Raw genomic sequence first — 71509 nt, 5'->3', positions numbered from 1 at the left:
AATAGTAAAGTTAATTGCTCCTTGAACCAGTAAATTCTGGGAGCTTACTGATAACGGCTTTAAATGCTTAAGAGTAATCGGTTCACTCTTGAAACCATTCAAAGTGATGGTAAATTCTCTAAGTTGATCTTGCCGTGCAGTCTCTTCAATCTCAGCGAAGTGAAAGCAGACAAGATATTGACTAGAGGGGAAACGAGATGAGTTGTAAGTATAATTCAGGGATCTGGAGCCATTGACTGGGCGGATAGCAGTTCTCAAGACCTCAGCCGGTATTTTGTATAAATCATTACCCTGGTTGGCGATATTCAGTGAGGTAGAAATTGGAACAGAGCTCGGAAATTGGAGAGGTAGCCAGATGCGGTCATAGCCATCATCCTTGTACCTATTGGGAGACACATTTGGTTTAATAGAAATAATTTAATGCGTCAGAGAAAAAATTAAACCATATGGATCATTAACATAAATATATGTAACCTCTCCCACGAACAATTATATAACATTAATTAATTATTATTGTTCAGAATGTAAAATAAGAATAAAAATATAATACCCACAAATTAAGTAATAGCTAAATCAGAGGAATACATAAATTAAGCACCAAATAAATTATTCAACAACAACATTACAATTTACAACAACAAGTGGTAACATAACCGTAGTCTTACCTGAAAGAGTTATCACTGGGGATGCCCAGGTCAATAGCCTTGACGTTTTCTAGTGCTGCAGAGTTGGTTGTATTAAAAGCTGAATCATTTGAAAGCCGTAATTCCAATGCCGAAATGAAAGGAATTCCAAAGCCGGTGTTTACAAGACATACATATCCAGTATCAGCTGTGAAGAAGTGAATAATTTCGAGGAAGAGCATGTACCACACGGATGGCAATCTCACGTTGACCCAGTAATTAACCCCCACATATAGCTCAAATTCTGGTGTTTCATTCTTGCCATCATAATTTCCATATAAAAAGGAAGCTCTAATACGATAGCTGTTATTTCTGCCTTGTTCAGGTTTCAGAGTGTAACAGTTCTTTTTTCCATTCGGAAAACTTCTCAAATTCCTGTACTCCCTCCAATGCACAGGGTAATAATTGGTACCGCTGGCACTAGGTGATATGTCATGGTTTTCACCAGTTTCAATGAAATCTTTATCGGACTTGTAGAATATACCAGTTTCATCGTTAAGGTAGTCTTCCTCCACTCCGCAATCGATGCTTATGAAACCTTATCATCAGTTAGTGCACATAACCAAATTAATGTTCGTGCGTTGATGATCATAATAATATCCTCAAATATAAAAAGACTTGTACATTTATTATAATGATGAATAGTAGTATACTATCTTGTAGATTTGTTTGTTACAATATTTATATAAAGTTGCTGGTATATTTTAACAACCCAGATTTTCAATAAAGTTGTTGATTTTATATGCATCTCTTATTAGTTTCATTTTATCAAGTCAAACCCTTTTCTTATTTTATTAAAAAAATGGAGGAAAAATTACATAAATTTTATTCACCGTGTGCGCAAAATTAAGTTATGCCATTTAACAAACCACCCAACTAAATCTATCAAATTAAAAAGCTTTTTACCAAATAATATTTCTCATTTTAAAATATATAGTTAAAATATTGCGGGAATATGACATTTGGTACTTTGTACAGTTGGAGTTGAATATTTATAAATATTATAGTGAAAATAATTGTAAATGATATGAATACAATAAGATATCAAAAATTAAATTTGTTGCAATGAGAAATTATTTTAAAAATTATTTAGTCCATTTTCCTGTCATATATTCCTTTTGAAAGGAAATATAAAATTAATTACCACCTCATTAATAGTCATGGTTTTTAATTTTTCCTTTTTACAAAAACGGATGCTTAATTATGATAGGAACTAAAAATTGAATTGTTACATCGAACGGGAAAATTCAATTAACAAAAAGGGTCCTGAAAAAGGAAAGTTCTTTCTTAGGTGTCAGAGTAAATTAAACAAATCAGGTGTTTAAAATTATGATTTGAAAAAATTGTAAAGTTAATGTGAGTACTGAATCAACAATATCAATTATGACTTTTCAAAAAAAAAAAAAACAATATCATTTATGGATCCAACTGATCGTAACTTATATTCAAATCAATCCTCCTAAAAATAACGTTATAAATTGAAATCCACATTCCCAATAATATTCAAGAATAACAAGAAGGGAAGTTAAGGAACTTGGTGGCTAGCTCTACTCCAAAATATTTTGTTAAAGAAACTAGCGTCTGGTTCCTCCTATATATATGCTAATTAATGTTCTTATGCCTCTAGAACATTGCTTAATGTAGCATTAGAGTTGGATTAATTTTAGAAACATCCCTACGAAAATAAGAGTAAGTTGGTTGACAACAAATCAAATTAAGTTGAAGAGAAGATTTATGCATGCACTTACCGGGTTTATCTTGAGTGGCCAACTTTCTTCTTCCGACGTCTTCTTTAGTCGCCTCAGTTAGTGTGGGAGTATCCCAAGAAGACGTAATCCCGAAAACGAAAATGAAGAGTGGTAGTAGATTATGGAGCACAATAAACATTTTGTGTCTACCCACCATGCTGCTCTAATTTCCTTAGGAATTGTGGATAGAGATGCTCAATTGCCAATCCATATATAATTACTAGTAAAGATTATTTGCACTTAAGACGACGACTTGTACGGCTTTTGGAGTAAGGAGAACGCCCAAGACTTTTCTGTGGGGTTATGGTTTTCTGGCGAAATCATAAATCGACCGCGTTGTCATGACTTACTTTTTTGTTTTCTACCGAGTTTACTTCAATTTCCTAGATGTTTTAACCCTTCTTCTGGGTCTACGTGCTTGAACCAAGCTTAAAGGAAGCTACCGAGGCTGTGATTCATTCGTTCCAGATAAATGCATCAGGTTAGAAGTAAACTCGAGTCGACAACCCTCGGCCAATAAGAAACTTCAACTTAAATTTGAGTTGAAAAGTCAATCAAACGAAGCATCAGTGAATTTTGATAATTTTTATCGTCTCTGCCATGTGACAGACGACATTTCTTTTTAACAAATGCCTTGCCGTAGAGATGGGGTTCCTCCCCGGGTCGACCAGAATCACTCACTTTTGAATTAAAGAAAAGTCTCGGCTTTTATGTGCTGCATATGTATCGTCCATACAAGTCGTCCCCCATCAAGTCGTCACGTATATGCAGGGGCGGAGCCTCTTTATTGAATAGTGGAGGCCAATTTTAAAATTTTTTTACATATTAAACAATTTTTAAATTTTTTTATAAATTTTTTTAGTGGTCTTTTCAAAATAAATTTATTTAATAATTAATACAAATAAATAATAAAAAAATAATTTCGTATACTTGAATCAATTTTAAAGTTTTTTTTATTTTTTTAATTTATATTATTTTTATTTTTATTTATTTATTTCTTTTTTATTTACTCATATATTCTAAATCTCTATAAATTTATCTTCACAAATTTATACGAACCATTAATCATATTTTTCTTCTTTTTTTTTCTTATATCATAAGTGAATTCCATCATTTACTTGTCATGTTCTTTTTTTTATTACATTGATTTTATTTTTTATGATTTTAATTTTTAAAAATAAATCAATTATTATGTAATTTTTAAATATAAGTTATAATGTTGTACTGTTACTTAAAATTTCATCAATATATTATTATTTATTCAGAATAACCAATGTATTCTGTCACTTATGTTGCAAACTTTCAGTAACAAGAATATACATATAAATTAATAAAATGAAATAATTGTATTTCTTTCAATATAATTTTATTAATTATATTTATTTTTAATGGCTCTCAAAATAATTTTTTTAATAATTCATTTTATTCTTCAAAACGTTTGATAAAATTAAAGTCATTATGGTTACCATATTGCTAGTTAAGCCTAACAAATAAGTTCTAAACTAATATGTCAAACCTATCAAATTTACAAAAAAATAAAAGTAAGTCTGCTAATCTAAATTCATTAAGTTTTAATATAAATCTAAGTTTATTATAACATATTATATCTTAACTGTCTAACTTAATAGTATATCATAACATATTATATCTCAATAGTTCAATCCAATAACTCAATATGTTAATTAGTAATTTATGAGGTAAATAGAAAATAAAAGGAAAGCCATGACACACAAAGTAAAGAGACAAATCATTTAAGTTTGAAAAATTATTTTATCTTCCATTCTTGCACGCAAAGGATGAGAAAGACTTTTTTTATAATTCTATTCAATCATATATATAAATGACATTATCATTATTATTAATGTGTATTTCTTTTATATGTTTAGTATTTTTTAAATTTTATTTAATTTTTTAGATAAATGACAATTGAATTATATATAAAATTCTCTTTAACTACTTAATGTCTTTTTCTATTTGGTCACTCTTTTGAAAATACTCTAACTCCATCCCTGTATATATACATATTAATTTGTAATGCTTTATCTTCTTACGACCAGAAAAGGGGGGGTCAACAATATCGTGTCGTGTTAACTTGATGTTACTAGCTGGTTTGGTTTTGATTTTTTGCAAGCATGTGATCTTAGTTTAAGTCCGAGTTATTTTGATATTTTAGTCTGAGGTGATTTAACTCATTACGCTCTTGTTTTATCAGCATATGAATTATAATATACATAAATTTTGAGTCTGATTGTTTTTCTTGTCTAGCGCTACCAATAACTTTTTGAACAGCCATCTATCGTTTGTAGGCCTAGTGGGCTACATCTTCACGAAAGCTAGTCATCTTATGCTAAGAAGAGTCTCTTTATCACTTTGGTTTAAGACTTCTGGTATTCTAATTTTTGGTTTAATAAATAAAATCACTTTTAATATATATATATATATTTATAGAGGGAGAGAGAGAGAGCAACTTATTATAAATAAATCTTTATCTAAACGTTAATAGTATTTTTTATGTCCCATTCTATTCGTTCATGCACCATTGTTAGTTTAAAATCAAGATATTTGACTGCGTTTCTATGATTTTAGGGGATCAATTGATAACTTGGGATGTGTAAGAATATATATATATATATATATATATATATATATATATTCATTCGTTCACACAAATGAATATTACGCATATAAAAAGGTATATCTCGATTTGAACTATCAATTAATGAATGTATCTCAGAACCTTAATGAAATGGATGGTGTCCGCAAATTGAACCTCGACTCTTAGTGTTAGAATTGAAGACACACCACTCATAATATTCATTTATATTTTTGTAAATGGGCATTCACTTTTAGCACCATAATGGCGATGTGCTTATCCTATTTCATAATAAACATTTATCCCCAAATTCTCCTTGTTGAAACAGCACCACTCCTTATGTTAATGTAGGTGAAGTTTTCATTAATGTCTCTATTGCTCTAGACATTTTCTTTCCATAATATAATATTCAAAGTCCATTAAGAGCATAAACTCAACCTTTATACGCAATGAATCACATTATTTTTAAACAACATTTTGAGGAATGGGTTTCAATAGTGCATCGCAGACATATAACAATAACTTTTTTTTTATTCATTGAACTTTGTAATTAAAGGTTCCTAATTAAAAAATGGGTTCCCACTATTTGTGTTAATAGGGGTCCTAAACCCATTCCTTTTGTAATACAACTTACCAAATTGCTTGGTAAACCTTTTATCAGAGTATTTGCCAAATTACTTGTAGATTTAACCTATGTTATAGTTTAACCTATTAAAAATTAATTCTCTAATATAATCATACGTTAAACTTATATGTTTAGATTTTTCATTATAGATAGCACTATACGCTCTAGACATTGTAACAACACTATCACAATATAAGAAAATGGCTGACATCTGCTATAGCAACAACTTTATATCTAATAACAAAATTTTCAACCATTTTGCTTCTTTTCCCGTTGCAACTAAAGCTATAAATTCACTCTCCATTGTTGAATGTGAGATGCAAGTTTGTTTCTTAAATATCTAACTAATTGCGCCACCTCTTAGTGTAAAATTTTATCCTGAAGTGGACTTATTATCATTTGCACTAGTATTCTAATTTGCATAAGAGTGTCCTTCTAATACTCCTGGATAGTCTGAATAATGTAAGTCAAAATTTTTAGTTCTTTTAAGATATCCAAGAATTCTTTCAATGAATTTTACCATATCTACTTGTATAATAGATAATTTGGCAAATTGCAAATGCATATCTGGCATAATGTAGTGCTAATATACATAATGCTTCCAATAGCACTAGAATATTCAAGTTGTACAATTACTTAGTCACCATTCTCATTCATTTTCATACTTGAGTTATATGGAAGACTAAATTCTTTTATTTTGAGATGTTTAAATTTATCAATCAATTTCTCAATATAGTGACTTTGATTAATAACATAACCATAATTATGTTTTTTGACTTTAATACCCAAAATTGTATAACCTATTCAAATCTTTCATTTTAAATATGGAGATTAAATATTTCTTTGTTTCATTTATGCCAATCATGTTATTGCTAAATAATAGTAGGGTTGTCAATGGGTAAGGTACCTGCTATTTTGAGGTACCTAAACCCTAACTCTATAAGAAATAAAATACTCGAATTTTATTAACTACTTGAATATTTTTAAAATTATTACCTAGCCCTAACTCTAATACATCCTCACTACCCTCTAATTACCCAAACTCGTTAAAAACCCGATTATGTAAAAAAATTATTAAAATTCTATTCATGGATACCCAATTACTTGAACTCGAATCCATACATGTATCTATATGCAATAATATTTTCCTACATATTTCACATAATTTACTAATAATTAAATTTATAAACACACAAATAATAAATTTAATTTAAATAATCAAAACAAATATCTTGAACATAATTAATAATTTTATAAGTTAAATTTTTGTAATTTTAACAACAAATAGAAAGTAAATGTATTTATTTTTAAAGTGTATATATACTAAAATTATTTTATATATAATAGTAATGATATTTCTTACAAATGAACCCAATGTATATAAGTTATATATATTAAAAGACATTACAAGTTAATTATAATCATAATTTCTTATTAATTTAATTACTATATGAGTTTGTCTTTAATAACATGAAATTAATAATAAAAAAACTAAGTTTCAAAACTATTCTAATGTCACAACTTACCTTAAGATTTTATATTAAAGTTTATATAAACAAAGTACATATATTGTAATTAAAAGTTTATAAGTTATAATTTTGTAATGTTAACAAAAATAGAAAGTAAATATGTTTATATCTAAAATAATAATATATATATATATGTATATACTAAAAGTATTTAATACATATATGAGTATATATTCTCATAAATGAACTAATATATATAAAGTTTATATATATAAGACATTATAAGTAATTAATAATTATAGTTTCATGAATTAATTTAATTAACTATATGAGTTTGTCCTTAATTACATAAAATTTAAAAAAAATAACTAGGTTTCAAAATTATTTTAATCTACAACTTCTCTTTGGGTTTATATGTTATAAGTTTATATAAACAAATGTATATATATTATAATTAATAATTTTATAAGTTAAAATTTTTGTAATGTTAACACAAAACAGAAAGTAAATACATTTATATTTAAAATATATATTAAAAATATTTTAGTATATATATAATAGTACTTATATTTCTTATAAATTAACACAATATATAAACTATATATATTAAAAGACATTATAAATTAATTAATAATCATAGTTTCATGAATTAATTTAATTAACTATATAAACTTGTCCTTCATTTCATGAAATTAAAATAAAAAATAGTTAGATTCCAAAACTATTCTAATCTCAAGAGCTCTCTTTAAGTATATATATTATAAGTTTATATAAACAATGGTATATATATTATAATTATTAATTTTATAAGTTATAATTTTTGTAATGTTAACACAAAATATAAAGTAAACATATTTATATTAAAAGTATATATATAAAATAGTAATTATATTCCTTTATAATATGATATGATATTTATATTATTTAAACATAATTAATAATTTAATAATTTTTTAATTTAAATATATTAATGTCATTGCATTAATAATTAGAGTAACTATACTTTTCATATATTTGTTAGTTTTTAACAAAAAGAATTGCTTGTAAAGTTGAAAAATTATATATTTTTTAATTTAATTATTGAAATAATAACAAAATTTTTATAAATGGTAATCAGATTTAGATAGCAAGTACTTAAAGGGTGGTACCCAATCCCTACCTGAACTCGATATGGGTAGTGAAATCACTATCTTAACCAATTTCAAACCTGATTATAAGATACTCTAACCTTACAAAACTAGGTTAGGTATCCGTGGGTACCCTGTAACAGGGTACCCATTGCCATCCCTTAATAATAGCATATCATCAACATAAAAGACATATTATTACTCTATAATCTTTGGTAAATTTTGAGTAAATACATTTGTTAGCACCATTATGTTTAAAACCATAAAACAATATGGATGAGTCAAATTTCTAATGCCATTGTTTAGGAGCTTGCTTTAGCCAATAAAGTGATTTAACGAATTTATAAACTTCTCTCTCATTTCCAGGAAGTATAAAACCTTTTGGTTGTTCCATATATACTTCTTCTTTTAAATCACCATTTAAAAAAGATTGTTTTAACATCCATTTGATATATATGGAACTTATAAATTGAAGCTAGTATTATAAGTGTTCTAATGGAAGTGATTCTAGCAACTAAAGTATATATATCAAAATAGTCTCTACCTTCTTTTTGTTTGAAACATTTAGCAATTAATCTTGTTTTAAAGGTTTGTACAAAATCATCAATATTAAATTTTCTTCTAAACACTTATTTACATCCAATTGGTTTAGAACTTTAAGGTAAATTAACTAAGACCCATGTATTATTAGACATTATTGAGTCCATTTCGCCATTTACATCTTCTTTCCAAAAAGTTGTATCTTTTAAAAATATTGCTTCACTAAAAGTTTTGGAGTTTTCTTCTACACATAGTAAAATTAATGTTTTATTTTGTATATTGGTTCCATCTCATTCAACTAGAAAAATAATTGAATTTGAAGAAACATAATCAGAATCTAAATGTTTTTCTTTTCTCAATCTTTGACTCCTTCTTGGCTCAATAGATTCATTATTTTTTTTTCTTTTTTCACTAATTATTGGAGCCATTTCAACTTGCTTTTCCATTTCAAAATTAACAAAATTGTAAACAGATTAATTTTCAAAGAAATCAACATTAATAGATTCAATTATAATATTAGAATTTAAATCAAGTAATTTATATGCTTTTGAATTTTATGTATAACTAACAAAGTTACTTTTGATGTCTCTAGGTTAGAATTTTGTCTTATGAGGATATGTGACTTTATAATAAGCTATACACTGTCACTATTTAAAATAATTCAAGTTTAGTTTTCTACCATTATTCCATAATTTATATGGTGTCATAAATAATTTCTTTAAAAAAAATCTATTACTTATATGACAAGCTATCAAAAATGTTTCCCCCTAAAGATTAAAAGGAACTTTTTCATTTAACAACATACTATTTATCATTTTTATCAACTTTCTATTTTTTTCTTTCCGCTAATTCATTTTGTCGGGGTGCATAAGGAGCTTTGCTTTGATGAATTATTCCATTATTTTTTCAAAATAGAGAAAACGAGTCTGAAAAAAATTCTCTTTCTCTATCACTTTGAAGAAACTTAATCTTTTTTTCTTTTTTATTTTTAACAACAGTTTAAAAATTCTTAAATTTGTCAAATGCTTCATCTTTTGTTTTCATTAAATAAACTTGTGTGAAGCAAGAATAGTTATTAATGAATGCTATAAAATACCTTTTCCCTCCCCTTGTTAGTAAACTATTTAGTTCATAAATATCATAATGTACAAATTGTAATAATTTTGATTTTCTTTCAATTTTTGAAAAAGGTTTTTTAGTCATTTTTGCCTCAATACAAATTTCACATTTTTCAAAATTATCTTTTTAACATGAAATATAAGCAAATACTTTGGTCCTTTTAGGAATGAGGAATGAATCAAACTTTTTTAGTTCCTTCACACAAACGTTTACGAATTCTAAAAAATATATAATAAAATGCAAGAGCCTTATAATATTCATTCAGTCGAAGCTGAAACGGTTTTTTTGTTATTTGTTCGCATTTTTTACTATTTCAAACCATGGTGTGTCACATATTCAAGCAATGGTGTGCCACATATGCTTATCATGGTGTGTCACATATTTTACCATGCCGTCTCACACGATTTCAACATGTTGTGTCACAAATTTTCACCATGTCATGTCACAAACTCTAAACCCTGCCGTGTCACATATTCTTACTATGTCGTCTCACACATTCTCTCCCTGTCATGTTACAGATTCCTTTTATGGCGTGTCACAAACTCTAAACCTTGTCGCGTCACAACCGTGTCACATATGCTCACCATGCCGTCTCACATATTTATACCATGACGTGTCACATATTCTTACCATATCATCTCTCATATTCCTTCCAAGTTATGTCACATATTTTTACCCTGTCATGTCACATATTTCCTTCATGACATTTCCGTCATGTCATGTCACATATTTCCACCAAATGAGAAACCATTTTGTGTTTTAGATTCACATCTTCCTCCTTTTGATTCACCACCATATTAGGGATTTCTAGTTTCACTTCATTCTCGAAGCTTTGGATTCATTACAACTGGTTTCTCATTTGGTTTAATATCACCCTTCGCATACTTTTTGAACGTCATGTCCGAAATATCTAAAAAACCATCTCCAGCAACATAATTTTGTTTTGCACAAGCTTCTCGAAAAAGAAATAGATGTTTTACACAAAATTAGAGGCAACAAATTCTGTGCAGATTTATTTTTCTCAATATGCGCATGTATGAAAGTGTGTGTCAATGAAAATGTCTCATTAAGGGTATTTTCGTTCCAAAATCTCTTTTTCTTTGCTTAAAATAGTTAAAATTATCTGAAAAGTTATTTTCAAAAATACCTTATATTTTAGAACTAATAAAATTTTTTTATCATAATAAAATTCATGTTTTCATGTTTTTTTTTAAAACAAGTGATAATATAACAGTAGTGTTACCTTAAAGCGTAATTAGTAGGGCCCAGGTTCAAAGCCCTGACTCGTTCTAGTGCTCTAGAGTTGGTGGTATTATAAGTTGAATTATTCAAAGGCCGTAATTCCAATGCCGAAATGAAAGGAATTCCTTTGCCGATGGTTACAAGACATACATACTTAGTATCAGCTGTGAAGAAGTGAATAATTTCGTAAAAGAACTGGGACATTACGTTTGGCAATTTCACGGTGTCCCAGTAATTAACCCCCACGTATAGCTCGAATTTTGGTATTTCACTGTTTCCATCATAATTCCCATATAAAAAGGAAGCTCTAACACGATAGCTGTTATTTCTACCTTGTTCAGATTTCAGAGTGTAACAGTTCTTTTTTCCATCCAAGAAACGTCTCAAGTTCCTCTACTCCTTCCAATACTCTGTAACACTGACACTGAGTGATACATCACGGTTTTCACCGGTTTTAATGAAATCTTTATCGGACTTGAAGAGTATACAAGTTTCATCGTTAAGGTAGTCTTCCTCCACTTCGCAATCAATGCTTACGAAACCTTATCACCATTTAGTGCACGTAATTTAGCAACCATTGTCTGGAGTTACCAAATTAATATTCATGTGTTGATGTTCATATCAATATCCACAAATATATATAAAAAGACTTGTACATTTATTTTAATCATAAATAACAGTATATACTATCTTGTAGATTTGTGTAGATTATCGAGCATAATGAACAATTTGTGTCTACACACCATGCTCCTCTAATTTCCGTAGGAATTATGGATAGAGATGCTCAATTGCCAATCTATATAGAGTTATTAGTAAAGATTATTTGCACTTAAGACGACTACTCGTATGGCTTTTGAAGTAACGAGAACGCTCAAGACTTTTCTGTGGGGTTATGGTTTTCTGGCGAAATCATAGATAATCGCGTTAAGTCATGACCTACTTTTTTGCCTACTCCTCTTTTGCTTCATTATTTTCCTTCAATTTCTTAGATGTGTTATACTTCTTCTGGGTCTACGTGTTTGAACTAAGTTTAAAGGAAGCTTCCGAGTCTGTATAACTTCATTCTTTCCAGATAAATACAGCAGGTTAGAAGTAAACTCTGGTCGACTACTCTCGGCCAATGAGAAACTTCAACTTAAATTTGGGTTTTGACTCGAAAACTCGGCCTGAACTTGGCCATACTTCTTAATTTCTACATCTAGAAATTCAACTTGACTTGGTACATATATTTATGTGGCTAAGAAAAATAATTATAAATATAAACTAACCTTATAGTAACATTTATTCATGTATACATATTTTCTAAAAAAATTATATATGTGTTTCATTGATGAGGCAGGGAATAAAAGGTTCCTGCGATTTACAACCAAAGGCCTGATTTTGGATTACTATGTCGCTAAACACAGCGTGAATATATATCAACCCAAAATCAAGAGAATAACATTCCACTCTATCTCAAGTTTGTATACATATTATCTATATAGATATATGAATAAATGTTATACATGAATATAGTAACAATAGTCTCTATTTTTTATTTGATTTGAGATAATGCATGTTAAATACTCAAAAGCAGACTAAATTACTAATTAATTATATTAGATTTCAACATCTTCATTTTAATTCTTAATGTTTACTTTCATTTGTTTTTTCGTTGTAATTTATAAAAATGATAATTAAGCTGTATGCAAGTAAAATTAATTAAAAATGCATATTTATTAATTGATTTGATGTAAAGATAAATAAATTGAGACTTCCGAGAATCAAAAGTTTTTTTAAAATGAAAACTCGTCATAATCTAGTCAAACAAAAATTATTATTATTATTATTTTTATTATTATTATTTGTTGTCATGGAAGGAAATCTAAAGGAAGAAGGAGAATTCATGAAAATCTTACATCTTATCCTCAAGAAAGAAAACAACTGTTATACTAAATAGGAGTGGTTAAACGAAGTTCTAAATACCGACTCCTTATTCAACTTCAAATAGACAATAAATGAGATAAATTTAAGTATCCAAATTACACCGTGTTAACTATATGTTTGAATGTACTATCTAAATATTCCCGTCATTGAACAAATAAAAATTAAAATATTCACATTACTATGCCTTTTGATTCTATAACTGAAAATACAATACTATAATTTTAATAGACATTACAAAAAATTTTATTAGTACAAAAATAATACTTATATCTAGATATTATCCTTATTTTCCTAAGCCCGATTCTTTTGTCATTTTCCAATTAACCGAAACAATGTAAAAAATAAAATATAAAAGGAGAAAATGGAAGAGTATATATAAGGTTGCCATACATGATTAATTTGGATATTATTATTGGACAGTTAAGCTATCTGAATGCAGATCAGCACTTGACCAAGTCAGATTATCAGAATCCAGAAGTTGATAGGCTTAAGAACAACAGATTAAGATTAGCAAAAAGAAAAACAGATAAAGCTCAGTAAATTATACAATTAGATATAGATCCACACTTAAATATGAAGAACTACAGATAAAGCTAAGCATTAAAGGAAAACAAACCAGCTTTAAAGCTTAAAATTGGCTGCTAAATCAAGACTGAAACTGGTGCAGTTAAGCAGAAACTTCACAAGATAGAAATATTAGAGAAAGACTTCAAGGATTATATCAACGTTTTTTTTTTTTTTTGAAAAACTGTATGATTTATTCACAATTCCTTATAAACATGGTCTGGGGAGGGGCATCCCATTCTTTACAAAAGCTGAAGTAAACAAAATCCACTGCAGTAGCAACCCTCCACTGGTATACCTTAAAAGAAAAACAACCTTGGAGGTAAGCACAACCTCCTTCAACCACCCAAGCACTGCCTCCTTCAACCACCCAAAATTCATCACAGCAACTAAAGAAACCAGGACAGTACACACAAACATAGCTGCCATGATCCACACAACCAAGAAGCCCCTGCACATATGTGAACCAAACATCAAACAGAACAAAACATTCCCCATGAACCTCTAGAACAATCATCAGACAACCAAAATAAAGGGAAAAAACATCATCAACATCAATCCAAAAAGATCAATCAGACATCCTGTGCATATTCCGGATTGGTCCACAAAAAAACCTGGGGTCTTTGAACCCCTTCTTCGGCCAAGTTATCAGCATCCTCGTTGGCTGCTTGAAGAACAAGTCTAAATCCTCATTAGCTTGTATCATTGTTATTGTCTTTCAGGTTTTATCCGCTCTCATTATAAGAAATTTTTTTGTACACTTGTACTTTTTTACTCCTTTTTATTTGAAAAATACTCTTTTTTTTTTCTCTTTCAATATAAGATTGTATCCGACACTTGTTATTGTTGAAAATGTCCAACAAAAATTATAACACAACAAAACTTATAATTAGCAGTAAATTCAATCTGTAAATTGATCACAATATAATCCTATTATCAAGGAGGCTTAGCACTATAGCCATGTCTATAAATTCACAAACAATGAGAAACAAAGTCATCCTGTTATATATAAGAGTACATATTCCTAATATTATCTCCTTCCACGACCTCCCTCCATATGTGTTGTCTTGTTCTATTCAAAAGAATTTAAATTCTTTCTTTTCATGCAACGCCAGAGTAAGGTAGTTTAATAAAAATCACTTACGAGTAACTTTATTGCTAATTAATTAAGGGTATGACGCACAAATTATGACCACAAGCAACAAACCAAATCGCCAATCGTCTCTGGTTTTAACTTACACATATTTATCCAACATTTCTTAATTCAGTGATTGTTATTCAACAGTGTAAACGCTATGGATTCGACACAGTAACATCGAGTCAACATGACAAGATATTGTTGACGCTCCCTTTTCTGGTCGAAGTAAGATAAAGCACTAAAAATTAACATGCATATATACGACGACTTGATACAGAGAAAACTTGTATTGACGATATATATGGAGTACATCAAACGTTGAGACTTTTATTTAACTCAAAAGTGAGTAATTCAGGACGACCCGAGAAGTAACCCCATCTTTACGGTAAGGTATTTGCTAGAAAGGATTGTTGTCTCTGTCACGTTAAACGTTAAGACTTCTTTAACTCAAGAGTGAGTAATTCAGGACGACCCGAGAAGTAACCCCCATCTCTACGGCAAAGTATTTGTTAGAAAGTCGTCTCTGTCAATTGGCAGAGATGATAAAAATTATCAAAACTCGTTGACGCTTCGTTTGATTTGACTTCGAAAGAGAACAAAGAGTATGAGAATATGCCTGCTGATCTTGTAGGTTTTCTGCTAAAGGATAAATCTGGATGATATCTCTTCTCTTTGCTGAGTTGTTGTGGCTTTGTTCTTCTTAATTAATCATTTTTTTTTTTAAATATGAACTGCATCACTTTAACTCTTTTTCCCTTAATTTACTCGCCGTCTGTTTCTGCTGTACATGTCAATTGTAGTACAGCAAGTTAGAAGGAAGCTACTGTAAGGGGTTTCCAAGAACCCAGCTACCTACCGCGTACTCAAATTTAGGCCACATTCATATATTAATTGAAGCAAGACCATTTTATTCCAGACATGACAAGGTCATTGAACAAAAAGCAAGCACATTGAAAATGACAACGAAATAGATTGAAAAAGAGGGCATCCTTTTCCGTAATTAGCTACTAATTGAGTCTTTGAAGCAACTAAAATTCAGTTATCTCAGGGACTGGGAGATCCCATTTGGGAGTGTTGAGATCCAATAGAAGAAGTGCAACAGCGACAACAGTGACCTGGTGGTGGATCCGTGCAACATACACAAGCAGGACATATAGGTTTCCGAATTGGGGCTGCAACATCTGTGAACATCAAGATTAAAATCAAAGATCTAAAACAAATTGCTCGCAATGGGTCAGGAATTAATATGAAATCTAGTGGTTTACAGGTTTACCTGAATGACCAATTAATCGAACTGCTTCACAGGGTAACATGGGAGATAAAACTAGAGAAAAAATAACAAAGGTTATCAGAGAAGACCTCGGGTACTCCCCTGCCATTGCCAATAAGTTTATAATGTATCAGATTTGATGATCTGAATTTGAGGTAGTAAGTGAAGCATATTTATAGAGTTCTTAAAGTCTAAGATGGATATGAACATCTGCAACATGCACCCTTATTTCATATATTCTGTTAATTTATTGCAATTTTCCACTCAATATTTTGGTTTCACCCAATATTCAAACTTGACTCTTTCTTTCTTTGATTTTCTTCCGCCAAATTTCCACAAGTCAGAAATTCCCACGTTTTCCTTACACATTCATTGAAGACTAAATATTAGCCTAATTTACAAAATTTTGGGTCAGATGCTATTCGTCAATATTCGATATATTTTCTATTTTTTTAACTACTTCAGGCCAAAGGGAGAGAAAAGGAACGATAAAATAATAATGGATGATGATCAATGGGAAAAATTGACATGGAGAGAGGGAAAAAATATTGAAGAAAGTAAAGCTGAAACGAGTGGCGACTGGTGATACAGTAGGGATAACTAAGTATTCTTCGACTTTAGCAATAAATGTGAAATAAAATAAATCAGATTTATCCCTCCTCTTTATCAGATTCCACCTTTAAAAAATTGTTGCACCGTTTCTTTATTATTTGTGATAGATTAACAACACAGGTTGACTTGAGAAGAGAACAAAGGGTCTTAAGTCGGTGTCGTATTTGACCAGCTGCTATTAACTTCCTCAGCAGGTTGGCCAAGTGGCCATCGGCTTAGGATTTTCTTTTTCCTTTTTCTTTTTTAAATTGATATAGACTTGCATTAGTAGACCATACGTGGCTAGTAATAAGGACTTCCTTCACAAAAATTTCCTACCCTGCTCACCCACAATTGGGTAACCTGGTCTAGATTAAATTGTTCTGAATTCACATTGATTTTTACTTATAATTTTTGTTCTTTCAAGTTCAAGAAATTGGTTTTAGCAAAGGTGATAAGAAACCCAAGGATCTTTCAAGTTTTGGTTTTATTTCCTTTAATATTATGTTGTCATTACTAATTTAATTGGTTTTAAGTTTTTATTTAAAGTTGATAAACAATTGAAATGCTATCTATATGTATTTTTTTTAATAATAGAAGAAATAGATATTAATCAAAAATGAAAAATCAAAACAATTACATCATCTTAAATCATGATATACTTATTTTGTGTGTAAATAAACTAGAAATAATAATAAAAAAAAGAAACATAAAAAATGTATAAACTTAGAGAAAGTGCATCATGATTCGTTACTATTCGATATATATATGTTGGTTTTACGAAAAACATGAATAATAGAGCAATTCCAGTCTCGTTGAAGTAACTCTTTTATAAATCTTAACATATTAATATTTCATTCATATTAACATTTTTAATGTATTTTGGACTTTGATTGGACAAAAAGTACTAAAATAATGGCTTAATTACAATTCTTTTACTCTGGTATGATAATCTCATTAATCTAATTATTTAGATGGGGAACAACAAGACTGACTTAGGAGGGGGTTGTTGTGAACAACTAGCATAGCTTTTATTACAAGGCAATAGATAAATTCTGAAACCAAAACTGCAACATTATTTCTTATACAGGGTCCTAAAATCTGAGAAATATAAATACAACAGCGACAACGTCTCAGAAAAGTCATCAAATGAACTATTTATATAAGAACTAGCTAGCTACTGACCATCTTCATCCCTCCATGCTGACGCTGAGTTATAAAACTGGTGAGTCAGAGAGAGCCAGGATTCACCATCTTAACTTTGCTGGGAAGTACTGCAGAAAATTGAATGATGTTAACAACAAATTGTGCAGGACATGACAAGGATTAGGACCTGAGCAAAGCTCAAGTTGTGCTGACCTTTTCAATGAGGGAGAGGTAGTACGGCTTGACCGTTTCCACATCAATCCGGACTTTGCTCTTGCTGTAAAGATCGTATTTGCTGCACAATTGTAAGTGGAGAAAGAGAGTTTAGAACTGGATACGGATCAGTGTAAGCAAAAATTTAATCTGTCCAGCACTTGGACTAGACTCCAGATTAAAAGCAAGCGAAGTCATACTTGAATATTTGAAGCCACTTCAAATTCTCAACATCCTCCCCACTCATTAGGTGCTTGTATGCTTCTGACCTATGCAATGCTGCAAAAAAGAGTACCTCAGTAAATATCAGTATAGGAATGCGAATCAGTCTTCACAGAAGAGGAAAAGTAAAAGTGGAGCCTCTTTTTGTTCCTCTTACCATAGAATGAATGGTATCTAATAATGAAAAGAGCTGCTGGCGGCAGTGTTGTATTGTTCTCTTTGGCGACCTGATAGAGATTCCAAAATTAGTTGGCATCATTGTAATTTTTAGATGCTAAAAAGGTATCATGAAGGCATTGTGATTTCAGACACAGATTGGGAGAGATACCAGATACATGTAGTCATCATGTCCCCATGACATCATCACATTGTTGAGTCCACATCCCTCAGAGTACACTCCATATTTAGTGTTGTAAGCAGAGTTATAAAAGTCAGGATTTTTCTCAAAATACTGTGCCGACAACATAATTGAATCAGAAATAAGATACAAAAGATCTTATTCAAAATTTCGAAGCAATGAATTGTTTGTGAGCTTAATTCTTTTTTGATATAGCTGTTTAAAATCAGGAAGGAAATACCTTGTGATGAACAATTGATTTGTCAAAAGCACAACCAACAGGATATGTGTCACCTATGACACCGTGGATAAAGATTAGAATTTAGAACCAGGAATGGTTAATTGGGGGATGACATTATCCTTATTTTTATCAGTATGGTATATATAAGTATCGCAGACAGAAAATGAGACTGACCTACAACAGCCCACTGGGGTAGGCCGCCAAAGCTAGGATGGAGAAGCACCTTTCCAAGGTCTAAACCCCATAAAAGAAACAGAGTATATAGTTATATACAATTTTGCAAATTGTGAAACCAGGAGTCTTAATTATAGAATCTAAAGAAATAAAAAGTCCCAATTATACCGTGGACAAGGCCTGCCAGGTGCAGCCAGTCCTCATCAGGATAGTCCTTTCTGATGGCCTCAGCTGTTTGCAGCAAGTGTTCGACCTGAGGCTCATCCAAGTCAGGGTCACTCTCATCAACTACATCATTAAGAAGTTCACAGCATTCCCATATGCCCATTTCCACCTTGTTAAGTTTTCCATAGTCTTCTCTCATTCTCTTGACCTGAAATTGAGTGAATATACGAGTCCATTAACTTGCAATGCACAAATATGTAGCATGGATCGTATCAGGAAAATAAAGTGATTGAGCACATAGAAGCACAAGTTGCTTACAAAGTCGTAAGTCTGGTTAATATGATTGGTCTGGTAGAAGTTCTCTACACCCTGTTGCCTCTCACTTTCAACATGATAATCTCTGTGTGCATATCAATAATAACCAGTTTAAAACATGCGAGAAAAAGAAAAGTAAAGGGTAGGTCTTCTCGGTGCATTTTAGGGCTTAGCAAATGATGGGCAGGTTTTGAGCTTATAAATGGACAAGGGGTCCAATCGGCTCAGATCTTAATAAGGCCTAAGATCAAAACAATTATATAGGCCTCAACCTCTGATAAAATTACTATGCCTCGCCAAGGATAAACTCTTCAAGATATATCAGTATGAATACAACACATTTGTGTTATATCTCTCCCAACTTAACTATCAACAAAAGTAGATCCATGTTTTACAGCTCTGACCAAAATTTCTGGAAAGAGGGAACTGGTACATTAATTAGAGATACTTCAGAAACACAAATATAACTGCAATTTCTGTTCAGAAGCATCCATTAGTCGTGAATTAACTCAAAACTAAAGGTTCATAAACCCTACTTCATATTCAATTTCAAGTTGTTTTTAACAAGAAAATTGTTCTCATCATCAAACTATAAACAGTATGCATATCATAAAAAAGAGATGGTCCTTTGTCACATCTGATAAACCTGTGGCGCATGTACAGTTTCTGTTGTCCATATATTGGTATTGTTATCCATCCGGGGTCAAACAAATAAAGTTGTTGCATATCTGTTTCCCTTTAATTTCCTCCTTTTCTTCCCAAAATAACATAATGTGCAGTCAAGCAAAAATAATAATAAAAAAAAAGCTACCTAAAAGTATGGCCAAAAGAGTTGGTCTGTGGCACCGTAAATCCCCCATCCAACACCATTCCTTTCTCAACATTATCGACTTTGTTAAACCCTGCTTCAACTCCTGATATACAAAACCAAAATTACGAAAATATTCCATGCAATTAAATTAAGGGTCATCATTAATTCTTGAAGCTCAATCATTAGTTATTTCTGATTACACAGACAACCCTAAGAAGAAGTTTACAAATCTGCAAATTCAATAAATAAATGATAAAAAAATAATGATATAAGTTGAGATCAACCGATATCAGCAAAATCCTAGTAAAAGAGAGTTTTTTTTTTTTCAAAATTTATGAACTAGAAAAAGTACTGTAACATAATCCTCTATTAGTGAATGAAAAAAAGATTTACCCTTTGATGCAAAAACATATAAAATAGCAAAACCACATTGAACAATGAATTTTTTTCGGGATAAAAGAGTAGAGATCATAAATAATTACCAAACTCAGGTTGATCAATGAGGATAGTCATCCTGAATCAAAACAGAAGCTCAAGACTCAACAGAACCCAAGAAAAACAACAGATTTTAAGCAAGAAATCTAGTGATATAGAAATTGAGTGGTTGGTTGCGCATTAGGTCAAGCAAAAAGTTGGTATTTATAATTAGCCGGAAGAAGTCCTTCCCTGAGAATTCCCAGATCCTTTGTCCTTCCCTGAAAATCTAAACTTTTATTCCTTATATGATATAAAGCATTAATTTTCTTTGAATAAAATAATTGTTTTACAACAAGTGAAAGAAAGAAGCTGGTGCAAGTTGGCAACAGGCAAAAGAGAGAGATAGAGACTTAAAAGCATGACGGGGACGGGGACTAGCTGGTTTTTCTTTTACCCCTTTTTCAGTTTTCGTTTCTATCCGGATGATTATTTTACGATCAAAATCCTCTTTTTGTCATGACTGAGTCAGCTTTGCGTTCGACACCACAATTTTTTCTGCACATCACCTGGTCTACATCGTGGCTCCACTTGACGTGGCACCCAGTCATGGACTGTGACTCTCCAAAACTCCTTTGTTGTTATTAGGCAGCTGCTGTTTTGCATATGCTACAAAAGCTTCATCACAAAACTCAGACGGTAGGAACTAGGACGTGGCAATCCGCTTGCCTTACACCTATGCCTGAGAGTACGGGGAGTTTGACACGTGTGTCACACAGGCACTCGCGTTTATGCGTCATTAGATTTTGTATTGGCTGAACAGCTCCGTATGAATGTACTTGGAACGTACACATAATTCTCGCGGGTTATTTTGAGCTTTCAAAACACATGGTCTTACGACTTAAAAAAGAGTTTAGAATGGAAAAGCCTTGTTTGTTTTATGTTAATTTGATTATTGATTACTTATTATTGATAAGTTTTTATCCAAGAAAAAGGGATAAGGATTGACTATAATGTGAATTTTATTTTTTATTATTTTATTTAAACAGTAAATTCAGAAATTTTCTCTTTTTAAATTCTAAAAGAAAAAAGAGTTTAATTGAAAGAGAATAATAGAAAAAGAAGATTTTCTTTCCTTTTTTGAATAATTAATTCTGAATTTAAGTTAATTTTGATATAAATTTGTTATAAAAATTTATCAAAATTCACAAAAAATTAACATTATTTATAAAAAATTATTACTCTTGATTACAATTTATAGAATATTAAATTATACAATTAGTGCCAATATGATGGTAAAGTAGTGGATTTAATTTTTATACAATAATTTGTAAAAGTTAAATTCTTATACTTTTTAAAATTAGCAATGTCAATCTAATTGTTAACAATGTTAAATTTTTTCCTATTATTTATAATAACATAGTATTTTATTATTGATGTAACTTTGAATATGATAATATGTTAATAATGATATAGTATTTTTTCTTTATTTTATAACATTCTTTTCACTACTTTAACTTTTTTTGAAGGTTTTTCATCTATTTATGTTCCAATCTCATTTAAAATCATTAGTAAATCTAATAATCTCACGTATATAATTATAAAAATCATATCATTGCTTGGTCATGTCCTATTGCACTGTTATTATATTATTCGTGAAATATTATATTATCATTGTCATATTATCAAATTCAATGTTATATCAGTAAAAAAATGTCATATCGATAGAACTAAACTCCATATCAATATAAATAATAATAAAAATTTAATACATTAAATTGATGTTGTTAATTTTTAAAAATGCAAAAGTTTAAATTTTATAAATTATTATATAGACATTAAATCCCTCGCTTTAATAGCACATGGACTAATTATATATTTGAACTTCATAGAACTAAGCTGTACTCATAAGCAAACATTAAGCAGGTTGGCAGCATGAAAAATACAACGTATAAGAGCATCATAATAACTGTCATGATAGAAAAGCTTATACTAACATACAATGTCAATTTCTTTCGCGTAACACAACACATTCTAAAATGTTGATAAAATACATGCAAGATAATGTATATTATTACCCGGTAACAAGGTATTGTCCATTGCACATTTTCCAACACAACATCACCGATGATCCAAAACGAGCCACATCACCCACAAAATTTTGTTAATCTTATGCCAGCAAACTTCAGATAATATTACATATCTTGATCGTCAATAGATTAACGTTCCCTTGTCCATAAGAGACAAGTTGGTTGGTATGACATGATTTAACAGTGGCACTTGTTTTCAAGCTTTGTCAATTTTGTTTTAAGAGTGGGACAAGGAACTGTCGCAAAATATCTGCTGCCAGCCCCAGCCAAGTTGAGCGGCTGCAGTGTCCGCTTCTGGAAGCAATAGCGTTTGGGTTGTGATAGAGCGAGTTAGCCACGCATCGTTTTTAAAAGAAAGAATCTGATTGGTTCATCAATCATGCGGCATAAGATATCTTATGCCACAAAATGAAGAAACTTGCTGCTGCTCCTTCTAATCCTTTTGCTATTTGTGTGGATATTTTAAGCCACAAAATGTCTTCTTTTTTTTTTTTTGTGTTGCATCAATCTTCTCTTTGGGATAAACTCAATAAACTTATAATATCTTCCTTAATCATCTTAAGAATGCAATGAAGCAAACTGCTTAACCACCGAATACAAAACCTCAGCAAAGCACTTCAGTTGTTAAGCAATGCTGTGGGTAGGAAAGCTCGATTGTCCGATTGTACAAATTGGCAATCTTTGTTTCAAACAACCAATTTATGCGATAACCTTTAAGAAAGCCCCCCTAATGCATGAAAAAAAAAAAATCTAAGCAGGCTTGGAAGGAATTGTCTTCATTATGTCGTTGGTGGCCATATGTGGAAATGTCTCCATTCACCATCATGAATATGATAAACGTCAAGTTTGCCCAAGTCTTCTTCAGTCCCATGAGCAGAAAGGGCGGTTAGATCCCCTAATGCTTTCTATGCCAGTGTGGCAAAGTTTTAGCAACCGCCCCGTTACCTGAACTTCGCAAAACTTTAGGCTTAATAAAAAACAAAGATTCCCATATTTCTTAGATGATTTCCACACTTAAAAGAATTAAAAAACAGTGGGAATAAAGAAATTCACCACCAGATGAGCCTTGGCAACTGTGACTCTGAACTAACATTGGCAAATGACAAAGACAAGTTAACCGACTGCAGTTTATAAACTAGAGGCAACTTGGAACTTGTCTAACCCATATCTCAACGTCTAAAAAGGATAAGGAACATGGAGAATAAACCACATCTCGGGAAAACGAATCTCATTGTGTTACGTAATTACACTGGAATGCAGCTTATGGCCTGGATGATTGAGTTTGACATTGCTTGAGACCATATGTAGTTAAATTAGTTACCAAGGATGAGATTTACTAACAATTCAACAGCCTTCTCATGACCTTAGAAATTCCCTTTCCTCAGCTAGCTGCTAATACAAGTCTAAAAAGTTCTAATGCTCTATTAAAATGGGAAAAACAAGTCGTTGGCTTCTCTACTTCAAAATTTCATTCTCTTGGCGGGACCTTGATCAATAATGGGATCAATGACAGGAGGTTGAGTTTCTATGGCTTGCTGATTTTCTGGATCTTTCTCTGCTTCTGCTGTTGCAGGGGGAATAAAGCCTTCGGGAAATGGGGGTGGTGGAGGAGCTGGTGGTAACTGCAATTTGAACAGAAAGTTTCTCCTCAAAATCATGAAGAAATCACTTTGACAACTCTTCAAACATCAAGAGGCAGTGCTCAATTTCTTCATTAAACATGAACATCGTGATATATGAATTATCAGCCGGTTTCCATATGACTCGACTATTTTCCTAGGTACTCGAAAACCAGAATAAATTTGATGCAACTAGGTCAAATCAGTGGAAAGGAGAGACATGTAGCCAATGAAGCAATAAAATCACAAACCAAGATTCTTAATCCCTTGGATTATGAATCCTACAGTTCTACAAATTAGCATCAATACATTAACATAAGAAAAATTTTATATTATAATAAGTTACCTTTCGCTGTAAGGAGGCAAGAATATGATCCACGCGCTTAACTTCCTTAAAGTCAATTGTCTCTTTACCACCCTTTGATTCAAAAGTTTCACTCTCATTTTCAGTATCAACTGCATTAGAAATTTAAGTTGAAATATGTAAAATGCTAATAATGACATGATTTGGCACAAATAAGATACTTATGGCTAAGAACACTAGAACAGGAATGCATGCTTACATAGGGAGTTTGAACATGGGATGGTAAGATTAAAAGAAAGGGGACAGACAAAATGTGGGAGGAGTTGCATCTACAAAGATTGGACTGATCAGTTAAATACTTAAATTTACTCCTAGAATGGTGTAGCAAGAAAAGCTACAAGATCCAAGAGTTAATATTGGCCCTATATTGCATTTGCATGATTATTTGAGGCAGAGCAGATAATCCTTCTGAGAATTAACAAGCAACTCGAAAAAGCAGGTACAATAAAACCACTCAACTGCTACAAGCATGGATGATCTAACTACATTGAAGACAAAAGTATAGGTGATCAGAGGATTGTTGGCCAGTACTGAAGACATGAATAGGTTACAAGGACAAGTAGCCGGAAAGAGAAGGATCCAAAAGCAAATACAAAAAAGAGTTTGCCAGCTTTTGTTATAGCACAAACAAGATCAATGAATAAATCAGAAGAGTTTACAGTTCAAAAATAAAACTGTTTTACCTAGAAGAGAAGATAAATTAATAAGAGAAAAATCAGAAGATAAAAGGGTTAAGTCATGCAAAATATCAATCATGGCTGAGAACCATCGATGATTAAAGAAATATCTTCAAACATTATAAGACAAGCAGACTCTTTCTGTGTTTTGAGATTAATCCCTGACTCACAAATTTGAATATAAGCTTACCAGTATTTAACTAGTAAAGTGATCTTTAATGCGTTCCTACAGAAAATTTAATGAGCAACTGTATTTTTGTACACTAGGATTGTTAAAGGGTTATAATACGAAAATTGGCTGTCTCTAACTCTTGAGACAGCAAAAAGGGTTCTGCCTGTGTCTTTTGAATGAAGAGGTAGGTTTCGGGGGTACAACGTAAACCAAAATGAATGCTTTTTTTAAGTCTAGAAAAGGTTTGAATTATTTTAACTAAAACTAAATAACTGAAATAGTTGCCTGCTCTGTCGTTTTTCACTTTTTTCTCTCTTCCCCTCCCCCCCACCCCCCTCCTCTTTTCTTTGATAAGTAGAATGGCAGTAATTTAAGGAATATTAGTTTAAAAAATAAGCAAAATTTATCTCCAATAAGAAATCAGAAATGTCCTTGCATATACTAAACACATTTAAACTTTTTTGAATAATTATGTTCTTATCAATGAAAAAGTATAAAGGAAATGGAGATAGTTACCATAACCGATCTTCTCCAATTTTGATGCAGCAGTAGTAAAAGCTTTCGATATATAGTAGAGAGCACGTCCCTGTTATATGGGTAAATTATCAATATCCCAAAGATAATATGTGCATACACAGGATCTATGTGAAGAAAGACAGAGAATGAGGATTATATGAAAGGAAACAATAGATAATCTATCCTTTACTCCGTCCACCCCTTAAAACTCATTTCTCCGCTTTGTTTTCCGTTCTTTATTTCTTTCTTAACAAGATATTCATTTCATGGTGAGTAATACAAATGAACGCAATGTCTGAATGGAAAACCAGTTTTTGCAGTATTTCTAAAGAATTGTTGTTAGCAAACTGAAATCAAATAAGACTTTAGGTGATAGCATTGTTGTGTTATAAAGAGTTAAAACATGATACAAAAACAATATATCAAAACTTACAACTCGAGCTGCAAAGACATTGCAAAGCTGGGGTGCTTGGTAAATGGAACCATCCAAAATATAATATGCCAGCATTGGCGTGACTTTCTCTGGACCGTCCCTCTTTTGCTTACGGATAACAAAGAGGTTTGGCTCCATAACTTCACTAAGCATGTACTCCACGCCGGTCATTTTCCTATATGAAAGAAGAAAAAGCTCGTTTTGGATCTTATGAGTACCTAAATCCATAAATTAGGACTATACACCGTGATTGATGATTTAGTCAGCAAATTTTTCCAATCAAATGAAATAATTTTAGTTAAAATGAAAAAAACAAGTTACTTATTTGGTGGTTACTAAATCAATTTTCAAGTAGATGTGATGCCGATCACAAATAAATAGCTATGCTTGTTATTCTTCCAGAATTGCATGAAAATGCCTCATCTTCGTATAATATGAAAATTATAACGTACCCAAATTAATATTTTTTTCATACTTCCACTGGGTTTCAATAATTTTGACATTTTCAATTCCAAAAAAACACGAAAATCAAATCTTGCAACATGCAAAGAGAGTTAATTGAAGTAAAAAAAACCAAAACAAAACTTTAATTTTCTTACGAAAGTTGAGAGATGTCCAGAGGGTGAATGGAGTGCATCCTCAGCTGCTCGTTGTTGCAAGTCCAGTCATAGAACGGAGACAGAGCAAAGTAATCGAAAATCAAGTTCCGATCAAGAGGATACGTGTTCAGCCACAATTGGTCTCTGAAACATATACCTGTCATGTCTGTTCCAGGAGGCTGCATCGGCAGAGGTGGTGGCGCTTCGAAATTCCCTGCTGCTGCCGCCTGCGGTGGCGCCACCGGTGGCGTCGCCATAATTGGGGTTCTCCTAGTCGGGGGTTTTTATCCGTCGAGAGACAGGGCGGTTGCTTCTTAATTCTTAAAATGCCAAAATACAAGTAAATTTGACCTATTAGATGGTCCTTAATTTTTACAGTTTCACTTTATCCTAAAGTTAACGGAATTATGCCATCAAAGTTAACGGATTACATGTCAAATTATATGACATGTTAACGTCCGTGTTGTACTTTGTACCTATGTCAGAATTCACGCGAAATTTGACAGTGGTGAAAAAAGATCAAAGCCAAAAGGGCAAAGTGAATTGAGATAATATTAAATAAATATATAAATGAAAGAAATAAAAAATAAATTCATTTTTGTTTTTTATTATTAAAGCAAAGAGGCATGTCTTTTCCTTTTTCTTCCTTTTTTTTGTTTTTCTCTTTCCTCTACACTTTGCCAATGGCAAAACTTGATGCGAAAATTAACCCTCACCTATGGGCAAGCTGAATATTTGAGCTATTGCAGCAACTGACTTTGAACTTACATGTATACAATCTCTACTGATAGAATTAAAGCTCAACTTCAGATCAACGTTAATGGTTTATTGCGACAATCAAAATGCTATCTATACTTGTGTCAATTTAGTATTTTACACCACGCATTAGATTACTAATTCTTGAAAGCTCGCAAACAATACAAGATCTTAGTGCCAAGATCTCATAGATTGGATAGGCTTTTAGTGATGGGGGATTTGTTAGACAGGCTTGGAGAGATTCTATAGAAAATGTCACTTACTTCATTTTTTGATCATAATCCAATTCTCTTAGGAGAAATCAATATGGATTGGGGACCTAAACCTTTCAAATTTTCAATCAATGATTAAGGGAGAAAATTTTAGCTTAATGTTTTGAAAGCATGGGAAGAGACAAATGTCACAAGGAGGGGTGGTAGCGGAATTGGGGGGAGGGGGGGGTGGGTTGTTAAAGGGGTCGAACAGGCCATCAAAAATTGGCAACAAAAGGAGTTAGGCCATCAAATATTGATGAAATTGAGAAGAGCGACCCATAAGGTAGAGGACGAGGCGATTAGATATGGGGTAGGAATCACAAATAGAAAGAGGAATTATCAAAGAAAAGAGAGGAACTATGGAAAGCTCACAAAATCATGGAGAGAGAATGGCACTAGAAATTAAGAGTAAACTGGTTTCTATGGAGGAATAGGAATACTCAGTTCTTTCATAGTGTTGCTTTAAGTCGGAGGAGATCTAATTTTATTCCCAGAATAAAGGTGGAGGAATATAGTTTATGAGGAATAGCAAAAGATCAAGGACAAGATTGCAGGCTATTTTGAAATGATTTAGAAAGAGGATAAGGTTGCTAAGGTAAGGGAATAAGTAGGGATTTTAAAGTTCTTGATGAAACAAAGGCAAAAAAGTTACAAAAAACGATAACAGAAATTGAAGTTTGGGAAGCCATTGATTCATGTCACTAGAAAAAGGCTTCAGGGTGGATGGTTTCAACTTGAATTTTTTCAAAAAGCAATGGCTGATGATAACAAGGGAATTAATGAGTTTCATTGAAAATTTTTTCCAAACAAGGACCATTGAAGGAAGCATCAATGCAACCTTCATCACACTCATTCCAAAGTGTAGTGCCTTGGAGAGCATTACAGATTATAGGCCTATCAATTTAGTTGGTAGCATCTACAAGATTATTGCTAAAGTGTTAGCCAAAAAAAAAAAAGAAAGTTATAGGAAAAGTGATTGGAAATCAACAATTTGCCTTTATTGGAGGAAAACAATTAGTGGATTGTGCTTTTATTACAAATGAGATTGTGGACATCATGAGAAAGGATTAGGAGGGAGGCGTGTTTCTTAAGGTGGGCTTTGAGAAAGTCTATGGCACAGTGAGTTAGGGTTTTTTTTATTTCATTTTAACCAAGATGGGGTTTGGGGAGTAATGGAGAGGGTGGATTAGGGCATGTATTTTCACAACTAAGATATCTATACTGGTTAATGGGGTCCCAACATGTCAATTTAAGATGAAAAGAAGCTTAAGGTAGGGCTACCCCTTTCTCTGTTGCTTTTCAATTATGTCACTGAGGCTTTTAGTGTGATGATGAGCAAGGTCGTCTATCAATTTAGTTGGTAGCATCTACAAGATTACTACTAAAGTGTTGGCCAAAAAAAAAAGTTATAGGAGAGGTGATTGGAAATCAACAATCACCTCTTCTATAACTTCTTTTTTTTTGGCCAACACTTTAGCAATAATCTTATAGATGCTATCAACTAAATTGATAAGCCTATAATCTGTAATGCTCTCTAAGGCACTACACTTTGGAATGAGTGTGATGAAGGTTGCATTGATGGTTCCTTCAATGGTCCTTGTTTTGAAAAAATTTTCAATGAAATTTTCAACATTTTTTTTTGTTTTGCAAATTTCAACCTTTTAAGTTCTTTTCATCCTAACTTATGGAACTCGATTGTCCAAATTTTTGGACAATCAAAAGCTTTCAAGTCAAAAGAAAATCAACCGAAAATAACCTTAAATCCACCTGATCAATCAAGGAGCATTCAATGCTTTGTGTAGATTGTTGACTATAGAGGCTAAGCATGCTTTCAGTTTATTTATTAAAAAAAAAGAAAAAGTGTCTACATTATTATTTTGAAAACTTACTGTCTCTCTCTATTCCCTCAGTGACCTCATCTGTTAAATATCTTTACCCTTCAACACTGAATGTAGGAAATTTTGTTTCTATATATCTCAACTAGACAACCTTTTTTTATGAAAAACTTTAATCAAGGGATTAATTTTATTTTTCTTAATAATTAAAGGAAAGGGGATTCGAATTTTACTCGATAGAACATCATCTACTAATCAATAAGCTAACTGCTCAAGTGCATGTCATGGCAGTAATTGAAAGTCAAGATATGTTTGGTTTTCTTGATGGTAAATGTCCCATGCCTGACTAAATTAGTTAAGAATATATGTTTTGAAAAAAATCAGATTTTTTTTTACTCTCAATTAGATAAACTTTCTTTTATGAAAGATTTTAGTCAAGAGATTAGCTTTTTTTTTTCCTTAATAATTGGAGGAAAGGAGATTTGAACTTTACTCTTTAGATAGAAGATCATCTATTAATCAATGAACTAAATGCACAAGTGCAAGTCATGGGAGTAGTTGAAAGTCAAGATATGCTTGGTTTTCTTGATGGTAAATATCCCATGCTTGACTAAACTAGTTTAGAATATATGTTTTGGAAAAAATCAAATTCTTTCTTGCGAGGTTGGATCACAGATACATTATCTAAATAAGTGCTTAGGCTAGTTGTTGGATTAGAAACATCACTAGATGTGTGGAATGCCTTAGTGGATGCCTTTGCCCAAAAATCACAAGAAAGGGAGTTTTATCTTTCACAAACTCTACAAACTCATAGAAAGGATAATCTCTCCATTCATAACTACATTAGAGAGTTCAAAGCAATCTGTGATGAGTTAGCTATTATTGAAACTACATTAGAGAGTTCAAAGCAATATGTGATGAGTTAGCTACTATTGAAAAACCAGTAAGTGATTGAACCAAAGTGTTTCAATTGCTTAAGGGTCTTGGTCATGGATATGAGTCATTTGTAACAAGTATGATGAACCCTCCAATACCATCATTTCATGAAATTGTTTCCTTACTTCAAGGACATGAGACAATGGAGTTTGTCAACTCTCTTGATAGTTTTGCTTCTTTAAATCAAAATATGACTTTAGTTAGCCAATGTTCTCCACATCAATCTAATAGAAGGACCTTCAACAATAGATCTTGACAACCATAAATTAGTTTCTCATCTCAAGGTAAAGATTTTCCTCAATCTACTCATTCACATGTTAAAGATGGCATTCTAGGTGCAAAACACTTAACATCTACAGCAAATATCTCTGCTAAGCAAGACCAAGATTGCAAAACCCTTAACTATCATTTCTAAGTTATGCTACAAGGGTTAAATGTGGTTATAACATGTTACAAGAGACCAATAAAATCTGAAAGTTATTGTGAAATTATGTTCTGTTCTGTTATCTAAAAGTTTTGAAATTTTGTTAACTCTATTATTCAAAGTGAAATTATATTTGACTTTTGTAATATGAAAATATGATTTTGGAGGAAACGTGTTTATGAATAAGATTACCTAAAAACTATGTTTCGATATCTACGATTAATGATAATTTTGACTAAATGTTTTGAACATACTTAATTCGGTTGAAGGAATGTCAGTTACTTGTTGAGTGTTTTGTCCTTTGATTTCTCTTCTTTGTGTTTTCTCCTTTCGGTGGACTTTTTTGACTCTAAGTAGGAGACGATCACTTTGATGGCCCTATTGTTCATAGGCTCTTGTTTTTCTATATTTGAAGGTTGTTTGCTTTGGCCTTCTGTTGTTAGGGTCCTTTGCTGCCAATGACTTTTTGTGTAGAGAATTTTTTGTAAGTGTACAGTTACCTTGCCCTTACCAAGCTTCATATGCCATTAAAGTCCTTTGCCAATCAGGCTTGAAACTTGCCATGGCATTGTCGGGTATGGAGGAATAAAATTCACTTTGCAAAACAAAAAAATTTCATCATTTTATAGATTTCGATAATTTTTGCATATTTGGGAATTAGACTTGTTTGGCGAGAGTTTTGATTAGTAAAATTAATATCCACTCTTTGTTATTTATAAGCTTTAATGTGAGTATTTGGTTTTAGTTTGTAAAGAGATGTTAGTTAGATGAAAAATTTGTATCTTTCGAAGAATTATATTATTGTTGTATTGAGAGACTTAAGGTTCTGTAAAATTTGAAATTTGAAAAGATTTTGAAGATATTACACTTGATCAAGGATAATATTGTTGCCTTACATATTTATAAGATTTGTCTCATAAGTACATGAAGTTTATTATGCTCTAAATCTTTGGGTTTGGGGTACGACATAGAGTGAATAAATATGATTATTTTCATCAATAAAAAAATTTTAATATCCCTTTTATATATATCATTGGTTATAGATATAGATGTTAATTTATTAATTTTTTAAATTATAACTTAATGAGACATATAACAACTCTTTACAAGTATAGGATAATTTTTTTCGCAAATAAATGTACTCAGCGGGACGGCAAGAAGAAAAATAATACATAATGTATTGGACGTAAGCAATACGTTGCATTCAAGACAAACAAGACGCGTGCCACTTGAATTACGACATCTTAATTTTTAAAAGGTTGTCAAATGGAAATTAGCATTTTAAATAGAAAATAATTGTCAGTGATTCAGTTGCATACCATCTTTGTTTTTGTGCATTTACTACATTTTTCTTATCATCCTTTACCCATTAAACAATTCTCTTTGAAGGCGACCGATTGTTCTCAAATTTCTATGAGTTTCCAGTTGAAAGTCATTAACATTGCTGTAGAAGTATGCAAGGCCTTCATATTTTAACTCTTTATGGACCTTGTCAATATTGGGTGCCAAAATCACTTAATATTTCGGAGTTGTTGGGCAGTCAACATGTCTTGAGCGTTAAGGTTCTCCAATCGATATCAATGCAATTCCTTCCCTTGGTAAATCAAATTAGTATTTGTCCTTTTAGGGTTTTAGTTTATTGTATCCGATGTTGAATTCCTTAAGAGCAGGTAATTACATATTAATATATAAAGCAAAAGATGAGCTACCCTGTCCTTGTGTCATTGTGGTTGTGGAGGAGTGACAGCAAAAGCCTTCGCTGCCCTATTCTTGAATGATGAAGATTCTATTATTCTTCCTTTCTGTCGTGCTCAGTTTTAGTACTCATATGGTTCAGGTTTATGCTGAAACAGGTTCGCAGATTTCAATTTGTCAAATCTTGCTCTACTGTGCATATACATATATATTTATACACACACTTGACCGAGGTTTCAATAACAGCGCCCAGTAATTGCATGCATGCTTTAACGGATAGCTAGGACTAGAAGCAAAAAATTAAGTGATGGAATAGTGAAATTAATATTCGTTCATCAGGTAAAGAACTTATCATCAACCATTGTAGTTAGACAAAACTTAAGCCTAGACAGGAATTCAGGTTTTAGTTAGAAAAGGGCTCCGGGGAAGGTCATAGAAGGTTGAGAAAGGTCATAACGCTGAAATGCACAAAATTAAACACGGCAATCGTACGTGTTCCTGGTCCTCAAAGGTTGATCACAAGCAGTAAATCTTTGCTTTTAAACTTTTTGCCTGAAATTGGTGGACTGGAGTAACTGAAAGCACATCTTATCTAAGAAGTAAAAAATGGAGAGGGCTTTAACTTTCCACATCCTGCTGGTACGTAAAATCATTTTTGGTGTGTCTAGGATTTTTTTCAATTTACTGACGCCTGGTGATTGTCGTTAGGTTTCACGAACATTGATTGCGGCATTGTTAACGGCTACACTGATGAGAGTACCAGCTTATATTATTATCCAGATACCCTGCTAGAAGCAATGGCAGAAATTGGAATGAATGCCAATATATCTAATGAGTACATGACATCCGCTTCTAATCAACAGCTCAGAACCCTTAGAAGCTTTCCTAACGGAAGCAGAAACTGTTACAATCTAAAAGTTGAAATTGGAAATACCATTTTGGTCAGAGCATCCTTCATGTATGGAAACTATGATGGCCTCAATCTTACACCAACATTTGACCTCTTCCTTGGGGTTCAGGAATGGACCACAGTTAACTTTACTGGTCCAGAGACCATTGTAAGGAAGGAGATCATACATATTCCCACCACAGAGGATATCGACATTTGTCTTGTGAAAAAAGGTTCCACAACTCCTTTTATTTCAGCGTTAGAGTTGAGGCCCTTGCCAGATTCTACTTACAAACGAACCACATCCGAGTACTTAGTGCTCCTAAAGCGCACAGATATTGGTTCTACAACAAATGGATCAATATTCAGGTCAGACATTTTAAAGTTTTTTATCTTAATTTTTCCTTAATCACCGTACAATCATGCTTTTATATGAAAGTTTTAGTGTCCTGTTTGATAGTGTATGCATGCAGATGCTCCACAAGATCATAATTCTACCGAATTATTTCAACACTAGTTGTCAACAGCACTGTCCTGTTTGATACATAGTGTATGATGTTTAGGTTCCTTTCAATACCTACATGAAGGTACTCAAAATTTTTCCAACGTGTCAACCTTTTGATTCTCAGCCTTATAAACTATTTGAATACCTTGCTTAGGTACAATGATGATATTTCTGACCGCATCTGGAGCCCCCCTGATTCTCCTAATAATGTGAAGCCAATCATCGATGCGTCTAACAGAGGTTCCTTAGACGATGGTGATTACAAAGTGCCAATCCCGGTTATGGCAACTGCAGTCACAACAACATCAGATAATGTTACTTCCTTGTCATTCAAATGGAAACCTGAAACCAAGAACTGCTATGTCTACTTGCACTTTGCTGAAGTTGAGAACCTCCACAGCAACGAGTTTAGAGAGTTTGACATCTCAGTGAATGGTGAGCTGCCAATAGGTATTGTTACAGTTAAACCCTCAGAGAAACCACAAACTTGGGAGAGCCCCTTTACCTTCACTGGACAGGATGTAGAGATCAAATTAAACAGGACTGCTAATTCCACCCATCCGCCTATTCTCAATGCTGTGGAAATTTTTATGTTATATAACTTCTCAAAAGTACCAACCGAAAGAAATGATGGTATTCTTCTTACTTTATTTTTGCATAGCACTACATTTGGTTGACTAAGTTATACAGAAGACATAATGATGTCAAACTTGAAATAGAGAACTATTGATAGGTAAAATAGAGTATTACAGTTTGACTTCTCTAATTATATTGTTCGCTATTTTTTTTCTTTTCTATATACCAGTTGAAGCAATAAGGGGAATCAGAGAAAGTCTAGGAGTTAAGAAGAACTGGCAAGGAGATCCTTGTTTTCCTGCTGATCTTCATTGGGATGGTGTGGAGTGTGAAGATATTAATAGTATCACCACTGTGTGAGTGTCTGAACTATTTGCAGGCTAAGAAATGCATAAAATCTATTTACAGTACAGTGGTAGCAATAGCACAACATATTTAACAAGTCAATTTGATATCAGGAATTTGCGCTCTTGGGGATTGAAGGGGAATATACCAAAGTACTTTGGTAATCTCGCATCAATTGTAACCCTGTAAGTGTAGGAAAGCGTATCAGCTTGTTAAGAAAGCAAAAACTTGACTATTGCACATCACTCTCGGTATAATGATTGATTCAATTTCACTTTTGCAATTTCCATTTTCCTTAATTTGTTACAGAGATTTATCCAACAATAGCTTGGAAGGAGACGTGCCTGATTTATTATTGCATTTGCGGGACCTGAAGCTTTTGTAAGTCTGCAGAAATATTTTCAGTGCAAGTAACCCTTGAAGTTATTGGTGAAATCAGAAAAAGTCATCAAGTTTAATCTTATTTTTGCAGGAATTTATCCTTCAACAATCTCAGAGGTTCAGTTCCACCTGAGCTGATAGAGAAAAACGGCAGTGATGGATTTCATTTGTTGTATGTTTAAATATACAACATATTAAATATAAAACTAAGGACTAAAAGTATTTTCTACAGGTTTCTACACTGGTATTAATAATTGCATCCCATAAATTTGGATAGGGGATATAAAGCTTCGATACCCTCCCCCCTTTTTTCCCGCTAAATAGCATTATATAAAGCTCCTAAGTAAACTTGTAACTTGGTTTTGAATGATAGTTTTATGCTATAGTCAATTGCACCCTTAACTTGACAATTGTTTCTGATTGATTGTCCAATTCCAGTTTGGATGGTAACCCGGATCTGTGTTTGTCGGGATCATGCGGAAAGAAGCAGCCTGTTGCTGCAATTGTAGCATCCGCCACAGCAGTTGTTTTTGTCCTCTTGGTAGTGTTCATTATTTCATGGAAACTCAAAAGAGAAAGGAAAGGTAATGTTTAAATTTTGTTGGTTATTCTATTTTGTACATTTAAATTTGTGATTACATTGCTTGTCAATACAATGAAGAACATATGCCTCTTGAGGAAGCTAGACCACTGGAGTCGAGAAATAATCAATTCACATATTCTGAGGTAGTTAGTATCACAAACAACTTTGAAAAGGTCATTGGAAAAGGAGGTTTTGGAACAGTTTATTACGGATGCTTGAATGATGACACTGAAGTTGCTGTTAAGATGCTTTCAGAATCATCAAATCAAGGGTCTGAACAGTTCCAGGCTGAGGTAAGTTATGTCCAAAGTTTTAATATAATATGTTGCTAAAGCATTAAGGATTAAACCAAACATATTGTTCCCACAAAATTATTGCAGTTTATATCTTGAATGATAATCAATTATTTCCTTCCAAATCGCAGGCCAAACTTCTAATGACAGTTCATCACAAAAACTTGACTTCTCTAATTGGGTATTGCAATGATGGCAAAAACATGGGGCTTATCTATGAATACATGTGCAATGGAAATCTAGAATGGCATTTAAAAGGTATCTATTGCAATCTTCCCCATATTTTGTTAAAAGAATTTATAAGATAGAAGTGGCAAAGTATATAAACCGCAAATTTTCTGTCCATTTTTGTTTTCCAAAAGGATTGTCATATTTTTCCTCTTAGATTTTTTACTTTGCCTGATAGTGAAATTTCCTATAATGCTTTTGGTCCTTTATCTACTTCAATAATCAGATAGACTCAGATTGTCATCATATGGCTGCAGACAGAAACAGAAATTCCCTGGGGTGGGAACAAAGACTAAAAATAGCAATAGATGCAGCACAAGGTGAGAAATGCACATCTTTATAATCCTTCATTTTCTTTCTCCTTTTCATATTTGAACACGATAAACACGCTAATCAAACACGTGGAAGTTTTATACATTTTATGCCTCATATATTTCTGTTTCAAAATTTTATTTAGTTAGAGTGACTTGACTTGAACTCTTGCTGAAGGTTTGGAGTATTTACATGAGGGCATTAAGCCACCTGTAATCCACAGAGATGTGAAGAGTAGCAACATTTTATTGGATAGGAAGTTTCGTGCCAAACTTGCAGATTTTGGGTTGTCAAAAGCTTTTAAGCTTGAATCTAGCAGTGGAGTAACAACTGACAAAGTTTGTGGTACTCCAGGGTACCTTGATCCAGAGTAAGTTATCATGCTCTTGCTTGAATGCCTCCTCGCAAAATTACAAGCATCAACTCTCCAATGCGTCGACCACCTTGTTTTACAGACTAATAAGATCCTATAAAAATACGTTTTTGGACTAGGTACTATATCTCAACAAGATTAACCAAGCAGAATGATGTTTATAGCTTTGGGGTTGTTCTCTTGGAGATGATCACGGGGCAATCAGCAATCATTCGTAGAAACAATGAATACATCATCCTTGTTAAATGGGTGACACCAATGCTTGAAAGAGGAGATATACAAAACATTCTTGACCAGCATTTAGGGGTTTATGACATTAATTCTGTATGGAAAGCTGTGGACTTAGCAATGACTTGTGTATCAAGCAATCCTGAAGCAAGACCTAATATGAGCAGTACAGTGATGGATCTGAAAGTGTGTCTGAAAATGCAGATGGCATGGTCCAAGAAGCTGGAGTCAAGATCAGCAGAATCTATTGAGATAATTCCTCTGAATATTGGAACAGGATCTGTTCCCAGTGCGAGATAGTAAATATCATTACTGGAAACGCTATTGTGCCACCCAGGTTAAAAAGGATGTTCTTGTTACTTGTTCTGTTACCATGTTTATTCTGTCTTTTCTGGATTCATCCTTCAATTTCAATTTTTTTTTCTTTTTGAATATGAAGTAGTCCTTATGTATCTGATCTACACTGCTTCTGTGGACCGTGGTTACAGAAGCTAAATAATTTTGCATCCAAATTAAAGAACAAAAAGCTGTGTTTACAACTAAAAAGCTAACAAGATTATTTGTATAAGAATTTATCTAAAAATCCTATCATCAATATACAAGTCTAAGAATAACAAATTTATGTCATATACTGAGTGCCTGGGTTCTTATGCTAACTTATATATTGTGATCTCCTGAAGGCATGAGCCACCGGCGTTTCGGGTTTTTAATCGGCCAGAAAAACAGAACTGATTTTGATCTGGGTATGATGAAAATGATAGCTTACAATGTGGAAAGCACAAGTTTGATTTAGCCAAAGTCCTTAGGCATAGAGGAAACTGTGGAGCTTGATTAAGATATTCTAATATTGTAACTGAATAAATCTGACCTATAGTTCAATATAATATTTGCTATACAAGTCAATAACCTCTTTCTATTTTTAGGTTACGACTACTCCTTTCTTGAGCATGTTTTCCGAAGAGCATTAACTGCAATTACCTATACTATAATCCAGATTTCCTCGCACCCAAATCCCCACTTGCCCTAAGAAATTTTCATAACCGGATAAGTAACATAGCCATGCCATCATATCTGCCTACTTTTCTTTTTGGTCCTCCACTAATTTATTCATGACAGAAATAAATCACAATATATAGCAAAATGATGACAAGTTCTTTTTGGATCTTCAACCTTCACAGTTCACGCTGCCAAATTAAGTAGCATTTAACGTTATACAAAAGCAAGTGGGCAGTGATTGCTTGCAAAAGTCCTTTCACAGTTCACGATATGCAGACACGAAACTCCTTCAAAGCTTTGATACGACCATAAAACCATAAAACCGAGAAGAAAACAGTTTAACTAAGGCAATAACATTTCAAAAATCACCTTAAACTAATCTAAATATAATTTCTTCTTAAACTAATCTAACATAACCATTCCAAAAGACAATAACACGAACATATCAAACAAGCCCAGCAAAAAAGTAAAGAACAGAAGAAAGTTTTAATTTCAGACTGACCTCTTCATTGATAACCGACAGTGTTGCTCTTGTCTTGTTAAGCTTGCAAAGAAGGAAGTCTAACTCTCTGGTATCTTTAGAAATGAAGAATGAATCAAACTCTTTGAGAACCCTTGACACAGACGTTTACGATTTCTGAAAAATAATTAATTTAAAATGAGATGGTCTTATAATATTCATTCAATGGAAGTCAAATCGGTTTCCTCATTTTTTTTTGCCCGCTTTTTTTTCTTTCGCTTTCAAACATGTCATGTCACGCGGTGACAAGCCATGCCGTCTGACACACACATGGCGTGTCATAGATTCTCTCAGTGGCGTGTCACAACCTTGAATGCTGCCGTGTCACAAACGTCTTTCGCTATCGTGTCACCAACTCTGAACACTAGCGTCTCACAGATTCCCTCCATGGTGTGTCACAATCCTTGAACCCTGCTGTGTCACAGATTCCCTTCATGTCGTGTCAAACTCTAAACTCTAGCATATCACAGATTCCCTCCATGGCGTGTCACAAACTCTGAATACTGTTGTATCACAGATTCCATCCATGCCGTGTCAAACTCTGAACTCTAGCGTGTCACAAATTCCCTTCATGCCGTGTCACAAACTCTAAACTTTGGAGTGTCACAGATTCCCTCCATGGTGTGTCACCAAACTCTAAACCTTGCCGTGTCACAACCCTGTTTCATGCCACATTCCCACCATACCGTTTTATGCCACATTCTCTGCCATGTCACATATTATCACAATGTCAACTCGCATATTCCCTCTGAGTCGTGTCACAAACTCTAAACCCTATCGTGCCACAGCCGTCTCACATATGCCCTGCTATAGCACGACGATTTCGTGCTTTGGATTCACATCTTTCTCCTTCCGATTCATCACTATATCACGGATTTCTGGTTGCACATCATCCTCGAAGCTTTCGATTCACCGGGACTGATTTTGAATGTCATGTCCAAAATATCTGAAAAACCTTCTCATACAATATTATTTTGGCCCTCGCACAAGCTTAGCTAAAAAAAAATAAATGTTTTGCAGAAAATTAAAAATTCATAAATTATTTACATATTTATCTATTTATTTCTTGATTTTTCTTGTATTTAATAGTGCGCCTCAACGAATGTTTCATTAAGGATATTTTTATGTCAAAATCTACTGTGATAGTTAAAACAGTTAAAATTATCTCGTTACTTATTTTCAAAAACAGTTTATTTTTTTTAGGGCAAAAAAAAATCCCCTATTAAATACTATATAACCGGGCCTTCATGTCTAACTTTTTCCCCACATCTTTCCCCAACTTTTCAATCTTTCCCGCCCTAAGCTCATCCCCTGCTGCTTGTCATCCCTTGCCCTGCCTTGCCACTTGCCGACCCTTGCTGACCCGTGCTCCTCGCTGACAGCCTCTTTACCAAATTTTCGTTCTCATAACTCTCTTCTTTCTAAGATCAATAGCTGTTTTGGTCTTCTTGCGTTAACTTTTAGCTCTGTAATCAAACGTTATTATGTTAAGTAGGTTGTTGCTTTGTTATCTGTGGAAGAGGTAGACTGGGAGCTCCTTCACGGCAGTGTCAAGTTTGCAACCAAGCTCAATCCAAGTACAAGTGCCCCTCTTGTCTTGTTCCTTAGAAAGTTCTGCCTGCTCTCTCTCTTCTTTTCCTTTTCTGTCTGAGCATTTTTTATTTTACTCTTTTCTTTTTCCATTACTTTCCAGTTGTTCTCTGGCATGTTTCAAGAGACACAAAGGTATGGCACCCACAATCTTGCTTGATTTTTTTGTTTCTTTATTATTGAAATCCAATAACTCTTCACGTATGTTGATAATGTTTGAATTTTGCATCATCCTTTTGCATATATTATGGGAAATTTCTTGGCCTAATGCTTTCCCATCGACTTATGTTCTGATAAAGAGATGAGCTTAACATTCTACTTCTGCTTCAGCAGTATTACGAAAGTCAGCATTTTTCTTCTGTTTAGTGAAGTTGAAATATGTGTGAGCCAAAAGAATAAGTGAACCAATGGTATACGGTCTCAAGCTTAGTTTCCATTAGCCTACAAACAATTTCTAAAATGTAAGTCAAAGATTAAAGTGGGAATCCGGGTATGGTTGTCCTGCTTATCCTACTAGTGTTTTTGTAAAGTCTTAAGGTGGCATTTTGCATGATGATACTTAGATGCAGGAACAAATTTGCTTCTCTGCTTGATGCAGAAACCCCCAGCACGAAGCCAAAATCCACAGAGGAAAAATCTGGTGAGAGCTTTTTATCTTGAATTGGATGTTTTTCATATGACCAATTTCATGCTTTAATCTAGGATGCTTGTGTTCATGAATTTGATGTTCTAAAAAATTATTTTATAAATTGGTACCGGTTGGGAGATGATAATATTATTACATATATGTCTTACTAAGTTTGCGGCTTTGGGGGTGCTTTTCTGTGTAGATGATGCTATTAAATATGACGCAGTGGTAACTTAGAATTTTTAATTTTCTCTAGTAATATCAAGAATATCAACACTTCTTTTGGTCTGTTCAATAGTCCATACTGAGCTGTATAAGCCAATTACCGGTATAAGTGATATATATTGTCAATTATTTGGGATAGTGCATATAAAGCATATATATATATATATATATATATATTGTCAATTACATATAAAGCATGAGAGGAGAGATAGTGCATATTGATAAATTTTTTATATTGTTTTTACAATCTTTTAAGTTTTCCCCCTTCGCCCCTAACTCATGAAAAATAGTGTAGTCCATTTGTTCGAAAGTTTCTTTGTTTTGGCTTTTGTTATTGCTTGGTCTTCAAGACTAGCTTTATTCCTTCATATTCTTTTCGTGGCCGAGCAGTTTAGTTGTTTATGATTATTCATGGTTTTGTGAATGCAGGGGTAAGCAGAGATGAAGAGACACTTTTGCGGACAGTTTATCTAAATAAGTAAGAATTTACTTCACTTCTCTTTGTATATATGGTTCCTACCCCCTAGTGTTTTGAAAGCATAATAAATTGGAGTGTTACCTTCCAGTTGAAGATTCGTTTTTGTGTAGTAGAAAACCATTTTTGAACTGTACCACCCTATTTTGGTCCAGCTCTATTTCATCCTTTTGCTTTGCTTCAGTGCAGGCTTACGTTCTAGTTGGGTATCATTATGGACTGTTTTTTATTTTATGTTAGGGTGTGTGTGTAACTTATGTTAATGTCTGCTGTAGGTTGCCTGACAAATTTCCTGAAGGATCTCGAGTTTTTGTGGTAGATTCAATGTTGGCAACAGGTACTAATCTTCATGTAACTGTTGGAAATCTTATGTTATATCCGTCCTATGTAACTATAAAGCTTTATGGCATTTTCCCCTCATATTTCATTCGAAGTGAAGTAAATCATTGATTTTTGCATTCAAAGTGAAGATAATATAACTATTTTCCTTGTAGCAGTGCAAACACAAATTGTTAGATTTGTAGGCATTGTGTTTTTAAGTGATTGTTTTTCCTAAGACAGGTTGATTTTGTTGCACTTCTTTTGCTAGTTTTCTTGTTAAAAATTTTAGGTGGCATAATTGTGGCAGCACTTAACCTCTTAAAGGAATGTGGAATTGAGAACAAGCACTCATGTGTATTGAAGATTTTGGAGGGATGGAAACTATATACACTCACGTGTATGGGTTTGATACTCGGGTGTCTGTTATAGTTGTACTTAGTACAACACACAATAATGTATTAACATCGTTTCCGTTGTTGGACTTTGAATACATTTTTAGTATGACATACGATAGCATATTTAGCTTTATATTTATATTTGTTTGACATTTTTAGATATGGTGTTTGTGATGATTTTTAATTGCATGAAATTGATTTTGAATTTTAATTTTTAATGTGTATTTTTTATAAATTTTTAATGTGAATTATGGATGTTAATTGATAATACTAAAATTTTAGTTGGTAATTTTTGTTGGAAATGCATTTCTAACAGAATAATAGAAATTTTGTTAGAAATGCATCATTGATGAAAAATTTTATCAGAAAATTTTCAAGGAATTTTCTATTGGAAATGAATTTCTGATGAAAATTCCATGAGAAATTTTCAATGGAATTTCGTGAGAAATCCTTTTTCTATGAAATATTTTGTTGAAAATTTTCAATGGAAATTTAGTTGGAAATGTATTTCCAATGGAAATTTTGTACGAAATTTTTTACGAATTTCTTTGGAAATGCATCTCCAAGGAAATTGATACGATAACGAATTATACAGTTTTTCTAATAGAATTTTGTGACGAAATTTTTCGTTAAAAATTTTCATTAAAAAGTATTTCTAACGATGTTTTTACCGATGGAAGTTTTAACGGATTTTTTCATAAAAAATTTGAAAAAAAAACATTTTCAATGAAAGTTTAATTTTTTTCAACAAAAAATTTCGTTTGAAAAAGCTTGTTTTTTAGTAGTGTATCAAGCATGCTTTCAAGCTCATAAAATTGATTCATAACAAAATGATCATCTATAGATGTGACAAAGTACTTCTTTTCAATCAATAGGTGTTTACTATGCATATCATACACAATATCATTTATATTCATATCAAATAAGGAAGAAAACTTATCTTATGATATGGTGTAGAGCTATTTTGCCACAATGAATCTCGTTCTTAAATTTTTTTTCAAAGTGTTCCAACTTGACAATGTTCATAACTATCTTATTTTGGTGAAGTCATTTTAAATTCTAATTCCACAAAAAATAAGTCTCAAAATTATTAGTATAAATAAGATTTAGATGAAATTCAAGAAATCGACAAAATTGACTTTAAAGCAAGAATTTCAGTAGACTTTTTTAAAATTTATTTCATCCCATCATTCGATATGCAAAAGAAGAATTATGCTAATAGTCTTTGAGATTTAATGAAGTTAATATTTAACTTTGCCTTTACACATTACAAGAGTAAATCATTAGAGATATTCGAGGGTTTGCAAAGTTGTGCAGCTTTAAAACTTATTTTTTGCAGCAAATGGATTATAAAGAATTTGGATTCTTTTGATAGCTGATGAGAACTCATGTACTTATGTTTATTTTTAAAATATAACACTTCTATCTTTTTTGATTTTTTTACTCTTATCTTATTTGTTTTGATATGTCAAAATGATTGGTAGCAAGTTTTTTATATAAACTTGTCGTTATGATATAATCCTTTCATCAAGGTACCATTTTATCTTAAAAACACTTGTATTTTTTCATATATAACATTTGGATAAAAATATTATTTCAATAATTACATTAAAAGATAAATTTCATTTAAAGAGATTATTTTTTATTTTGAAATTACACCAAGAATAACTTAGTCAAAAAAGTGTGTCACATCCCAAGCTTTTCTTTGGGTTAATGGTAATGACTAATGCCCCTTCTAGCACATCAAGTACTTGTTCAACTCATGGGAATTTTAATTGTTTTTAAAATTTTCCTTGTGTCATCAGCAAAGGTTTTACTAATCGTTGCACAACATTAATTAATTATCACATAAGTCTAGGTATAATATTTCATTTTAATTTTTAATTAATATAGTAGCAATCAAGGCACAAATGGGAGTTCGCGTTTTCCAACAGGCATAATGACTAAACCATTATTAAACAAAGTCTTCTCCCAAGCCCGCCATTGAAAAATACAGTTTGCTAAGACCGTTTACTTACTACAGCCTAAATTCCTAATTTAATGATCTGATCATATTTGTCTGTGCGCCAATTTCCGTTTTCAACAGAGAAATCAAACATGAAACAGTACCCACAGAGAAGGAAGGCCTGACAAAAATATGTTGTACAATTGACCAAGTTTTTTATACCAGTTTATCGTTTCCTTATGACCTTTCAAAAAAAATTATCGTTTCCTTATGGTACTTAGTTCTTATGTGTCATCTAAGTTATAAGATACTAACTGCTTCTTTGCTCTCAAATGTGAAAAGTCGAAGAGTCAGATGGGGAAGAGAAGGCATTTCCTATTGTTTAGCAGCTTTGCTCTGGCATTTCTGATCATTCATGCACAGGATCAATCAGGTTAGCCCATCTAACTCTCTGGATAGCATTTCCAATTCTCTTTAACTAACCAAATAACCAAGGCCTTCCCATGCTTCTTCCCAGGGTTCATTAGCTTAGATTGTGGGTTGCCAGAACGTTCAAGCTACAATGAAAGCACCACAGGCATAAATTATACTTCAGATGCACCATACATCCAAACTGGCATCAGCAATAGGCTACCTGAATTCAATTCAGGCATGCAGCAACAGGTTCTAGAGTATCTCAGAAGTTTCCCTGAAGGAGACCGAAACTGTTACATGATAAACCTCACAAAGGGTGAAAAGTATTTAATCAGAACAGGTTTCATGTATGGAAACTATGATGCAAAAAATGAAGCACCGGAATTTGATCTATACTTAGGACCTAATTTGTGGGCTACAATGGTATTTCAAAATGCATCTACTGCTATATTCAAGGAAATCATTCAAGTTCTTCAATCAAATTATTTGCATGTCTGTCTTGTCAACACTGGGAAAGGGATACCTTTCATATCAGCATTAGAGTTAAGGCTTTTGAAAAACATAACCTACAACACTCAGTCTGCAACAGAAGCACTGGAATTTTTCTTAAGGGATGATTTTGGTTCAACATCTAATTCAACGTTCAGGTATGTCATTTACCGAAACTTGTGGTGAATATGAAAGAAAAATAAATTTTGGATACTTCTTTCCTAGTTAATGAGCAATATTTGCCTCAGGTTTCCGCAAGATGTTTACGATCGTATCTGGCAGCCTTACCAAAGAAATGATTTGGGACAAATAAGCACCTCTTCTCCCATTTCAAGTAACAGCGATTACCAACCACCATTGCTTGCCATGAGGACTGCTAGCATACCAGCAAACGCAAGTCAACCCTTGAATTTTTCCGTCCAAGATTCTGATTCCAATTCCCAATTTTATTTGTACGTGCACGTGGCAGAAATTGAAGAGCTCCAAGCTAACCAGTCCAGAGAGTTCATCATCTATCTTAATGACAAGCTTTGGTTCCAAGCTTACAGTCCTACATATTTGCGGGCAGACACCATACAAAGCCTATCAGCAATAAAAGGAGGTCAGTTTTCAATGGTAAGAACCAGAGGTTCAAGCCTTCCACCCATCATTAATGCCCTTGAGGCTTATCGTGTAAAGGAACTCATACAGTCACAAACAGTTGAAAAAGATGGTATGTTCTCTAAAACTAATGATATAATATTCTCTCTTCATACCTATCATTCTGAATAATTAATATCACTCCTGTTTTCACAAATACATGATAGTTAATGCGATCGTGAATATAAAATCAATGTACGGATTGAAGAGAAACTGGCAAGGTGATCCTTGTGCTCCACAAAAATACTCATGGGAAGGTCTTAATTGCAGTTATGAGGATTCCAATCCACCCAGGATCATATCTTTGTAAGTCTATGCCTTGAAGTTCAACTTAGCCTCTAATTTGCTTTCAAATAATTTCGTTATTATCGTTAATAAAACTATTGCTCATGAAATCAGGAATTTATCCTCCAGCCGTTTGAGTGGAGAGATACCTCCAAATATCGTTAATCTCACTCAATTGCTATATCTGTAAGTGTCTCCATCTCATATGAAATAAGAAGCAATCGTCCTATAATGAGGATGGAGGAGAAATTAAGCTTACCTATGTCTATTACAATATCAGGGACTTATCAAACAATAATTTGACTGGACCAGTGCCTGAGTTTCTAACTCAACTGCAATCTCTGACTCTGTTGTAAGTTATTTGAGATTTTATACTTGAAAAATATAAATTTTGATTAAGGAGTCAAAGAAAATTTCTTCTCTATCTTCGTAGAAACTTGGAAGGAAACGCACTTAATGGTTCAGTTCCCAAAGGACTCATTGACAGGTCAAACAAGGGTTTGCTACAATTGAAGTATGCTTTTAATTTATGTTTATGAATATTCAATTTCCTTGAGTTTCTTTTACTTACCTCTTTAGCTAAAATCAAAACAAATTTACTACATGAGATGTTTAATTATTAGAAATTAGGATTGGTTCCGGATGACAATTATTAGCCCTTGTAATCCAAGTCTTGCTTTTTCTCCTTGTCAACTGAATCGATCATTAAGTGTGGAAGGAAATCAAATTCCTTGTACATGGGAATCATGCTCAAAGAAGAAGAAGAACAGTGCAGTGGTTCCAATAGTAGCATCAGTTGCTTCAGTGCTTTCTTTCCTCATAATTGCTTCGGCTTTCCTATGGTGGTTTAAAAGGGCGAAACCATCAGGTAGAACCAACCTCACAAAAAAATGGTGGATTTAAGAAACATTAAATTGAACCATTTCATGCTATTGCCAAAGTTTTTGTCAATAGTTGTATGCATATTGAACTTATTTTAACGTTATCATCAGCAGGCAAAATGGATTTGGGCTCTAGAAAACCATACCAGCAGAAGGAGTTAAAGAATCGACAATTTACATTCTCAGATGTCCAAAAGATGACAAATAATTTTGAGAGAGTTATTGGCAAAGGAGGATTTGGAACAGTTTTCCACGGTTGCTTAGGTGACACTCAAGTAGCAGTCAAGATGCTATCAAAATCATCTATTCAAGGGTATAAGCAGTTTGAAGCTGAGGTACAAGAGCCTGAGTACTAGTACTAAAGTTTGACCTCATTAATTACATATTTAACTAATTAAAATTTGGGTTTGAATTTATGACTATATATAGGTGGAGCTTCTTTTGAGAGTACATCATAGAAATTTGACTTCGCTTATTGGATATTGCGATGATGGCACTAACTTGGGGCTAATCTATGAGTTCATGGCCAAAGGGAACTTAGCAGAGTATCTCTCAGGTTTGAATTCATTAAGTCAATTACTACACTAGTTTCATTTCATTATTTACTTCAACAAAAGAAAAAGAAGAATTCATTAACTCACTTCTTATGATTCAGATAGCAGTAGCAGTGTCTTGAATTGGGAAGGAAGACTTGGAATAGCGCTAGAGGCAGCACAAGGTTAGCATGAGCTCACCTATAATTTCTATAGTCTTTGTTTTTTTGTTTATTTTAAAAACTAAATGTACAAAAAAGAAATGAAAATGCAGGACTTGAGTATTTACACCATGGTTGCAAACCACCCATAATTCACAGAGATGTAAAGTCTACCAACATCTTATTAACTGAAAACTTGCAAGCTAAACTATCTGATTTCGGGCTATCAAAAACATTTCCAATCGAAGGTGGCTCTCATGTCTCCACTGTCGTTGCTGGTACCCCTGGATACCTTGACCCTGAGTAAGTACATCTTGTTTTGAGATGATTGTTGATTTCTTATCTCTTTTCCACATCATTTGTTGCTGCAAATTTGTTGGTTTTCATGCTTGGCATGCAGATATTCTACATCAAACAGGTTGACTGAGAAAAGTGACGTTTATAGCTTTGGGGTAGTTCTTTTGGAAATCATTACAAACCGGCCTGTGATTACAAGAACCATAAATGAGCCTACTCACATAAGTCATTGGGTTGGTTCCATGTTGTCCAACGGGGACATTGAAAACATTGTCGATTCGAGGTTGCAAGGAAATTTTGAAATAAATTCTGTATGGAAAGCAATAGAAGTGGCAATGGCTTGCTTATCTCCTGCCTCCACGAAAAGGCCAACTATGAATTATGTGGTGACGGAATTAAGCGACTGTTTGTTAGCCGAGGTAAAGAGGACTAGAGGATTAGACGAAGATGAATCACAAGAATCAGTTGGCATGATAGCCATGGATCTTGGTTCTGAAATAACTCCTCTGGCAAGGTGATTAGGGGGAAACTATGTGATAATTCAACATATTTATGGTGTCTCGAGCTTTGTTGCTTTTTGGCTTCATCCACACCAAAAGTGGTGCTATCAAGTATCTTTAGGAAAAATTTGTCCTGGGCTACGTGTTTGTAATTTTATACTTGTACACACATAAAACACTTTCAAGAAACTAAGCCATGTACGTAAATAATTAGAAGACACTAAGCTTGGTAATGTAGTTTTTTACCTTAAATGGTAGAAGATGATTTGGTAATTTTCATCTTAAATGGTCTCAGGGTAGAATACAAAGAGATTTCAACAGCCATTAGAGCTAGAGAATCCATCATTACATTTGAAGTGCTACATGACAAGTTCACTGACATCGAAAACATAATCAAGCAGGATGATGAAATTACCATCCCGACTGTCGCAGCCAACTATGTTAAGAAATTCAAGTACCCTTCCACTATGAGAGGCGGTCACACCTGGGGCCATTACTCCAACAAAGGTAATTTTCAGTACTAAAGGAGGAAGTTTAATTCATCATGAATTTACAAATGCCAAACTAGTGTGCCAATATTGTGATAGAACAGGGCACAAAGCAAAAACTTACCGCAGCATTAGAGGAATGACCAAAGAACCAGTCGCCAACTTCGCTTCCATCAAACTAGCAATTAATCAAATCTGGATAGTAGACTCAGTAGCCTTTCACCATGTCACCTCCAACTTGCACAACTTGTCTTCATACACTGATTATGTTAGCCTAGATGAACTCATTGTGGTAGATGGCACAGGTTTGTCTATTAAACACAGTGTCTCTACCCTTATTCCATCACACACTAAATCACTTCATCTATCCAATGTCTTACGTGTTCCTCACATGAATAAAAACTTGATGTTAGTATCTAAAGCTTGCAAGACTAATCATTATGTCTTTATTGAATTTTTTCCTTCACACTTTTTATGACTCAAGCACGGAGGCACCTCTAATGAAAAGTCTAATAAAGATAGTATTGACCTTGGGTGCAGGTATTGATACTTATCTTTTTTGGGTAAAGGTATCGATACTTCATGAACAAGTTACTTGTTCATTAGGAAGATTTTGTATGTTTCAAGTATTGATACCTCGTTTACAACACATAATGCTATTTTTAAGTCTGAAATCAAGCCATTTGATTGTTTCTAGGTCTTATCTTTCAAATAGACTTATTTATTTATGAAAACATGCATGTCTAGGCTGTAAATGTTCAGAATTCAAAAGAAAAACATTAAATCGTTAGCTGACCAAGCTAATTAAGTTACATTTCTAACCTTAATTCAAAGTTAGGGTTTCAAATTCTCTCCCCCTCAAGAAAATTCGTCTTCAAATTTAAATCAAATACTAACTAACTTCCAATTTTGGAACGAATGTGGATACTTCGTCTGCATCTCGTCCTCGACTTCCTAAGTCACTTCCTCCATAGAGTGGTTGTGCCATAGAACCTTCACTGAGGCTACATTCTTGGAAAAAAGTCTCTTAACTTGCCTGTCCAAGATCTCCACTAGTAGCTCTTAATACGACAAGTCGTCTCCTAACTAATTCTCCTTATATTGGATCACATGAGATAAGTAGAGATTGTACCTATGAAGAACGAACTCATGAACACTACAAGAATGTTAGAAAGGTCCAGGGGCAGCCAATCTATAAGTTTCTATGCCAACTCTATCTAGAACCTCAAATGGTCCAATATACTTTGGACTTAACTTGCCCTTCTTGCCAAATCTCATAATTGCCTTAGTTAACAACACTTTTGAAAACACATGATCACCCACCTAAAACTCCAAATCTCTATGTCTAAGGTCGAAAAAAGACTTCTATTGACTTTGCGCCATCAACTTCTTCTCTCAAATTATTTGTATCTTGTTGGTGGTCTGTTGAACCAATCTTCGGTCCAAAGAGTTTCTGTTCACCAACCTCAAAGCAACCAATATGTGATTTACACTTTCACCCCTATAAGGCCTCATAGGGCACCATCTCTATACTCACAGATAACTATTATTATAAGCAAATTCCACTAAAGGTAAGTGTCAATCCCATGTAATTTCAAAATCAACAACACAAGCTAGTAACATATCCTCCAAAGTTTGTATGGTTCTCTAAGTCTGTCCATCTGTCTAAGGTGGAAAGTAGTGTTAAAATTCAACTTAGTTCCCAAAGTCTTCTAAAATTTCCCCCAAAATCGACTACTGAATTGAGTTTCCCCTATAAAAGATTATAGTGACTAGGACTCCTTACAATCTCATCAATATACAATCCCATATACTGTGCCACTCCATGTATGGTCTCCATCGATAGAAAATAAGTGGATTTGATCAATATGTCAACTATCACCCAAATGAAATAGCACCCCTTACTTGTTCAAGGTAGTCTTGTCATAAAATCCATCAAGATGTGTTTCCATTTCCACTCGGGTATAGGTAAAGGTTGTAGTAAACTTGGTAGTCTCTAATGTTTTGCCTTAACCTATTGATACACTAGACACTTGACCTTAAACTCTACTATGTCTTTCTTTAGACATTCCAAGCAATATACCTCTCTCAAGTCGTGGTATATCTTGGTGGTTACCGGATGCATTGTACGACATAAGTAGATAAATGTGCCTTTTCTAAAATCTCTCTCCTGAAACCATCTATGTTTGACACATATGCCTTAGCTCTATAGGGGAGTAAACCATCAAAATCTCTAACAAAGTGTTATCCTTTCCTCCCTTGGACATTCTTAATGGCCTTGGTCACCCACTCATCCTTATCTAGGGCTTTTTTGATGCGATCAAGTAGCATTGACCTAACTTGAATATGTGCTATCAAGGTATCAGTTTCTTGGACCCTAAATGTAATCCCATATCTTCAAGATCATGAATACCTTGCACCAAATATCTCCTTTTAACTAATATATGGGCTAAACTCCTTATGGATTTTTGACTCAAAGAATTCACCACGGAGAAATCATAGTCTTTAATTAAGTAACTCTGTCCATCAACGTTGCCTAAGTCTAAAATCACTCTACTGAAAAATATACTTAAGATGCTTATGATCAGTATAGATCTCATAAGTATTGCCATAAAGATAATGCTTCTAAATCTTCAACGCAAACATAATAGCTACCATCTCCAATTGTGAATGGGATAATTCTGCTCATGCCTCTTCAACTATCTCGAGGCATAAGCTATCACTTTGTCATGGTGCACCAACTCGAATCTTAATCCAACTCTCGAGGCATCACAATACAATAAATCGTATACCCACCCACATCCAGCGTTAAGCTAAGTATTGAAGCTGAAGTAAGACAAGTCTTAAGCTTTCCAAAGCTTTCCTCGCATGCTTCGAACCATAGAAACTTCACATTTTTCTAAGGCAGTCTAGTCATGAGCGCTACAAGTTTAGAAAAGTTCTTTACAAACCATCAATAATATCCAATTAATCTTAAAAAGCTATGAATTTCTATCACAAACATATGCTTTGGTCATTTCTCCATCGCCTCAATCATTTTTCAGGTCAACCTTAACACCATCATTAGAAACCACGTGACCCAAAAAGCTCATATTATTGAGCCAAAACTCACACTTGAAAAATTAGACGTACAACTGATACTCTCTCAACACTTGGAGTACAAGCCTTAGATGTTGCTTGTGTTCTTCCTTACTCCTCAACTACACCAAACTATCATCAATGAACACCATTACAAATCTATCCAAGTATGGTTTGAACACCTAATTCATTATATCCATAAAAGTTGTCGGGGCATTTGTAAGACCATAAGACATAACAAAAAATTCACAGTGACCATATTTAGTTCGAAATGTAGTCTTCAGCGCATCCTCTTACCTAATCCTAAACTAGTGGTAGCTTAAGCAAAGATTAATCTTGGATAAACATTTAGTTCCTTATAACTATTCAAATAAATCATCAATTTATGAAAAAGGATATTTGTTCTTTATCGTTACCTTATTCAACTATCAATAATAAATACACAATCTACGTATCCGTCATTCTTCTTCATGAATAATACTGCTACACTCCATGTTGGCACACTATATCATATATAACCCATATACAACAAATCTTTCAATTGATGATTGAGCTCTATTAATGTCATATGATATGACCATATAGATATCGAACTAGTATCTTATACGAAATTAATACAAAACTCAATCTCCCTCTTTAGAGGTACTAGTAACTCCTCCAAAAACATATCAAAAAACTCTAATTATAGGCATACCTACCTCATTACCAACCTCAGTTGAGTGTTTCTAATCACGGCCAAGTATCCTTGGCAATCATGTCTCAACAACCTCCTCACTGTCATGGCAGACACTATGTTAGTTAAGGCAATGTTATGATCACCTTGGATATTGAAAAATGGCTCTCTTGGGAAATGGAATCTCACTAACTTGTGGTGATAGTCCACATTAGCCTAATTTGGAGATAACCAATCCATGCCTAAAATTATATCCAAAGGTAGCATATTTAGTAATACAAAGGTGTCTTAATATCTTTATCCTTGCTTTGAACCACATAAGACTTATACTTATGCGTTGAATATGAATACCTTATTTCTGCTCATTAACTTTTCAACTCTCTCCAACTTCTTTCTGCTTTGTGTTACAATAATATATCATGTCTTTAATATGGTATCAGAGCAATTTCTGACTCCTATAAGACCTTAGATAATCTTTTTTTAGTTCTCTTTAGTTCTTAGTGGTCTTCTATTAACTCTTGTCTCTTAGGCTAATCCACTGTCACAATGACAACACCCAATATAACCCAACAACCTCCACCAATCTTCGATGGCTCAAGTTATAGTGTATGGGCTGTGAGAATGAAAACATATTTGAGCAAAGAATGAAGCTACATTGTACACTCTCAAATTTGGTAATAAATTGCTATTGATAGTGTCATTATATGTGGATGACTTACTAGTTACAGGGAGTTGTGAAATGCCTTGTAAAAATTTAAACCACAAATGCAAGCAGATTTTGAAATGAAAAACTTGGGACTTATGAAATATTTCCTTAGACTCGAAATTCATCATTTAAGTACTAGTGTTTGCTATCTCAGAAAAGCTACATCTCAAAGGTTCTCAAGAGGTTTCAGATAACAAATTGCAAAACTGTTACAACTCCATTTGTTGGAAACAGTAAACTTAGTGAAAATACTGGTAATGAGCTTAAAGATCTCTCTATTTATAGGAAGTTAATTGGATGCCTACTCTATGTTTTTGCCTTTAGACTTGATATTCAATTCTCAGTGGCATTTCTTTCTCGATTCATGCAAACTCCAACTGATCAGCATATAGTGCCTACCAAAAGAATTTTAGGATACTGAAGGAGACAGAATCTGATGGGATTCATTTCACCAAGTCAACTAGAGTTGCACTTTCATGTTATACTAATTTTAATTTTGCAGGAAGTGTTAAAGATGCAAAAAGCACATCTGGTTACTTATTTGCTCTTGGTAATGGCCATTTCTCTTGGAATTCACATAAACAATCTGTAGTTGCTCAATCATCAGTTGAATCTGAATATATTGCTGCAGTAAAGACTTCAAATCAACCTATCTGGCTGAAGAAGTTACTTTTTGACATTCAGCTTGAGCAATGTACTCCTACAGATTTGTTTGTTGATAATAAGTCTGCCATTGCTATTGTTAAAAATCCTGTTTAGCATGGCAAGACTAAGCATATGAATGTGAAATATCATGACATTAGAGATACAACGCAAAGAGGTGAGCTCAATGTTCAATATTGTCCTTCAGAGTTACAGCTAGCAAATATCTTGACTAAGCCTTTTCAGAAATCAAGATTTGAAGCTTTCAGAACTCAACTAAATCTTTCCATTTCAAGTGTTAAGGTGGAATGTTAGAGAATAACACTTGCATGGACATGTGCAAGTATTTTGCCAATATGCTTAGTGCTTAGTAAGGGTACTAGTTGATTAAGACTTCTTATATTAAGACAGCAATTACTATATATGTGTTGTCTTTACCTTTCTTGTACACATGTTAAGCTATTGTTACAGGTGCTATAATCTCAATTATCTTGTAATATATATGTTCACTATGTGATCATCATGCACTGAATATGAATACCGTGTTTCTGCTCATTAGCTTTCCAACTCTCTGCAACTTCTCTTTATTTTGTGTTATAGTAATATATCATGTCTTTGCTTTGTGTTATAGTTATATATCATGTCTTTAACAAAGATTACTTGTGGGAGGGTCTTAATCACAGTTATAATGGTTATGATCCTCCTACAATCATATCTTTGTAAGTCTCTGCCTTCACCTTCACAAACCGGAGCTGATTTCCATTAAATCCATATCTTTGTTAATGAAACTGCTGACAACAAAATCAGGGACTTATCATCCAGTTGGTTGACTAGAGAGATACCTTCTGTTATAGAAAGTCTCACCCAATTAGAATATCTGTAAGTATATTTTCAAGATCAATATCACTAACAGTTTGTGTATCTATTAGGGGTGGAAATAACCATACCTATTTGTGCCAAATGATAATTTGACAGGATCAGTGATTTGGAAGGTAACATGCTTAATGGTACAGTTCCATCTCAACTATTTGAAAGTTGGTTTAACACTTAGGTATGCATTTTGAGCAATATCAATTTCCTTCTTTGCCCTTCTAGAAAACAACAAATTAAATAAAATCACAAGAGAGTACTTAAGTTATTTGGATGAACAGCAATTTCAAACAGCGACACAATCGTTAGCGCTTGCTTATTGTTCCATATCTAACTCTTTATTGTTTTAGCTGAATGGAATGAAGTGTCAAAGGAAATCCAAATCTTTGTACATCACCCTCTTGCAAGAAAAAGAAGAAAAAGGTGGTTGTTCCAATAGTAACAACAGTTGCTTCATTTTCTGTCCTCATAATTGCATAGGCTACCTTATGGTGGTTCAAAAGGAGGAAACCTCTAGGTATGATCACCAATATTATAACTCGTGGACTCATAGGATATTAAACTTTTTTAAAAAATATTGAAATATTTTCTAAATATACATGGTTATTGAACCCATTATGACTTTTTCTGATGGAGAGATGGATGCTAAATCTGAAAGAACATCGCAGTCTCTAGAGACAAAGAAGAGGCTGTTCACATATGCTGATGTCCAACGGATGACAAACAACTTCCAGAGAATTCTAGGCAAAGGAGGATTTGGAACAGTTTTCCATGGCCACTCGGAGGACACCCAAGTAGCAGTGAAGATGCTCTCTCCATCATCAGTTCAAGGCCATAAGCAATTCCAAGCAGAGGTATAACAACCTCACTTGTGAAAAAGTCTTACATAATTACATGTATATCAAACTAATTAATGATATGGGCTTTTTTAATATAGGTGAAACTTCTACTGAGTGTTCATCATAGAAATTTGACAACCCTTATTGGATATTGTAATGAAGGCACCAATCTGGGGCTATTCTATGAGTACATGGCGAAAGGAAACTTAGCAGAGCATCTATCAGGTTTAGAATGCAAAGTGCATCACATATTCACACATATATATAATTTTGATTTAGAGAGAACATACTACTATCATCTTTTACAATAGATAAAAATTTTTAACCCACTTTTTATGAATATTACAAGAAGCATCAATATTTTTATTTGGGGAGGAAGATGTCGAATAGCACTTGAGGCAGCACTAAGTTTTTCTTTCCTTACCGGCTCTCGAACCTTGCTCGAGAATATTAAATGTCAAGCACCTAACCTTCAAGGACAAGGGGAGAGCCTTGAGGCATCACTAGGTTGGCACGCATTTGTTTAACATTTTGTACTCCATTTTATGACCCTTTCGTTTGAAACGGAGAGTGAACTAACACAAGAAATTGAAAACGTAGGATTGGAGTATCTGCATAATGGTTGCAAGCCGCCAATCATCCTTAGAGATGTGAAATCTACCAACATCTTATTAAATGAAGATTTCTAGGCCAAACTAGCTGATTTTGGGCTGTCAAAAACTTTTCCAATTGAAGGTGGCACTCATGTATCAGCATCTATTGCTGGCACCCCTAGCACTAGGTTTGATTTTTATTATTTTTTATTTTTTCAATTTACTTAATAGTTTATTTTAAAATAATATTGACATTACATCTTTTTATGATTAAAATAAATTTATTTTGAGAAAAATTTAAAAATTTGCTTTGATATTAAAATAAAATGAATTATTGACATTAGTTTTTTACATAGTAAAATAAAATTTATTCCACTACCAAATTCAAGAACTATTGTTTTTACATGTCAATAAGATTAAAATGACAATGGCTGACATTTTTGTAATGGCCTCACATATAAAAGGAAAAAGAAGAATAAATGAAATAAGATTTTCTCAAAAAGAAATTACTATAGATGCTATTAAATTATTTAATTATAATTTTTATTTATTGTGTTTATTTAAAATCTTAATCCTTAACATAAAATTGAAATTATCTAGACTGTGGTGAACTTAATTTGAAAGATTGAGGGATGGTAGGAATTGAATACATAGTTCTTAAGCAGTTAATTACTTTTTTGTGTAAGTATTTCATAATTTTGTTTTTTTTTTTTTTTGATTTGGAGAAAGGAGACTTAAACGCTACTTTTTAAGTAGAAAAATCATGTACCGATTAATGAGTCAAATATTCAAACGTAAATATTTCGTAATTTTGCAAGTGATTTGTTTAAATAAAACAAATTGACTAATAAAAATATTCTTTCATATTTTTAAATAAATAAGTGATATGATGGTCACATATCTTGTAAATAAATAAACTTTGATACAAAAACTGATGTAAATAATTTTATAAATATTACTTTTGCATTATGTTTAATTTTTTATAGTTGATGATTATATCAATGATATTAATGTTTAAATAATTTATAAAAATATAAATTGATTTTTTGGGTTGCATTAGGAAATTGAATATGTATTACGAATTTATATATATAAAAATAAATAAACAAAATTTGAAATCAACAAAAAAGAAAATAATAATGAGATTACATGTTATTTGTCATTTGTTTGATGCATTTTGATCTCTAAATTTATATGTGAATATGAAGAAACTGTGTGAGTAAAGATGCATGCAAAACTTAGAATTAAAAGATAATAAATATAAAATCAGTTCTAGCAATTATCAAGCACTACTTTTAAAAAAAAAAAAAAACCTGTTTTGGGAAATTGTAAAAATTTCGCAGAACCAAAACCTATCATGGATGATCTCAAGGAAAAAGGTCTCGAAGGCATCATAGTAAGAAGGATTGTTGGAAGAAAATTTCTTGCTTCTTTTCCAAGCCATGAACTTAAAAAGGCATATAAAGAAGGAAATTGGAAGAACTTATCTCAAGGGTTTACTGCCTTTGAAGATTGGTTGAAGATTGGTCACCCGATTTGGATTTTGACCAAAGAAGATGTTGGCTTGGGGTTCCAATTCATGCATGGAACCCACAACTTTTCAAAATATTGCTACATTATTTGGTGATTGGGTTTAAATGGGAGAGGAATCCCTAAAGTTCTATTTCACTTGGGAGGGCATCAATGTTGGTGTATACACAGATTAAGAGATGAGGAGAGGTCAGGTCTCATTCAGGTAATGACATGAAAAGAAGCTTTGGGCCCAAGGGATGTTGTTGAACATGATGGCATTGAGGAAGATAAATGGGCCGAAACAAAGCCTATAACTCCATGCCCAAACCCAAATCTGTTTTTAGGCCTAGAACGGTAAAAGGAGACGGGCCTACGGCGGATGAGAGGCTACTATTTTAATTTGTTTTCTTGTTTTCTCTCTCCAATCAGATGTCTTCATTAACTAACTATTATTTATTATCAGTTAAGTACAATCTTCAAGATTGGCATCAAAGTCCACCGAAGATAATATATCTAGACACCCAGCTAAGCAGGATTAAGCAATTCTATTTAAAATGTCATGGTATGAAGTATTCTTCTAACTAGAATATGGTCAACTAGCTCCGAACCTGCCTATTGTATTTAAATATCTTTCTTTGATCATATATACAGGATCTCCTTTTGTAGGATATAAGTCAATTATTTATCTATATATATAGATAAATAATTTACTTATATTTTACAACAGGAGATCCCAACTTTCCATCGAAGCAATTAAAAATAAGTATAATTTAAAAACAAAAATGAAAAAGATGGTTGTCCTTCATAGTTCATCTCATCAAGGCAACTCTAGTGATGAAGAATGGGTCTAATTAAATCTCTACATTAATTAATTTTTTATGAGAATAAGTAGTGCAGTCATTGTAAATAATTAATTATAGCTACCAAATTAATTTATGAACTATGAAGCTTAAATAATCCAAATTAATACGAATAGAGCGGTATCCAATGTTAATTTTCCCCCTTCACAGTCAAAAAAACTATTCTCTTTTATCTTTCGGTAAAATAAGTTGACTTGGTTTGCAAGTCCAATAGGCAATATGTACTCCAAAGAAATTAAACAGGAAATAAATAAAACAAAATTATAAAAAGGAAAAAAGCATATTATTTAATATAAAATTGAAATATGTTTGTTGTTGTTTAAATTTAATTTGAATATCTTGTCATATGTACATATAATAATATTTCAACTGCTAATAATATTTTAGCAAATTCCTCGTCATTTAAACATATTGATGAAGTTAAAATATAAATTAAACAAAGTCTTCCCTGAAGTCCACCCCATATAACAAGTAAGCTGAGAACGTAAGGTGTGAAAGGCCATGTCCATGGTTAATGTTGTCACGTTTTGTTCACCAATTTCACGTCATTGACCTGCAACAACCAATGAAAGAAGATAGTACTTTTTTAATTTTTGCAGCAAACACATATATAGCAGAAAGAATTTACGCACTAAGCTTAAACTTGATGGTCGTAGTGGAATGATAGAGAATTTTGGTAGAGATGGTCAAGAGTCTAAATAAAAATCGTAATGCTTAAATTGCTCCTGGAAGAATAATTGGCCAACTTTCTTTAATGTTTTTTTTTTTTTTATTTCAGCGGACAGTATATACTTTTGCCAGTATATATTAATTATAAGTTATAAGATTTCAATTGCTTCATTGTCCTCTCACAGCTGTGAGGGTTTAAAAATTGTAATGGAGATGCTAAACCATGTCCTCCTTGCATTCATCATTAGCAGCATTGCTTTTGCTATTTTGGTTCCTGCCCAGCTTGATCAATCAGGTTCAGTTAACTAATCTTTCAATGAGGATCTCAATACTCTTATCACTAACCAGGGAAGGACTAAGGCCTCTGTTTGTTGCTCTCTCAGGTTTCGTTAGCTTGGATTGTGGGCTTCCGGAAGATTCGAACTATACTGAAGCCACAACAGGCATCGATTACGTTTCAGATGCAGCTTACGTGGAAACTGGCGTAGCTAAGAGTGTCTTACCAGAATTCCAAACAGGAATGCAGCGGCAAATGTGGCATGTTAGAAGCTTTCCTGAAGGGGACCGAAATTGCTACAACCTTACCCTCACAAAGGGAGATCAATATTTAATTGTGAGCGAGTTTCATGTATGGAAACTACGACGGATTAAATGAAGTGCCACAATGTGATCTGCATTTGGGACCCAATTTGTGGGGTACTGTCACATTACAAAATGCTTCCACCGCAATAACCATGGATATCATTCATGTCCTCCAAGCAAATCATTTGCATGTTTGTCTGGTGAACACGGGAAATGGGATACCTTTCATATCAGCATTAGAGTTTAGGCTTTTGAAAAATACAACCTACAGAACTCAAACTGGATCCCTGGAGCTCTTCACAAGGTATGATGTTGGCTCAACAACGGGATCAACATTCAGGTAAGTTACTCTCACTTTTCAATTTATTGAATTGTTTCATAGTAGAGAACTATAACTACTAGATACCTTTGCTTAGTTAATGACCAATGCAATAACAGGTTTGAAGAAGATGCTTATGATCGCATTTGGTGGCCTTATGAAAGAAATGATTGGACACAAATAAGTACATCTTCCACAGTTGGTTCTGAAGACGATAAATACCAACCACCATCACTTGCCATGAGGACTGCAGGCACACCAGTGAACGTTAGCCACTCCTTGGATTTCTTCATTGACTCCAGTTCTGTTCCCAACGCTCAGTTTTACCTTTTCATGCACTTTGCTGAAGTTGAGAAGCTCCTGGCTAATGAGTCTAGAGCATTCAACATCTCTTATAATGGCAAGCATTGGTATGGACCTCTCAGTCCTGCTTACTTGTCCTCAACCACTCTGTATACTCAATCAGCCTTGACTGGTGGACAGTACCAATTTTCTATCTACAAAACTGCTGATTCAACCCATCCACCAATCCTTAACGCAATTGAGATTTATATGGTAAAAGAATTCTTACAATCTGAGACAATCCAAAAAGAAGGTATTCTCCTCAGAACTGAGTTTATGGTTTTCACTAGCTAGCTACCTGTCTAGACAATCAATACACAGGCTTGTAACTCCAATTCTCATATATTTGTGAACACAATAGTTGAAGCAATCTCAAACATAAAATCAATTTATGGATTGAAAAGAAACTGGCAAGGAGATCCATGTGCTCCTCAAGCATACTCTTGGGAGGGACTTAATTGCAGCTATGACGGTTACAATTCACCTACAATCATATCCTTGTAAGTTTGTAAACCACCACCACCCCCCCTTCCCCCTCCCCCTCCCTCTACCAGCTATCAATATCTTCATTCAATTCAATATCTTTGTCAATGACTCTATTTAACATTAAATCAGAAACTTATCCTCGAGCGGATTGACAGGAGAGATACCTCCTTACATAGCCAATCTCACTCAGTTACAACATTTGTAAGTATATCAAGATCTCAATAACTAAAGTCCTGAATCTATATATGGAAGAAACATCAAAATCTTAACTATTTCTTTGAAAATATCAGGGACTTATCAAATAATAGTTTGACTGGAGCAGTGCCTGAGTTTCTATCTCACTTGCAATCCTTGACACTGCTGTAAGTAACTTAGGATATAGACTCAATGAAAATTTCTTTATAAGATAAGTAGTCAAGGATCACAACTGCTTTACTTTGCAGAAACCTTAAAGATAACAAGCTTAATGGTACAGTTCCAGCTGGACTTATTGAAAGGTCAAAGAATGGCTTACTGTTAAGGTATGCTCTCTGTTCAGAAACTTGACCTATTCTTCCCGTGATTTTCCACTATGGTTCTCTAAACCATTGATCACATGTTTTTAGTAAACAATAAAGCCAAATGACATGGAGGCTAAATAAACTTCATATCACATGGCAATCCTTACTGTTTGTGAGTTCCCAGTTTTAACCTTCCTGTTGTTAACTGACTGTAGTGTTGAAGGAAATTCAAACCTTTGTGCATCACTTTCATGTAAGAAGAAGAAGAAGAAGAAAACGGTTGTTGTTCCAATTGCAGCATCAGTTGCTTCATTTGCTGTCCTCGTAATTGCATTTGCTACCTTATGGAGGCTTAAAAGGAGAAAACCACCACTAGGTATGATCAACATTACAAATATCAGTAGATTTAGAACACTAAATGGAGCCTAATTCATGCTCTTTCTTGAAATATTCTCATAAAGTTTATGCTCATAATCGTATACTGATTTTATCAGGTCCAAATATGGATGATGAATACCAAAACTCAGCCCCGTCACCAGAGCCAAAGAATAGGCAGTTCACGTTTTCTGAGGTGCAGAGAATGACAAACAACTTTGAAAGAATTCTTGGGAAAGGAGGATTTGGAACAGTTTTCCATGGCTACTTGGATGACACTCAAGTAGCAGTAAAGATGCTATCTCATTCATCTGTTCAAGGCAATAGGCAGTTTCAAGCTGAGGTATGAGAGCCTAACATGTATGAAAGCTTTCTCACTTATGATATCAATAAAGATTCGATTTCTTTCATATAGGTCGAACTTCTTCTTAGAGTTCATCATAGAAACTTGACAAGCCTTATCGGGTATTGCAAAGAAGGCACCAACATGGGCCTAATATATGAGTACATGGCCAAAGGAAACTTAGCAGAGCATCTGTCAGGTTTGGATACACTGTGCTCCACATTCTGATTCAATAAATTTTGCTTCAAGCAAGGAAAAAACACTTTCTGCTATGTTTATTTTGGGGAACTCTCTCATATCAATACATACATGGTTGGAGAAGTTAACATATCTTCTGGAGTGGATGCAGATAGAAGTAATAGTATCCTGAGTTGGGAAGGAAGACTCCAAACGGTACTGGAAGCAGCACAAGGTTAGCATGCATTAGCTTAATTTATTTTCCCTTTTTAGCGAGCTTTTATCAGTTTTATTTGCAATAGCAAGTGAACCAAATACAAGAAATTGAAAAATGCAGGATTGGAGTATTTGCACAATGGTTGCCAACCATCAATAATCCACAGAGATATGAAATGCACAAACATATTATTAAATGAGAACTTACAAGCCAAATTAGCTGATTTTGGTCTATCCAAGACTTTCCCAGTTGAAGGTGGCACTCATGTATCGGCATCCATTGCTGGTACCCCTGGCTACCTGGACCCCGAGTAAGTGCATTGCTATCAGCAAAACTATTGCTTTTAGAATTCAGCATTATGTAGTTGCAATGATATTTGGATTCAAACCAAGTTACATGTTTGAATATTCAGGTATTACACATCAAACAGGTTAACCAAAAAAAGTGATGTTTACAGCTTTGGGATTGTTGTTTTGGAGATCATAACAGGTCGACCTGTGATTTCAGAAATCAATAATGAAAGGACTCACATAAGTCACTGGGTTAGTTCCATGCTGTCCAGAGGTGATATCAAAAATATTGTTGATCCGAGATTACAAGGAGATTTTGATGTTAATTCTGTATGGAAAGCTGTAGAAGTAGCAATGACTTGTGTGTCTCCAAGTTCCACAAGAAGGCCAACCATGACTCAGGTAGTGGTGGACTTAAACCAATGTTTGTCAACCAAGAGAGCCAGGACAATGAGGGGACATGAAAATGAATCACAAGACTCAATTGGAATGATGACCAAGAATTTTGGAACCAAACTTAGTCCCTTACCAAGGTGATTCTACAAATCCATTGGAATAGACATGGTCGTGTATCTAGATACTGAATTAAGATCAATTCCTTGTCGTTTTGATTCTTTCTAGCTTATGTTGATTTAGTACTGTTGTTGTAACAACCCACTGTAAGGCCATTACTAGCGCACGAGTCATGTAGGCAAGCCCACACAACTTGGAAGCCTTCCAAGAATATTTTATGTTACTTTGATCTATATCACTTAGCTTTAATTTCTGTTACTGTGAAGCTTCCTTTACCTTCATAACTCTTGATCTCGCATAACGATTTAAATGATATCAAACTTAAAGGCATCAGTACAATACTTCTAAACATCAAAACTTTTGACACATTACACCATTTCAATTTAATCAACAGTAGACAACTTGACATCTAGACAGCGGAGTGACACAAGGGAAGTGCTATGAGATGCCAATTACCTATGCAGCAAGCTGATGTCCCCTCACCACAACTGCTCCCAATTAATTCACTTATCTACCATTGTCAACTAGTTGGGGTGAGCCTTTTATACTCAGTGAGTGGACAGGAAGGGAAACAAGCATTAAGGTAGAGTTTTTGATAAAAACCTAATGATAATATATATGTATGATGATATAGACGATGCATAGAGTTAATAAATCATGTGCATCAATATAATACACTTAAGTTTAAATCTCAAAATTTTTAATAACTTTTGCAGCATAAAAATCTCATGCTCGATAAAATCAATTAACCATGGCAACTATAAACAATGTAATTCCCCGAATGTCATGCAAATTGATAAACGAAAACCATGGTTTTCTCAAAAAAATATAATAGAAATGCCACGCTCAATTAATAAAAACGTATCGAATAGAGTATCATCGGGTAGGTCTAATATAGCCCGTAGGCTCTCTCTCCAATATCAATAACATCAACACCTACACGTGGGAACTCCCCACGCCACCAAATATGAGTCGGGGCTTCAGGTCCCCCATTGTTATCAATTATCAATAATCAGTAATCACTACTTTGTGCACAAAGATCACACAAATCTAGTATGGTAAGAGGACCTATTCCCGTAAGGTTTACCCAAGAAAATAAACCAATGGAAATTCAATTGCATATAATCAATTCCATCATTAGCTCAAAAGGCGTGTATGCATGTTTAAATCAAAAATGCCGTGAGCAATATATAACAAGTTCATCATAAAATTAGTAAACATTAAAATAGCAAGTTCGCTTATGAAATTCAATGAGTATGGCATAGTTAAAATATTTCACTTAAGCATCGTGAAAATTGCCACCAAGACAGATTAGAAAACTCATTAACGACCACTCTATGGCCTTTATACAGGAGTGTAATACATACAACTTTGAATGCTTCAAAATAGAGTATAAAATCTCATCATGTTTCAAAGGCTTGTTTCCCATTTTGTAAACAGCTTAATGGTTTTGATATACCCATAAAAACAACACATATAAAACGAGCTTAATAATCATTCCTAATCGCTAACAGCTCATGCAACCCAATTGCAATCCAAATATAAACATCGGAACTCAATGTAATTGAATAATATATAAGCAGTGGGCATATCTAGCATATTTAATATATAATATTCACCATTCAATAAATACTTTAAAAAGGAATTGCCCACTCACCTCCGTTGGTGGGAATTCTCACCAATTACTAATCCACCTCCTTAACTTGAGCTTGATTTGACTAAGGACTTAGCAAGCCCAAATTATCAGCACCACCCGAGCCTTTGAAGGCTCTATGCTCCGACCAAAGTGCCAATCTCCCATGCCTTCACCAAGTATTGTTTAGCAACCAAGCCACTAATTTAAACAATCTCCTAGTCATTAAGAATTCGCATTTACTTGGTATATTTTCCAAGACTATCTACTTGTACATGTGACCAGTAGTTAAATGGCAATCTAATTTCAAATTCCAATCTATTTCCTTACCTTCCAACTTCACCAATCAGCCTTTGGAACTAAGCCATGGTTTGGTAACATTTTCGGCAACTTCTTTCTTTCTCTTATAATCCCTTACAACAAGGCACATTTAATTAATTGAACAAGCTCATTTTCATTTTTTTTTAATAAACCGTAGCTAATTTGGGTGAGCAATTATTAGTTTCTAGCACCTTGCCTCATTGACAGCTTAACTCATCCAAATTCTTGATTTTCAACACTACTTCACCCACATCTCCAAATCTGCCACAATGAGTTCAAAAGCTATAAATTTCTTACACTTAAATCTTTAAAGCTTAATTCATAATTTTCCTTACGTACACATCAAATTCCCAGCTCCTAGCTTCCATTTGTGGGGCCTTGATCCCTTCAAAAAAAGTAGGTAGCCACGGGATGCAAGGAACCAAGAGGAATCTCTAACATATATATTTACCTTTACATGCATCACTTTTAAAACCAACTTGAAAGAATTCCATGGGAGCCCTCGAGTTCACTCAAATAATGAGGATATTGGAAGCTTGAATGGCTATGCTTTTGGTATCTTTAGCTCTCTTTAGAATGTAGGAATGATAGAAAAAGACTTGAGAGAATTTCTTTGGAGCTCTCAGGTTTTCTAGGGAAACATGGGGCAGAATGTCTAAGCTCCAAAGAATGGGCGATTCCCCGAGCTTAGTTCCTTCCAACTAGAGCTGTCAAAATGAGCTCACTCGTCCCTAGACCAAATCTTTATGGGTTGAAAAATATGAGTTGGACCGAGTTAATATATTTTTTATATCAACCATCAAAATCTCAACTCAATCCACCTCTCGTTAGCTCATAGTTAAGTAGAATCGGCTATTTTTATTTTTTTAAAAAAAATTATTTTTATTATTCTACTTAATAAATTTTTTATTAATAAAATTATTTTATGATTTAATTCATAAATTGAATAATAAAAACATATTACAAACTAATAAATTACATCAAATATAAAAAAATAAATAAATTACATAAATAAAGTTTAAATCTTTAACACAAATTACTATCCCATAAACATAAGTATATAACCAAATAATAAAAATTTTCAAACTCATTTATGTCCTCCTCAATCTCTATCTTCAAGCAAAACATTTAAATTTTGTTTAGATAGTAATGATATCTCAAGGTCTAAATCATTATCAATTTATCATCTAATATTCATTACCATAAAAGAAAAAGAGATAATAAGTTTTAATCTAAATTAAAATTTTTAATTTAATAAGTAAAGATTAAAGACATTGAAATATATAAAATAAGCAATACCCTTGATAATTAAATTATTAATTTTACATAATTAAATATATAAAATTATTAAAATAATTAAAATTATTTTTTTACCCATAAGACTGGCCCACCCCAACCCACTTCAATCCATTAATTTGATAAATAGACCCATTTAAGTCCGATTATAATATGAGCTTAAATTTTCAACCCAACTCACTTCATATTTAATAAAAAATAAGCTTGACCTAATGGATCATCCCCATTTTGACAAATTTACTTCCAATTCAATCTTTTTTTTTTTTATTTCCTTTGCAAAGGAGGACAACATTGCTTTGTCCGCCCTTCCTCATTGATGTAATTTTGTTCCTTTCATTTCTTCTTCCTTTGGTTGTCGCATGGATGGTCAACTTTGTGTTGACCGCCCATTTAATCTTTAACCACTTTTACATAGATTAATTGCCAATAAGTAGTAAATTTTTTTTTTTTACTTGTGGCCACATGTTTCCCCCACTTGCATGCAACGATGATTACATGACGTTGTTGTCCTTGCATGCATGGCAAGGCCATATAGTGGCCGGTCATGTTACCTTCATGTGGCATAATTTGCTTAGTTCTTGTATTTTAATTACTTACCGCACTAGTCATTATATAATACATGTATTACATTCCACACATATAAATTTTTTTATGATAAAAATTCTTCAATCCATAAATATCTCATTTCCCCACTTTAGCCGAATCTACCTTTTTAAAATGACCTTTTAATATTTTATTTATTTATTCAATTATCATTATTATTTTATTATTAAAATATTATTTTTATTTCACCCATTCTCCTTTAATTTCTTATGTTTTCAACATCATTGATGATCACAATTCTTTTCAAATTTCTAATATTGTTCAAGTTTAATTAACATTCGAAGGGATGAGATGCTACAGTTGTAGTGGAAAACATGTATATAATTTGATTTATATACTTGTGTGTGTTGAATATTGATGGTTTTTGATATGCAACAAAGCTGCAGAGGAAGAGGCAATGGTGATTTTGAGGGAAGCCTGAAGTTCAAAAGGAACAAAAAGACTCGAGTCGGCAGTCATTTCAAAGCTTTACTCTTGCTGTTTTATTCTTAAATCAGATTGAATTTTACCTGTTTTTACTGATTATCTTATGTTGGTTAAAAGTCAAAATTTAGTTACTTTACTTAGTGAAACTGTGTCGTATAGATAGTTATATGAGTCAGTGTGCCAGGAAATCTTTCATTGATCCCAGCACCCTCGGTCTTTGTAATGCCAGATGGCTTCATCTGGTTTGCTATTTCTTTTACCATTTCTCTCTCTTTGAACAGCATACATATTGGCTGTTAAATGAAACACGGGGTTGAAGCCGTTTTGGTGAATTAGAATTCTTCTCTCTCGAGTATGCTGGCCCCTGTGCAGCATCTTCATCCTTTGAATATTCAAATGTTTTAACAGTGTGTATGATTTCAAAGAACGATGTCCTGTCCTATTTGAGTAAACCAGAAATTCCAGCCATTTTGTTCTGCAGTTCTGTCTACATACAGAACTCAGCATTTTAACTGGCATTTGAATGATGCAGATCGAGCAAGTTTTTCTTCCATATTTTCCCTCAAATACTGCCTGTATCTTGGGAGGCAATAAAAATTCCTCAGGGCTTAGGTCTGTACCATGTAAGTTTCATGCCAAGGAAAAAGCAATCAAAATGACAGTTGAAACCAGATCTGTGATCACTGATTCGACGTATCCACTATTTAATAACTGTTTGAGTTTTGGTTCCCTAAACTAGCTACGGTGAAGAGAAAACATGGTCCAAATCCTTGCTACAATGACCTCTTCCCCTTCCCAAAAAATGAAAACTAGCTAGGCCTTGAAATTTTACAACCAAAGAGGGAGGGAAAATTAACAGGTCTCCATTGTCGTCCCTCGTAAATATATCTTTGTATCTCTTGCTGATAAAACTCTCTTTCCTTCTAGGGAAACCGCGTTCTGCCAGGTCAACTATGATCAGCAACCCAGCACATCAACTAACAGAAACAGCTTTATTGCGCAGTTTAGCTCTCGACAGCAGAATACCTTAACAAGCATAGTGTGCCAGCAGTATTCAGTCAAGTCAAATAACAATTCTACAGATCTGTCCTTCCTTCGATACATCATTGATGCTACAACTGAAAATGGTCAAACATACTACTCAGTCTTATTGCAAATAAAGGAAAAAGTCAGTTCATCGATCATTCATTTCCTCGCTTCTGCATCCTCACTTCATTGATTTCTGATCATTGAAATGGCAAATTCCAATTTCCTTATTATAGTTAGATATGTTTTCTTATACTAACCATCCAATCCTACCTTGTATTTAATGATCTATTTAAAGTAACTTAAGTTTATCATATTCCACTCCCATAATAAAAATACTAGTACCTTGGTATGACTTGTTCTTTTTTCATAAACAAACATGTGCCTCCGCAAACTGAGATCCCGTCCACTTTAACAAGTGGCAATGGAGTAGACAATTTGAAAGCCTTGTTCCATATTTAATAATCTTGACCAAAAATATAATCATAACTTAATATGCTCGGAACTTTTATTTAACAATGATGTCAAAATATAGTACTATATAGCTTGGTCAAAGTGTTTGTTCAATCAATGTCATACAGACGCACAAATAAGTTCTGAATTGTACATAACAGCAACTTCTCTTGAGTTAACTAATGCATCAATCTGCCGTTTGCTACAAAAATATTGTTGTGCTAACGGTTATTGATTGCTACAGCCACAATGGACCAAGTTGTTAAAATATTTTATATAATATAACTAATGACAAAACTATTAGTAGGATTGCAATGCTAGTTTGCTACTTTCTTCTCCTATGCAGAAGAAGCTAAAAATCTGATGGAGATGTTTAATTGTTTTTTCCTGGCTTTGTTTGGAGGTTTGGCCCTTGTAATTCAGCTCCAGGTTCTTCAGGTTCATCGCCAAGATCAATCAGGTTTTTCAATGTCTTAATTTATGCATATTAATTCAGATGATATTCTTTCACCATAAGCAGGACTCAGGCCTTTCTTGCTCTCTGAGGATTCATTAGCTTAAATTGTGGATTACCACGAGACTCCAACTATACTGAATCCACTACAGGCTTAAACTATAGTTCAGATGCTTCGTTTATAGACACAGGCCTAAGTAGGAGTATATTACCTGAATTCCGAACAAATGTTCAGCAGCAGATGTGGTATGTCAGAAGCTTTCCTGAAGCGTCAAGAAACAGTTACAACTTTAGACTTCAAACTGGGAATAAGTATCTGATCAGAGCAAGTTTCATGTATGGAAACTATGATTCTCCAGATGAAGCACCAGCATTTGATCTGCATTTGGGACCTAATCTATGGCTTTCAGTGAGATTGGAAAATGCATCGACTTTCATAAACACAGAGATAATACATGTGCTCTCATCAAACAATTTATATGTCTGCCTGGTCAATACAGGCAATGGAACACCTTTTATATCAGCACTGGAATTAAGGCATCTGATGAATAGCATTTATAAGACTCAAACTGGATCACTGGATCTCTTTGCGCGGCTGGATATTGGTTCAAAGGACAATGAAACAATCAGATCAGCCATTCATTTTATATCATGATATCATGCTATTTTCCCCAGTAAGCATATGACCTTGCTTGGTTTGCCTAACTACCAAATACCACAGGTATAAGAATGATGTCTATGACCGTCTCTGGAGGCCTCAAAGTTTCACTCGTTGGAAGCAGCTTAGAATATCACACACAATTGATTCAGATGGTCACAATGATTTTCAACGACCATTGGCTGTAATGAGAACTGCTGCCACCCTAAAAGATGCTAGCATGCCAATTGATATTCTCTTGGATGCTGATAATTCTACTGCACAATTTTATGTTTACATGCACTTTGCTGAAGTTAAAAAGCTCCAAGACAATGAGTACAGGCAGTTCAATATTTCTTTGAATGGACAGCTCTGGTTTGGACCTTTTACTCCTGATTACTTATCCACAACCACTATATACACCCCGTCAGGCCTAACCGGAGGGCAATATCAATTTTCAATCTATAAAGCTGACAATCTAGCTTGCCACCTATTCTCAATGTCCTTGAGGTCTATACGGTAAAAGAACTCTTACA

General features: G+C 33.3%; 6 protein-coding genes, 1 long non-coding RNA gene, 1 other non-coding gene and 1 pseudogene across 10 annotated transcripts in view; 6 read left to right on the top strand and 3 right to left on the bottom strand.

Moving 5' to 3' along the window:
• LOC110423778 (putative leucine-rich repeat receptor-like serine/threonine-protein kinase At2g19230) overlaps positions 1-2568 on the bottom strand; it is a 7447-nt gene extending 4879 nt beyond the window's left edge. Inside the window, exons 1-3 of the mRNA XM_021438139.2 lie at positions 2432-2568; positions 666-1221; positions 1-382 (exon numbers count right to left, since the gene is read on the bottom strand). The exon at positions 1-382 is cut by the window's left edge and continues 97 nt beyond it. Of these exons, the coding sequence (XP_021293814.2) occupies positions 1-382; positions 666-865 (582 nt within the window). The 5' untranslated portion in view covers positions 866-1221; positions 2432-2568. The remainder of the gene's footprint in view (positions 383-665; positions 1222-2431) is intronic.
• A 14894-nt stretch (positions 2569-17462) lies between these two features.
• LOC110424073 (inositol oxygenase 1-like) lies at positions 17463-21075 on the bottom strand. The gene is made up of 11 exons (XM_021438565.2): positions 20742-21075; positions 20260-20362; positions 19452-19533; positions 19137-19341; positions 18969-19028; positions 18795-18847; positions 18545-18667; positions 18374-18443; positions 18195-18273; positions 17995-18076; positions 17463-17909 (listed from the first exon to the last, which is right to left on the bottom strand). Exons 1-11 carry the CDS (start codon positions 20770-20772, stop codon positions 17883-17885), a joined length of 915 nt encoding a protein of 304 aa, XP_021294240.1. The 5' UTR covers positions 20773-21075; the 3' UTR covers positions 17463-17882.
• A 2901-nt stretch (positions 21076-23976) lies between these two features.
• MED6 (RNA polymerase transcriptional regulation mediator-like protein) lies at positions 23977-27482 on the bottom strand. The gene is made up of 5 exons (XM_021438483.2): positions 27144-27482; positions 26545-26719; positions 26112-26181; positions 24729-24838; positions 23977-24385 (listed from the first exon to the last, which is right to left on the bottom strand). The coding sequence occupies exons 1-5, from the start codon at positions 27398-27400 to the stop codon at positions 24224-24226; spliced, it is 774 nt and encodes a 257-aa protein (XP_021294158.1). The 5' UTR covers positions 27401-27482; the 3' UTR covers positions 23977-24223.
• A 5610-nt stretch (positions 27483-33092) lies between these two features.
• On the top strand, positions 33093-38408 carry LOC110424576 (putative LRR receptor-like serine/threonine-protein kinase At1g05700). The gene is made up of 13 exons (XM_021439170.1): positions 33093-33201; positions 33752-34301; positions 34592-35070; positions 35243-35369; positions 35472-35543; positions 35668-35739; positions 35831-35911; positions 36178-36323; positions 36401-36615; positions 36747-36873; positions 37101-37163; positions 37333-37525; positions 37648-38408. Exons 1-13 carry the CDS (start codon positions 33123-33125, stop codon positions 38054-38056), a joined length of 2613 nt encoding a protein of 870 aa, XP_021294845.1. The 5' UTR covers positions 33093-33122; the 3' UTR covers positions 38057-38408.
• Positions 38409-40557: 2149 nt separating this feature from the next.
• LOC110424742 (uncharacterized) lies at positions 40558-41487 on the top strand. Its single transcript, XR_002445933.1, has 3 exons — positions 40558-40849; positions 40966-40997; positions 41432-41487. It is a non-coding gene; the product is annotated as an uncharacterized LOC110424742 (long non-coding RNA).
• A 581-nt stretch (positions 41488-42068) lies between these two features.
• On the top strand, positions 42069-43051 carry LOC110424781 (uncharacterized). The gene is made up of 3 exons (XR_016351764.1): positions 42069-42193; positions 42466-42527; positions 42801-43051. It is a non-coding gene; the product is annotated as an uncharacterized LOC110424781 (transcript).
• Positions 43052-45547: 2496 nt separating this feature from the next.
• LOC110424239 (LRR receptor-like serine/threonine-protein kinase IOS1) lies at positions 45548-49068 on the top strand. Of its 2 annotated transcripts, none has more exons than XM_089784802.1 (12): positions 45548-45912; positions 46003-46466; positions 46561-46699; positions 46793-46864; positions 46959-47027; positions 47112-47192; positions 47389-47546; positions 47674-47894; positions 47989-48115; positions 48215-48277; positions 48367-48556; positions 48654-49068. In XM_089784802.1, exons 1-12 carry the CDS (start codon positions 45563-45565, stop codon positions 49066-49068), a joined length of 2349 nt encoding a protein of 782 aa, XP_089640928.1. In that variant the 5' UTR covers positions 45548-45562. The 2 variants fall into 2 exon arrangements, with proteins under 2 accessions (XP_089640928.1, XP_021294455.2); XM_021438780.2 differs by having other exon boundaries at positions 46959-47030.
• Positions 49069-60699: 11631 nt separating this feature from the next.
• LOC110424477 (LRR receptor-like serine/threonine-protein kinase IOS1) lies at positions 60700-64148 on the top strand. 2 transcript variants are annotated; one of them, XM_089784833.1, is made up of 12 exons: positions 60700-60902; positions 61001-61476; positions 61585-61723; positions 61839-61910; positions 62000-62068; positions 62153-62230; positions 62425-62585; positions 62704-62927; positions 63000-63126; positions 63277-63339; positions 63442-63631; positions 63734-64148. In XM_089784833.1, exons 1-12 carry the CDS (start codon positions 60715-60717, stop codon positions 64146-64148), a joined length of 2202 nt encoding a protein of 733 aa, XP_089640959.1. In that variant the 5' UTR covers positions 60700-60714. The 2 variants fall into 2 exon arrangements, with proteins under 2 accessions (XP_089640959.1, XP_021294722.2); XM_021439047.2 differs by having other exon boundaries at positions 62000-62071.
• Positions 64149-70245: 6097 nt separating this feature from the next.
• The window catches only part of LOC110424415 (LRR receptor-like serine/threonine-protein kinase IOS1), a 2957-nt pseudogene continuing 1693 nt past the window's right edge, over positions 70246-71509 (top strand).

This window comes from Theobroma umbraticum, unplaced genomic scaffold (genome assembly GCF_002168275.2).
Source record: "Theobroma umbraticum cultivar Fairchild unplaced genomic scaffold, ASM216827v3 scaffold_204.0, whole genome shotgun sequence".
Classification (NCBI taxonomy): domain Eukaryota; kingdom Viridiplantae; phylum Streptophyta; class Magnoliopsida; order Malvales; family Malvaceae; genus Theobroma; species Theobroma umbraticum.
Note: the sequence above shows the minus strand (reverse complement) of the source record. Positions and strands in the feature narration are given on the sequence as shown.

Coding starts and splice junctions, on each gene's coding strand:
- LOC110424477 (XM_021439047.2), top strand. CDS start 60,715: ATGGATATCATTCATGTCCTCCAAGCAAATCATTTGCATGTTTGTCTG. Junction 60,903..61,000: donor ACAACGGGATCAACATTCAG/GTAAGTTACTCT, acceptor ATGCAATAACAG/GTTTGAAGAAGATGCTTATG. Junction 62,586..62,703: donor AAGGAGAAAACCACCACTAG/GTATGATCAACA, acceptor TGATTTTATCAG/GTCCAAATATGGATGATGAA.
- MED6 (XM_021438483.2), bottom strand. CDS start 27,400: ATGGCGACGCCACCGGTGGCGCCACCGCAGGCGGCAGCAGCAGGGAAT. Junction 24,839..26,111: donor ATTGGAGAAGATCGGTTATG/GTAACTATCTCC, acceptor TTTCTAATGCAG/TTGATACTGAAAATGAGAGT. Junction 24,386..24,728: donor TTGCCTCCTTACAGCGAAAG/GTAACTTATTAT, acceptor TTCAAATTGCAG/TTACCACCAGCTCCTCCACC.
- LOC110424239 (XM_021438780.2), top strand. CDS start 45,563: ATGATAAACCTCACAAAGGGTGAAAAGTATTTAATCAGAACAGGTTTC. Junction 46,467..46,560: donor ACAAACAGTTGAAAAAGATG/GTATGTTCTCTA, acceptor AATACATGATAG/TTAATGCGATCGTGAATATA. Junction 46,700..46,792: donor CCACCCAGGATCATATCTTT/GTAAGTCTATGC, acceptor TCATGAAATCAG/GAATTTATCCTCCAGCCGTT.
- LOC110424073 (XM_021438565.2), bottom strand. CDS start 20,772: ATGACTATCCTCATTGATCAACCTGAGTTTG. Junction 18,274..18,373: donor TAGATACCATTCATTCTATG/GTAAGAGGAACA, acceptor TCTTTTTTGCAG/CATTGCATAGGTCAGAAGCA. Junction 17,910..17,994: donor ACCTCTCCCTCATTGAAAAG/GTCAGCACAACT, acceptor AATTTTCTGCAG/TACTTCCCAGCAAAGTTAAG.
- LOC110424576 (XM_021439170.1), top strand. CDS start 33,123: ATGATGAAGATTCTATTATTCTTCCTTTCTGTCGTGCTCAGTTTTAGT. Junction 35,544..35,667: donor CTCGCATCAATTGTAACCCT/GTAAGTGTAGGA, acceptor AATTTGTTACAG/AGATTTATCCAACAATAGCT. Junction 36,874..37,100: donor TCTAGAATGGCATTTAAAAG/GTATCTATTGCA, acceptor ATATGGCTGCAG/ACAGAAACAGAAATTCCCTG.